The sequence below is a fragment of the Vicia villosa genome, linkage group LG3, assembly GCF_029867415.1.
Source record: "Vicia villosa cultivar HV-30 ecotype Madison, WI linkage group LG3, Vvil1.0, whole genome shotgun sequence".
In the NCBI taxonomy this organism is placed as follows: domain Eukaryota; kingdom Viridiplantae; phylum Streptophyta; class Magnoliopsida; order Fabales; family Fabaceae; genus Vicia; species Vicia villosa.
In genome coordinates, this window is record NC_081182.1 from 27705716 (window position 1) to 27777804 (window position 72089).

The window sequence follows — 72089 nt, forward strand, 5'->3', positions numbered from 1 at the left end:
AGTTGGAGGGACATGAATTCTGTCAGCATACACTTGACATTTGTGACATTTCTTCACATACACATAACAATCACTTTCAATCGTCATCCAATAATATCCTGCTCGCAAGATCTTTTTGGCCATGGAATGTCCACTGGAATGAGTTCCGAAAGATCCTTCATGAATTTCCCGCATGATCAATTCTGCTTCGTGTCTATCCACGCATCTGAGCAAAACTGAATCATAGTTTCTTTTGTACAGGACGTCTCCAGACAAGAAGAATTTGGATGCTAATCTTCGAAGCGTTCGCTTATCACCAATCGTAGCATCTTCGGGATACTCTTGCTTCTCAACATACCTCTTGATGTCGTAATACCATGGCTTTTCATCATACACATCTTCAGTAGTGAGACAATGAGCAGGGAATGCATGGGCAGGCTCTTTGTAACGGAGGATCGTTATGTCTGGCACTTCCTTAGGGGAGCTAACTCTGAACATAGCCGCCAAAGTAGCCAAAGCATCTGCCAATTGATTTTCCTCTCGGGGGATGTGATTGAAAGTGATTTCCTCGAAAGCGGGCAACAACTCCAAGATATAGTCCCTATAAGGAACTAAATTGGGGTGTCGTGTTTCCCAATCACCTCTTACTTGATGTATAACTAGGGCAGAATCCCCATAAACCTCAAGGATCTTGATTCTCATATCAATGGCTGCTTCGAGGCCCATTATGCAAGCTTCGTACTCTGCGACATTGTTTGTGCAATCAAAGCATATTCTAGCTGTGAAAGGGATGTGAGTTTGACGAGGAGAAGTCAAAACTGCCCCAATACCATGGCCCATAGCATTTGATGCACCATCGAACGTGAGAGTCCATCGCTCTCCTGGTTCGGGTCCTTCATTATCATCTAATTTCATGATATCTTCATCAGGAAAGTCAAACTTCATCGACTGATACTCTTCTAAGGGCTGATGAGCAAGATGATCTGCAAGGACACTTCCTTTGATGGCCTTTTGTGTGACATACTGGATGTCATATTCTGATAAAAGCATTTGCCATCGGGCTAGTCTTCCTGTAAGAGCCGGTTTTTCAAAGATGTACTTTATCGGGTCCATTTTGGAGATCAATAGAGTAGTGTGAGTTAACATATACTGCCTCAGTCGGCGAGCAACCCATACCAAAGCACAGCAAGTTTTCTCGAGTAGTGAGTAGCGGGATTCACAATCGGTAAACTTTTTGCTCAGGTAATAAATGGCGCACTCTTTTCGACCAGACTCGTCATGTTGGCCCAGCACACACCCCATAGATCCTTCAAGCACAGTTAAGTACATAAGAAGCGGCCTCCCAGGAACCGGAGGCATGAGAATTGGTGGCTCTTGGAGATACTGCTTGATCTTTTCGAAGGCTTCCTGACAATGATCATCCCAACGGATATCTTGATTTTTACGCAGCAGTTTGAAGATGGGTTCACAGGTATCAGTGAGATGAGAAATGAACCTGGCTATGTAATTCAATCTCCCAAGGAACCCTCGGACCTCTTTTTCATTCTTTGGTGCTGGCATATTCTGTATTGCTCTTACTTTGTCAGGGTCGACCTCGATCCCTCGTTGACTCACAATGAATCTAAGTAACTTTCCAGATCGCACTCCAAAAGTGCACTTATTTGGATTAAGCCTCAACTTGAATTTTCGCAAACGAGCAAACAATTTCTCAAGGTATACCAGATGTTCCTCCTCAGTTTGGGATTTTGCAATCATATCATCGACGTACACCTCAATCTCCTTATGGATCATATCATGGAAAAGGGTCACCATAGCTCGTTGATATGTTGCACCAGCATTCTTAAGACCAAAAGGCATCACCTTATAACAATACGTACCCCACGGAGTGGTAAAAGTAGTCTTGGTCATATCTTCAGGAGCCATTTTTATTTGATTATAGCCAGAAAAACCATCCATGAAGGAGAACACCGAATACTGAGCAGTGTTGTCGACTAGCACATCAATATGAGGCAGAGGGAAATCATCCTTCGGACTTGCCCTATTCAAATCTCGGTAGTCAACACACATGCGTACCTTTCCGTCCTTTTTAGGAACAGGGACGATGTTTGCAATCCAAGGAGGATACTCACACACAGATAGGAAACCTGCCTTCAACTGTTTTTCAACTTCTTCCTTGATTTTCAAAGCCATATCAGGTCGAGTTCTTCGTGGTTTTTGCTTTACAGGCGGACATTCTGGTTTGAGCGGTAACCTGTGCATAACTATGTCCGTGTCTAAACCAGGCATGTCTTCGTATGACCAGGCGAAGATGTCAACATACTTTCGAAGCAACTCAATCAACCTTCTCTTTACATCATCTTGCAAAGCGGCACCTATCTTGACTTCTCTCTTTGTTTCTTCTGTACCGAGGTTGATGATTTCTATGGCTTCTTGATGTGGCTGAATCGATTTCTCTTCTTGTCTCAAAAGTCTTGCCAATTCCTCAGGGACTTCACAATCTTCCCCACTATCCTCATCAGCTTGGTCAATTGGATTCTCAAGGATATTAAGACGTGGAACTGTAACATTATCATTTTTGATGGAATTCGAGCCAGATCTGCACGATGGATGATTTATGCCTTAGAATGCAACACATAAAAAGGAAACAGGAAAGCTTTGCCATTTTTGAAAAAGTTTTTAAAACAAAAATGAAAGAAATGGAACAGTAATTGCATGCGAAGATATGATTTTTATTCAATATTAAACAAACTGAAACAACATGGGGGGCCCTTCTTTATACAAGATGGTCAAAATGCTTAGGGCGAAGCATATGACTTATCGAAACAAGAAAATTACATCTCCATAAAAGTGACTCTGGGGATGTCCAAGATAGTCCAATTATTGAGTTCCTGTCCAGGCGCAGCATGGCAAATGAATTTGGAGAGATCTTCTTCATCATCATCGTCCACGGCGAGAACCTGACTTCCAGAATTGGTGCTTGCACTGACGAACACTTGAGAAATGGGGGGAATCACCTTCTTCCCAGGAGTTATGCTGAGCTGAGTAGAGGAAGATGGCTGATACCCAAGGCCATACTTGTCTCGCTTCTCATGAACATCAATCAGCTTGCCCCAGGCACTATGGGGAATACCAGCTTCTAAGAAGGCCTTAGCATCATTTAGAGACGAGAGGGGCGCTCCGAGTTCCTTCTTATTCTCGACCACAGGGAGTTTGTCAACTGACACAATCTCTAAGGCTTGAAAAGGTGTTTCTTGTATCTCTCCCTCCACTTCAACATAACGGTATGATGCCAGATTATTGACTATCAAATCCTCTTCACCAGTGATCACAACAATCTTGTCATTCACAACAAATTTCAAACTCTGGTGGAGAGTAGATGTCACAGCTCCAGCAGCATGAATCCAAGGACGACCCAAGAGGCAAGTGTATGAAGGGTTTATATCCATAACGTAGAAGGCAATGTAGAACATGTGAGGACCAATCAAGACAGGCAGATCAATTTCTCCTTCTACGGACCTTCTAGAACCATCAAATGCTCTAACACTCATAGTGCACGGTCTCATCATAATCCCATCCATACTCAACTTAAACAAAGTGGCCTTAGGCATCACGTTAAGAGAAGAACTTGTATCAATCAGAACCCGAGACAACACAGCATCGAGACACTTGACGGAGATATGCAACGCTTTATTGTGTGCCCTACCCTCAGGTGGAAGTTCATCATCGGAAAAACCCAAACAATTACCAGCAGCAATGTTGGTCACGACCCCTTCAAACTGAGGCACAGTAATGTCTTGAGTTACGTGAGCGGAAGCCAGAACTTTCATAAGAGCATCACGGTGAGCTTCTGAGTGCACCAAAAGGGACAAGATGGAGATCTTGGCTTGGGTCTGATCAAGTTGGTCAATCACTTTGTAATCACTTTTCTTAATGATTTTCAAGAGTTGCTCGGCATCTTGTGCGTTACGTGTCACAGGAGGATCAACAGCAACTTGCTTTCCTTTTGCTTGTGTACTAGCCTCTTTATTGGTCTCTTTAGGAAGTGGAGGAGGGGCAGCAAAGATCCGACCACTACGGGTAATGCCACTAGTGCCAGTAATATTAGTGATGCTCGAATTACCCACTGGAGGACAATCATATTTCTTCCCTCGAATATACACGGCATTATAACTCCAAGGGACAGCCTTAGAATCATTCATAGGAGAAGGAACAAGAGACGAGGTTGGAGGAGTCGAAGGAGCATTTGGAACCTGAATAACCAAAGGAGTCCTCGGAGCCTGAATGACCAAGGGAGTACTCGGAGCCTGAATGACCAAGGGAGTACTCGGATTCTTTGACACCTCAGCAGGATAGTAAGGTATCTCTAGAGTAGCCACATCTTCGACAGGAACGACCCTTTCCACTCTAAGAACACCTTCATCCATTAGTTTCTGGATTTCTTCTTTCAACCTAGTGCATTCCTCAGGGTTAGAAGAACATTGCAAACAGTAATCATGTAGTTCACACAAAACCTTCTGTTGCATAAGATATTCTCTGACAACTGCCAGCGGCATCCTTACCTCATTAACATCACTTACTAGGACCTGATCATCACATAACTCAATAGCATTGGTCGCACCAGCATGAGGAGGCATAGGATTATTCTGCACATTAGGACCAGTAGGAGTGAACGAGATGAGCTTGTCATCGAGAAGATCCTGGACTTTGTACTTCAATGCTCTACACCTTTCGATCGTATGGCCTGGGGCGCCTGAATGAAATTCACACCGAGCATTAGCATCATATCCGGGAGGAAGAGGGTCAGGTGGAGGACCCATTTCGCGGAGTTGCACTAATTGACCAGCAAGTAATTGGGGAAGAAGCTGAGCATACGGCATTGGAACCGGATCTATACGCCTGTCAGGGTATCTTTGCCTCTGTGAACCTCTTTGACCTTGAGGCCTAGGATTCTGTTGGCGATTCTGAGGGGCAGCAGCTTGTTGTTGTGGCACGAAAGGCTGATGGGATGCCATCCATGGTTGTGGAAGAGCAGCAGCATATGCCTGAGGGACATATGGACCAGGAACAGCATAAGGCACCGGATAATAAGGAGGTGGGACAGCAGAATATGCAGGAGCTCGGCCTTGGTCAACAGAAGCGGTGCTAGTCTCACCTTCCTTCTTCTTCACAAACCCAGAATACGGCTTCTTACCATTACCGCCTGAGTTACTGGGAACAGTAACACCTTGAATGGTACCAGCTTTGACACAGTTCTCGACCCTCTCACCAATGATGACTACATCCGAAAAGGAAGGAGAAGTATTACTGACCATGTGCTGAAGATACGGCCCTTTCAGAGTTCCCATAAACAGATCAATCAACTCACGGTCCAAGAGAGGAGGTTGGACACGAGCAGCAAGTTCACGCCACCTCTGGGCGTATTCCTTAAAGGACTCTTCAGATTTCTGTGACATATTTTGCAGCTGTGCGCGGCTAGGAGCCATGGCAGTATTGTAGTGGTATTGTTTTAAGAAGGCATCAACAAGTTCTCCCCAAGTACTGACATTAGACCTCTCGAGTTTCATATACCACTCCAACGGGGCTCCAGTGAGACTATCCTGAAAGAAATGCATCAGTAGTGGTTCATTCTCAGCATGAGCGGCCATCTTACGGCAGTAGGAACGAAGGTGAGTCTCTGGGCAGGTGACTCCCTTATACTTATCAAAGTCTGGCACCTTGAACTTCGGGGGGATCATAATCCCAGGTACCAAGCATAGAGCAGCAGTGTTGAAACTCAAAGTTTTAGCAACCTCAACAGCCTTAAGACGTTCTTCAAGAGCTTGGTACATCTTAGCAGTCTCGGTCAACTCAGCAGTAAGATCATGTTCAAGATCAATAACCTCATGGTGGTCATCGACTACTTTTGCTATTCCCTCAACAGGAATCTCTTTAGTTTTTACTCCCCCATCAGCAGAGTTGGTAGGAGTATCTTTGACCATCCCAGCGACGCTCTTTCGGAGCTCTTCTTGTCCTTGGACAACGACATGGAGAGTCTCCATAAGTTGGGTCATTCTTTCCCCCATAACATCCATATCCCTACGGAGGGCGGCTTGATTCTGTTCAAATTGTTCCATGATCCTCTCGTTACTCCTGGTGCGGTAAGGATGTAAGAAAGTCAGCTTCGTCGTCGGAAAAGAAATCTGTTCTGAAAGGGACCCCAATTAGTGTCTTGTATAATAACCTGAAAAATGCAATGTGACAATGTGAATGTATGAGTGCATGTGTGCATATGATGTGTTGTGTCATTTTCAGGGTATCCAAAGTAAGATTGATAGTCAAGAACAAATAACAACGTGACGAGAGAGATATCAAGTGAAAACGGAAAGCAATTCATTTCATTCATAATAGCTCCCTCAGGCGAGTAGGTTCAAACACAAATAACAATGTTTCAATACAAAGAGCAATAGAGACCCCATCCAACAAATCTGGTGGTGATCTACAAACAAATTCAATTATCAATTCATCTCAATGTAGAACAAAGGCCCTCCTTGTCTGAAATGGGCGTCACTCCACTTCTTTGTTTCGTCAAATAGCTTCTTAGTCGTCTCCCGATCTCTTCCTTTGACAAGGCTTTGGATCACTTCATCCTTTCGGAATAACTGTGTGTCTAGATTCTTGCAGCAATCCCTAAGTTCGTCACACCCTTTGCATTCTGGGATATAGGTCTTCTCAAGTGCATTTGCTTCACTCATCATTTGATCTCTGAGCTTGACATTCTCTTCAGCTAGTCGGGCGGTGCGGAGGTGACTTCCTTTCAGTTGGGTCTCAACTGCTATTCTCTGAGTGGTCTCTTCTTCCAGTTTCTTCTTCATGGTCCTCAACTCATACTTGGTTTCTTTCTCCAGTCGGAGCTTGTGGGCTTTCAGGTCTTCTTGATACTCTCGTCTGAGCTTCTCTTTTTCTTCCTTTATAGCCTTTTCTATAACCTTTTGAGGATCTTCAGTAGGAGCAACAACAGCTTTTCCGTCTTTTTCAGTTCTAACTCTCTTCCTGGCTTGAGAAGACTCTCCTTTGAGAGTTTTAAGTTCACGGGCCAGTTCATTCTTTGTCTGTTTAAGGAAATAGCGCTTCAAATCCATATCCCTATCTTTCTCTTTCAGTCTCAAATTGGCGACGCGGACCTGGTCAAAACGTTCCCTTGATACCATAGTTTCCGATATCTTCGGAGGTTGTGCATACAAGAGAGGGACCCTCGGGAATGGTAACAGAAGTGTCTTGACTCTCTCCTTAACCCAATCGGTATAGGGCTCCATAGCAATGGCATTCTTGGCTCCCAGAGTGGATCTCTCACCTATATGAATGTTATTCCAGGCTTTCCTGATTTCCTCAAGCGCTACAGGGTCAGCTCCCTTTTCAAAGTACACGGATTGGTAAATCTCCCTATCCGAAGGCCCACTCTTCATGGTATAACCCAACTGACGAAGAGCTAGAATTGGGTTGTAGTTAATACATCCTCTTGTCCCAATGAGCGGGACGTTACCAAAGTTTCCGCACCTAATAATGACTTCAGATATGCCTGTTCGGAATTGATACCATACGATATCGTTTGCAGTAAGTCCCATGATCCTCTGAGACCATTTCTGAGTAGAGGTAACAAACGGACCACTAGCAGGCAAGTGAGATTTGAACCATTTATATAACAGCGGCAAGCAACCTCGAATAGCCCCCCTTTTACCATGCCGAGAGTGAATAGAATAATATGTGTCAGCCAATAGGGTGGGTATTGGATTCTTGTCCATAAAAAGACATATAGCAGCCAAGTCAACGAACTTGTGAATGTTGGGAAACATCACAATTCCATAGATTAGAGCGGCCAAAATAGCATTGAAAGCCTCCCATATTCCTTTGTCGGCAAATTCTTGAGCTTTTTCAACCAGGAAACTCATGTAGAAGCCATGTGTATCACCATTCTTCTTCCAGTTATCATGAACATCTCCCAAGCTCAAATAAAGAGCGTTGGCAATGTAATCCAACCTAGGTTTCTCTGGGACACAAACAAAAGGCACTCTGTGTTGAATCTTGATGTTGAGGAGGCAAGAGTACTCTTCGAGAGTGGGAGCTAGCTGATAATCTGAAAATGTGAAACAACGGATATCTGGGTCGTAGAACTGAAGAAGAGTAGATAAGGCCCATTCGTCAACACGCGAGTACAGAAGAGATAATATGTTGCCATAGTTGTCACTGAACACTGTTTCATTATGACCAGTGACCAATTCACCCAATTGTCCCAATTGAACCATACCCTCGCGATGGAAAGTATAAGTGTGTGTGCGCCTTGTAGCTCCTTGATTGACGGTCACGTTGTTATCCATTCTTGACAGAGATTGATATTTTCTGGATACCCTGAAAAATGACATGCAAATGAGAATTAACTTTTTTTCTTTTCTTTCTTTTTTCTTTTTCTTTCTTTTTTCTTTTTTGAAATGTAAACATGCCATGATGAAAATGATGCAGATTGGGTCCCCACGACATAGAGGGACCAAGGCAATAATTCTGAGCAAGAAGATATCATAGGATCAAAGGTCCGGCATAGATCAGAGAACCAGAAGAACCATAATCATCAATAGAACCAAATAGTCACCAACAGAACCAAATAGTCACCAACGGTACCTGTCATGTATATCCCTCCCCACTCACGGGTGTAGTCTAGGTCAGGGTAGGTCAAAATGGCAACCAGCGTTATCAGTCCTCCTGAGGCACCAATGTTGTTGCATCTACATGCCAACAATGATACCCCATTTGGACCTCGACTGGGCGTGGGTCTCATGATCGCACTAGACAAGACCTGACATCTCATCGGCGTCATGACTATCCACTCTATCCTAGGTATCCTATGTGTCACTCTGGCCTGGGTATTGGGCCTTTTACCTCATAGAAACAATCCCACCCAACTTGCAAAACAGAACAGAAGACCCCAAGGAACACAGAATATAATCCATATGCATGATGTGCAAACAGAAATAAACATGATATGCAAGCAGAAAAATAAACATGCAAACATATATACAAGGTATAGACATAAAAACAGATAAACACCCAGTAAATAAACAAACAAACGCAGGCTAGGATCGACTCGCTAAGGATGGACCAGCAACAGGTCTAGCAACATCCCCAGCAGAGTCGCCAGCTGTCGCACGCTCGCGAAAAATGAACAGAGTCGCCACCAATATATTTATCCCATAAGGGAAAGGAATATCAGAAAACCTAGGAAAGGATAAGAACAGGGTCTTGCGACCAGAGAATCAAGGTACGGGAGTCGGTTACGCGAGGGGAAGGTATTAGCACCCCTCACGCCCATCGTACTCGATGGTATCCACCTATGTTTGTTTCTATCTAAAGGGTGTAATCTATGTCTAAGCCTATATGCGAAATGAATGCAGAATGTAGGGAAAATAAGAATTGTACTCGCACGGGCCCTACCCCGCTGCCTACGTATCCTTTTCAGGAATCAGAGTTACCGTAGCTCGGCTAAAGATTTTCTGTTTGTTTTTGTGTTTTTTAATTGGGCGGAGTCAACGTTCACGTTCTTGCATAAGGGAAGACCTACGATGCGTACAAACGGAAATGACGTTGCCCTTAGGAAGGAGAAAAAGAGATTGGTTTGTATCTTTTAGGGTAATTCCATGATGACGAGAACCCACTACAAGGTCTCGCATCACTTCCTTACTTTGTATTAAATCTGACCATTTATTAGTATTTTATGTGTTTTTGATTGGTGTTTTTTAAGGGAATTTATTTGTGACTTAGATCATACCAAAAAGAGTTTTGTTTTTCATATTTAGAGAACGCACATCGAGGCCTACGCCACAATCGTTTCTCTAAATAACGGTTAAGAAATACACCGAGGCTTCACACCTCAATCATTTCTTCTCCGCTAAGTAAAAGAGATACAAAAAGAGTTTTTTTATGAGTATTTAGAGAATGCACATCGGGGCCTACGCCACAATCGTTTCTCTAAATAACGGTTAAGAAATACATCGAGGCTTCACACCTCAATCATTTCTTCTCCGCTAAGTAGGAAAGAACATACATCGAGGCCTACGCCTCAATCATTTCTTTCCTACCATGAAATATAGCAACGGTATGATCTTCATCGATTTTTATTAAGTATTTTAAAAGTTGAAAAGAAAAGGAAAATGAAAGAAGGGAACTATTTCTAAATCTAATCTAAGTTGTCTATACAAGGGACTCAAAATAATAGAAACCATACAATTATTAACAAAAACTATACATGGAATAGGTAAAGGAAAATCAATATGCGACAAATAAAATTGAGAATTATAGCAACCAAATGATACTCACAAGCACACATACATCCATTAATTCTATACAAAAATCAAGACTAAAAACTAAATCCTAAGTCTATTAGAGAATTATTTACAAAGAAATATTAAACAAAACGGTTCAAACCTATGGTAAAGGGTGATCTATTAAAGGTATGGAAACAATTTCAAAAAAAAAACAAAAATCAAGACAATTATTTACGCATTCTAAAATACTCGAGGATATTTTTTATACATTTTTATGTGAGTTAAAAAGGATTTATGAAACAAAGGTTAAAAGAAAACAAAAATTAAAATAAAAACTAAACTCTAAACTGCAGGGGGTGCAACAGTAATTTCTAATGAACTAATATTATGTACAAGCAAAACTGGGCCTACAGACAGGGGGTGGGATTAGTAAAACGCTCAGGGCCCAATTACATAAACATGCGGTGCATTAGCAATCCAGGGGTACTATTTAGAAAACAGGGCGAGGCCTCATGTGCGTGTGGCCCAACAACCATCAATCCATTATATTTTCCTTTTATTTCATTTATTATTTACTCAGCATGTCAATATCTAATGTGTTATTGTATGTGGAACGTGGCTAGCATAGGTATCAGCATGAATATCAATTGGTCAAAGTTGGATTAAATGAAGAAAAAGACAAAAAACACTATCGGCCAATCACAGAGCTACACATCCATTGTAAATGATTATAACAAGACAAAATAGCTAAAAGCTGGGAAACTAAGCCAATACACACGTGCCACGTCATCCTACCATGTAAACAAATAAAAGAAAATCTCAGACGCCGGAGGTCCACCTCCGATCGTCTCCTCCGGTAATCCCACGGCGGCGATTTCATCACCTTTTCCAGAAATTCAAAAGTTCACGCCTGCCTACTCGAAATTACATGCTAAACTCGAATCCACCATTGGTTTTCCACGATTCTTCCCCTATTCACGAAACAGAGAGCATTTGCAGAACCCTAACCTCTAACAACTTTGTCAAAACGCATATTAAACAATTCACACACCTCCTGCATACTCACAAATCCTAGATCTATGCTTCAAACCGATTTATCATACACATTTCAAACACATGGATTCAAGCTCAGATTAACCGAATTTAGGCATAAACAAAGAGCAAGATTGTACACTCTCGGATGCACATGCGCTACATGTTATTGCTAAAGTGCAAAGGGAGATTCACGTGCTTACTTGTTGATGATCTTTGAACGAAGAAACGAGGAAGCTCCAAGATTCGTGTGCTACTGACTTGAGAGTTCTTTGGTCTTGAGAACTAGATGACAACGTAACCAAACTTCAAGGATCTATGGAACTTGTTGTGCTTGCTTCAAATCTTCGTAGATAGAGAGCGAGGTGAGGTTGATGATGCTTGGTGAGAAAAGTGAAGGAGGAGAGTTGTTACAGTGGTGGTTAGGGGTGGTGGCGAGTTGAAGATGATGATGGAAGGGGTTCAATGGTGGTGAAGGAGGTGGTTGTAGTGGAAGTAGGCGGTGGTTGAAGATGAAAGTGGGAGAGTTTGTTAGGGTTCTGTAACAAACTCTTGGAGAGTATGTGAGGAGTGAGAGAGAACCAAAGAGAGAAGAAGAGAGTGAGGTGAGAGCTTTTTGAAAAAAGGAGAGAAAATGAGCGTGTGTGTGGAATTTTGTGAAGGGTTTCGTTATTTATATGGTGGGTGGGCGTGTATGGTTGTTATGATAGGGTGCAAGTGTAGCATAGTGTTTCCTCAAGGCTTAATGAATAATGGTATGTGATTTGAGTAACTTTTGCGTGAGCTTTCCGTCACAGTCTTCGTGCATGGCCACTTGTAGTAATTCATGTTGACACTTCCAATGTACTGTAGCGATTGGTGGCTTAAGGTATCATCAGCAAAGGCATTCTGACATACTCACCTTATGTTCTTTTGTCTCTCTCCATGGCTCATTGTTTTACTCAATTTTGGTATCAATGCGAAGAGGAGATGAGAGGGATGAGATTTGGTATTGGAAGCTCCTTGAGATAAGCTTGGCATGTCATCCAAAACTATGCTTGAAGATGGTAATGTACCACTGCATAGTGGTTGTGCACGCGTGACTTAGCCTGGCCTCACCTTCTTGGCAAAGATCATGACTTGACTAGGTCATGACTTTAGGTGCCTCTATCTTAGTCCGTGTATACCCAATTGCTATAATACATGGCTTCTTGGAAACAAGACATGGAAAGGAGTAGCTTGACACTGGAATTGACCCTTGAGGACGCTCGGAGCTATTTAAAATTGACCTTAGAAATTGCCCGCCACCTGTTTGAAGAAATGCGCGCGCGTGCCCTGAAATTGTGCCCAGCCGGATGCAAGACTTTGGGCTTTACGAAACAACGACTTTACAAGCTTGTAATTGTTTCAATATTTATCACAATGGCTCAATTCTTGGCTTGTTGTATAGATGGCATGGCAAAGAATGGAAGCATATCAAGTTTGAACCCATAGCATTTTTGTAGAGCCCTAAAATTAGCAAGAGATTTGGCATGCCACGCGTTTGTTAAAATGCCAGGTCATGACCAAAAATCTGCCTAGCTGAATGACTTGAACAAATGCATTTCTTCTAACTTCAAACCAACATTACTCTTGAATCAAGCTTCAAATGGAAAAACTCCCAACTAGAGGATTGTAGAGGGTTGTGATTTGAACACTTTTGGTGTTGAGCTTGTCTTAAAATTATGTCGTTTCCAACACGATAATCGAACCTGAAGTCAGCTGCCCAGCCAATTGGAAATTCACTCAAAAATTCTTTAAGTGTAGAACTTTCCTCTTTTGGCAAGTTCCCATTTCAACTAACTTTCCAAATTTGGCAGTTTTGATTATTTCTTGATTTTTCTCATTTTCTTGACTTTATTTGACCGGTTTCCCACCAAAAGTCGATATTTGAATAATTCTTCTGATTTTGACCCAAAAGTCAACTGTTCTGATTTTCTCTGATTATTGATGAAATTCCCGATTAAATCTCTTCCAGTCAAATCCAGTCAAACAAACACATCCACACAGTCAGTATGAGAAGCTTTTCACACATAGAAACCATTCCTGATTACCTGTTGTCATACCCCAAAATTTGCCCATACTATTTCTCCCACTCAAAATCAAAGTCAAGACACCTCACATGGCTTATCATACTTTAGACTATCTCCATGACGAAGTTCAGGCTCAAATCAAAAGATTTCCGTCTCAAGCATGTTCATAACCCATTGTAAGACCCATGAGGCCACTCTTTTATTTTTTATCATTATTATTTTATTTGGAATTTATTTATCTAAATTCTTAAATAAAGTAAACGAATAATGAAAAAACATAAAAGATACAATATTGGTTTATTTTGTGATCAAATCTCGAGTAAATACCCGAGTTTACTATAGGGAAATTCGCGAGGAATGGTTGACACAAGTTAGGCTATCTGGAAAAATTTATGGAGCAATATTGAATAAACGGGCCTAATTGATGGGGTGTAAACATGAATAGCAAAAGATCTCCAAGCCCATTTGTGCATCATCTTGATTTTGGATTTATTTATTTTTGATTTTATCTAATTTAAATCAAAAAAATAAAAAAAATTATTAAAGAAAGCAATTGTGATGTACGGAAATCTTTTTCTTCTTCTAATCAGTAATGAATCAAAATCTAATTAAAGTTGGATTGAGTTCAAAACAGCAAGTTTCAAATATCCTCCCAAAATCAATTCCAATCTATTGATTTGCAAAGATTTGATTCACTTCAGCAAACCTAATTCAGACTTATATAAATACATAAGGATTCACGACCTTAGGGAGGTTGGTTGGCGGCCCAGGAAGTCGTGAAATTCCAAAGAAAAGTGCAAGGGAAAATCGAATTCGGTTTCATGTTTAGAGAGGAATTCAGAGGCTTTGAAACGTTCAATAATGATCGTTGGAATTCCAAGAAGCCGTCCCAATCACTATTAAGGCCTAAAGCATTCGGAGTCAAAGGATATACGATCACGGTTTGGTGTTCCTCTTTCAAATTCGATTTTGTTTTTCATGCATGTTTAATCTAATTTGATTGTATATTTATGTTCATATGAATGCTCGGAAGCTATCTGAATGGTTTGATTGAAGATTGAATGTAGGAATAGGTTTTCACCATTGTTAGGTTTCGAAGCTCCTCGAATGGGGTTTCTGTATAGGAGTGAATTTGGACCAAATTGTTGGGTCCAATGAATTCGCAGCGTCATTTACAGTTGATCTGGGTCATTAGTTGCGATTTATTGTGCTTGTATAGTCGGTTTTAAAACTTGCAGGGTCTAGCTACAACGCATAAACCGTGGGTAAAGACCCTGGTGTTTCTGGTAAAAACCAATGGAGAAGATGAACAGGCTGGGCGCGCAAGCTGTTTTGAATTTATTTAATATATCGTTTGTTATATTATTATTACGTATTATTGGGTTAACAAACGTGGAAAGGTGGCTTGGTGGTGAGAAGCGAGACTGGTAAGCAAAAGGTCCTGAGTTCGACCCTCATACTTGCCATATATTTTGCAACAATTATCATCCACGAATCCTGTGCGTAGTCTCCGTGCGTGGCCACCATGGACTGCAGATCGGTAACCATCGGATCACACCCGCCTCAGATCCAAGGCTTTCAAGGCATGCTGACACACCATACACCCTCACAGCCTCACCACACACAATTCTAAGCTAAGTTTTTTTAACTTTTTATTTATTTATTATTATATAAACCGTTTATATATATATATATATATATATATATATATATATATATATATATATATATATATATATACATTTGTTCTTTTTTTTTTCCTTTCATAATAAAACTAGTTTTTATAAAAAATGTTTTCACCAATAATAATATTTTATTTATTTTATGTATAATATTTATTATGTTTGTTTTATTTTAATTATTTTTAATTTATTTAACGTCTTCAATAAAATCGAATTTATTTTATTTTAATTCGTAAAAATCATAAAAAATACTTTTTCCCGATCTTCTTTCCTTCGATTTAATTAATTAGGTCGAAGACCAATAATTAATTAAATTCAACTGTTATTTAATTCAATTTTCACTCGATTTAATATTTACAAGAATTAACCCTACACTAAAAATATTTGTCTATATCCTTTTCAGGGTTTATCATCAGACATCTTCATATTACGCACCTCGCCTTCTACGAAGCTAAGTCTCGACTCTAATTGTCTTTTTCCTTATATATTTATTCGCCTTATAAAATTAGGGTTAAATAATTAAATATCAATGAACTGCCTATACACTCACGCCTTATTTGTTTCTTTGCTCATTCCTAATGGTCAGAGTCGATGCTTCTGGCAAACCCTTGCCCTCAACCCTGTCAGGCAAATGCCAAGCTAAGTACCTTCTCCCTATTCTATTTTTAATTTATTATCCTATTTTCTTTTGTAGTTAATGAGGTTTGCCCTCGAATTTGATAATGCACTCACTATATGTTTTCTGTCTTGTCTCTTTCCTTTTCAGGGTTTATCAATTGCCAAAGCTACGTTGTTGGTAACCTAAACCTCATTTTATTTTATGCCTTTTATTATTATTACTTGTGTCAAACCCTGATAAGGGATCCGCTGGTTGCAATTTCCCGCCCCCTTTAATGCTTTATATTATTATATACTGCGTGGTTAGTAATTTAGGGAGTGCAACTCTGAACCAATTAGAATCACTAATGTATAAGATAATATATTCTGAATTGAATCACGTGATTGGTGCACACACGCACGCCTTTTGGGGTGACTCCTCTCTGTTGCCTTGTTGCCTGTTGCCTGTTGCCTTCGTGTTTTTTGCAGAATAAGCCATGTCCCTCGAATTCGAAGATACCTCAGCCATGCTGCCTCGAATACTAAAGGTCATACGACCCTAAATGATGCTGCCTTTGATACACAATATGACCTCGACCCTCGGAAGTTGCCTACGGAAAAAGGCTGAGGTATCTTCTGGCTGCCTACGAAAATGGCTTATTCTGATCCTTGCCTTAGACTACCTGCCCTTCTATGGCATGGGATAGTCTTATGGCAAAGGATGCTTCGATGACCCTTCAACCTCCAAACGAAAGGCTTCCTGCCCTCTTATGGCAAGGATAGACCCTTTCATTCTGAAAGGCAAAAAGAGACCTATCATCTGAGTTTAAGGTAATTGCCCCTAATTGCCTTGCAATGCTCAAACCTTTTTATTATATTCTTTCTCATAATTTTTCAAAAGGGCAACGCTTATTCACAAGCTAAAGTCCCTATCTCTTTCATCTACATTTTCTAAACGAACGAGCAAGCAAAGCAATTAAGAGCCCATGGAAAACCATGGATGCAAAGGGTGCCTTACACCTTCCTTTTGCATAAATTACCCCCCGAACTTAGATTTCTTAAAAAGGTTTTTTTCTGTTTCTTTTTGCCTTTCCGAATATTGTTTGGATAAAATAAAAGTCGGTGGCGACTCTTGCTTACCGCGACATTTCGATCGATTTAAAAGTCAGTTCACCGTATTACACCTGTTGACCAGAAAGTCAACTGGTTGACTTTGGTCAGAGAAACCCTGTTTTAAGGAACCAGATGATTTGCAAGCTTACACTCTTCAATCAATGCCCTGATTTGAAGCAGAGAGACACCCCAATCCAGGAGGACTTCAATGAACATAGAGCCACATGATTATACCTCAGTTTTCTTATTCTCTGATCAGACTTCTTCGCAATGGAGTTTTTTTCTCTTGCTATCCTTTGAATAGTACCAATGATATGCATGCCTGGGTATGAATTATGCCCTAAGTGATGTATGTACATGAATGCAAAGCCTAAGCCAGTTAGAAGTTAAGGGGTAGGACAAATTTGGGGTATGACAAGTAGCATCCTAAATTGGTTGGATAATTCTTTTAAAATAAGACTCTATGTTTAGGGTGTTACAACGGTCGTCAGACACATGGTACCGATGACAGTCACCATCGTCATGACGGGGATACCGTAATGGTCTCCATGCATGATTTTTCATGCCGATCGTCATAGGGGTGGCATGTTTAGTGATAGGGGACGGCGGCCTAGGGGACGGATAGATCTTCACTTATCCAGGATGCCTGTCATGATGTCAGTGGCTCGATTCAGAGCTGCTGGTTCAATTTTATGATCCTTCGTTGCTTGAAAGGGGATGTATAATCGTTGTTTGGTGAGATTTCGATGGGAATTGATTGAATAGTCAATTAATTATTATATGATTAATTAGTGAATTATACTTGTATGTAAAATTATATGAAAATTATAAATAACGATGTTGCATTATTGATTGTGTGCATATTATAATTGTTGTGTTAAGGTGGCCTTATTGACAATGGATACGGTTAGAAGAGGGATTGACTGTACATATTCATATTTGGTTAAATTACTCCCAAGGTCCTTTAAGTTATTTAATTGTAACAGTTTGGTCCTTCATGTTATTTTCGCTATAACTAGGTCCTTTATGTTATCAAATGTGTGCACTATTATCCTTTTTTATCCGAGAAAATGTGTAAATTGTGGGTGCAATTATTTTGAGGGATATAAAAATAATGAAGTGTTTCCAAAAACACAACAATCAACATTTCTAAATGATTAAAATGAGAGAAAAAAGAGGTAGATATCATCCAAAAGGACCAAGTTGTTACAAAAAAAAAACTTGAAGGACCAAACTGTTACAATTAAATAACTTAAAGGACCTTGGGAGTAATTTAACCTTCATATTTTCATGTTATTTTTGAAAATCATGCATCATGGCGTATAAACTTCATTTTGGTTTGATGTGCTCTGGTCTAGAGGGATGGATCAGGACCTTGTAGATGATTTCACTGAGGAATCGGTGAAGCGTTGCTAAAGGGAGGTTAGTAGCGATTTTATGTGCTCTGGTTCCAAAGAGGAATCAAGAGCGAATATTGATATCCATAATGGTACCACGTGCATATAAAGTCGAGGGGTTGAGTACATTTGCATACATTTCTGCATATGTAATTGAATAATCATGATGATGTTGGATGTTTGAGAATACTTGACGTGATTGATGATGGTTGCGAATAGTGTGTGTAATTGATGATTATGTGATTATGCTGCCCTTGCTTTGTTTTTTACCACTAACATATTTTGAGTGTATTTTCACCCTTTTTGTTTGCTGTGGTGTCAATGCTCTTTTGGGATGCAGGCGATTAGGTTTAGGAGTAGTTGCTTGAGGTAGAGGATGACGTCGATGTCTCCTTAGTTACTTATTCATATGGGTCTTAGTGTAGTCGCTCTGATATGTAACACTAGGGACGAGCTGTTATTTTTTTGTCCTTATTACATGTTTTGTGTCATTTTGGAGTTGTTGATTTTGGTTATTCTACGGCTGATGATACTTTTATGTCAAACATATATTTTTTTCCTCTACGTATTTCAAAAGACCGTGTTGTTTTGGTTTTTATGATTAATGGATCATGTGTGACACTCAAATTGGTTGAGTTTATAAGTGAATTTTCTTATTTACGTCGAGTTGAGTATTAGGGTGTTACAAACAACATCTCTACCAAAAAAAAGGTGATTGACTTTGGCTTCTTATTTGAATCTGCCTCAGAGTTGACGGGTATGATGCACGACATGAAAAATTTTCAGAATAATTCCAGATGGAGGATATTGATTCTCCACCCCCATGACAAATCTTGATGATATGGTGTATGTAGTGGCATCTGCGTCGGTGGGTGTTCCAACTCCTCATTCCTTCATCTCACTGGAGAAGGCAACTAAGGTAGTTGGTGAATGAGAATAAATGTGGTCAAGGTTAACTTTGTTGGAGTCCCACGATAGACGCCATTTATACTTGCTATAAAAATACAATGAGGGTAGTCATGTGTTTTTAGGGTTGTTTGTGGTGTTAAAAATATTTTGACATTATTTAAGGATGGCTCACACAGAAAGGTGAAAAGCTCCGAGCATGGTTTTCTTGTGAAATATTAGAGATCTCCCTTCAAGAGATATCTATAAATGATTCCCCTAGGCATGGGCCTTTCGAGCCAAAGATCGGTTATTTCAGCTCTTCCCTCATAAAACTGGTGCATATGGGAACTTTTTCTTCTATAATCATGGGGAATATGGATTTCTTCATTGGCTGACTTCTTAAAATCGTTAGGGCAAGGAGATGTCATTACCCATGTTCACTAAATAGGTGGGTCATGGAATCACTTAGTGTTAGGGGTGGGAAATGGGTCGTGGTTTGTCAGGCCGGCCCGCGTACCCGCCCACTCTTTTCGATTGATGATGAACATTGTGAAATAATTATTGATGATGATTTATATGCCATGATCTAAACTCTATAAGTATATGTGAATATGTTGTGATTGAGGTTGGTATCATACTAATTTTGATGCAATTTGGATGATGTATGAGTCGGAAATTGAGTATTGAGAAGGCCTGCACTGTAGCGATTCACACCTAGGGGTTGCTAAAATCGTGAATTTTGTCGAGTAAGCTCAAGGTAAGCTCCAAGCGAGTATTTCACGGGGAGAATTCTAGGCGAGTTCCTTGTAAAGGCATTCATCGGGCGAACTCGGAGCGAATGGTAGTTCGTTGGGCGAGGTCTGGGCGAGCGTTCTAGCAGCATGTATCAAAAGTATCGTAACTTGAGTTATGTGACTCCATTTGACGCACCATTTGGGAAGATAACACATAGAGCTATAACATGATAGTGATAAGTGAGATGTTTGATTATTATTTCTATGCCTATTATGTTGATTTAAGTGTTAGTTAATATGTCCAGTTTATGAAATCGCTGCATTGTTGTAATAATGTTATGTGATACTGATGTTGCCATGTTTGTTGAGGTGTTTAGTTGCTAAATTTGACGTTGTTATTAGTATTAGTAATATTCATAAATATGGTTATGTTAATACTACTATAATGAGGTTATTGAGATGATTTGTGTTGAGGATGTTTTGTTGATGCTGGCATGCACGGTCAATAGAGGACCAATGTGTATGTGTTATGTTGTCGTTGTTGTTGCATGTTGGGAATCATGCATCCATGTTGTCGAAACTTTGGTTCTAATTATGAGGTGGACTCGATCCTATGGTGGTGGTTCGAGTGTGAGTAGTTAATTTCCTATGATGGGAAATTAGTGAAGTGTTACCTATGATGGTTGTAACGATTTTTGTGATGTGCTTCAGTTCAAGAGTGAACCAATCATATGGTGGCGGATCCTGTATCCTATTATGGTGGAACAAGGAATAAAATGAACATGTGTGTTCATAAATTGGTACAACATACATTGAGTCAGTGTTATCGCATAGCATTTTATGTGACATTGCATAATTTTGTTGGTGCTATATGATATGGTGATACTTGTATTTGTTATGTGATTATATGTGAGCCTTATGATGGAAGTTGTATATGATTTACTTATGATGTTTGGGGTGTGAGTTTATGATGTGTTGATGTTATGGACTTGTAGCTTATAAGTGTTGCAAATCTATGATTTCTTATATCTTTTATAATTGATTATGATTACTCACCCCTCTCTTTGAATGTTGCCTCTACGTGGGTAATATGCAAATACTCAGGAGTAGTTTTCATGGAAGTAAGTGGAATATGGTTATGGAGACATTATTTAGTTATCATTTTTGTAGTGGTTTTTGCTTTGATCATGTAACATCGGGTTGGGGTTGACGTTTGAATTTCCTAAACTATTAAGTTGTTTATTTTGGAACAAAATTGTTGAACTATATTAAGATGTTTGAGTTAAATGTTGACAATATTGTTATTGAGGTTATTAAATTTGGATTTTAAGACTCAAAATGTTTTTTGTTTTATAAATAAAAATTAAATGATGATTTTGCTACAACGTTATTTTATGAGAATTGATACTGTATAATCATCATGAATGTGTATTGTTTTGAAAGGTTAAATGTTAATTTTGTGTAACTCGTATTATGGAGCAGGATCATTTATGTTTTTATGAAGTGTGATACCCTTGTGCTTTGTTTTGATTAATTTATTTGTAAATTATATGTGTGTTTTTGAAGGGTGTTACATATATGCCCTCAACCTTTGATGTTTAAATATCCACTCGTGTGGCCATAACTTTTTTCAAATTAAAATGTATAATATTTGCAAAAATTGTGCACATTGACAATTCTTTTCTAAATTTATCTACTTCAGCTTCTTGAACATATAACACGGCTTCTACATCACATAGAGTAAAAGATTCAAGTTTACCGTAAAACTGCATCACAAAGGGACTCTATTCCTTGAAAAGACTATCCTAAATTGCAATATATTGTGCTTCTTTTGTCACCAACTACAAGGAGTGAATCTGTAATGCCTTTAATCTTGAGCACATACTCTGAAAATGACTGATTGGCTTTCTTTGTTGCCTTGAGTTTCGATCAAAGCTGACGAACTCTGTCTTTCATCATCATGTGAATTATTTATGGACTCTTCCTCTTCCCTACACTTAAAATGCATGCTTGGATACGAGGAAGAATCGCTTTAGAAAGGATGGATATCAACCAAATGAACAAAACTTAATCTTACACAATCTAAGCCCCATTCAACAAAAATGATTCCAACTAGATGATCATTCTCAGTTTTGAACTTCGATTAAATTTATGAATTAACAACAAATTTATGCATTTTGTTGGTGAGAATTATGTCTTTAATATGCTGATTCCATAGAAGGAAGATGCTATTATGAAGTTTGATGGACAACATAAAGGAAAATTCATTGTTGTTAGAGGAACTCAAACGAGCGAAAGTCGTGGTAAAGTTTTGAGATATTTGAGAAGCTTCTTGTAAATCTTGATCGGAGATATCAAGTTCGATCATGAGAAAATTGAAAATAATATCTTAATGTAGTGGTGGTGAAGAATGGGGCTTCTTTGAAGATGAGAATCACCACTTTTGTTGAAGCTTCTCTAAATCTTTTGGGAGATGAAATGATTAAGCTTCTCTGAAGCTTTTAAAATAATGAGCAGAAGGTGAAAGATCTAAATTATTGATACCATAGTAAAATTGAATATGAATGATTTAATTTCATTACTTGAATACATTACATTTTCACTTGATATATACTAAGTATACAAATGTTTGTTATACAAATTATCTTACTTCTAACAAACTCCTAACCACCACTAACAAACTTTGTTGTTTATATATCCATTAAAAAATAATTAAAACTTTTCTTAATTGATAACACAATTCAAATTCCTTATTTTGTATTTTTCTAGATACCATAAAGAAAGTGTCCAAAGGGAGAGACCAAAGGGTGAGAAAACAAAAAACAATAAGAAAGTAAATAGAATAATGAACCATCCTTACTATTCATCAAACACATTTTATTATCCAATATACAAAAACAAAAACATAAATTAACTTATATCTAAGTTCAAGGACAATAAGGAGGTTTTCTTCCGGCCCCTCCAAAATAAAGCACCGGATCTTGTCCATATTTAGCATCATTTAAGGTATTGTAACAATAGGGCTCAGCAGCATGTGTGTTTATATATTCTGGATACTTGAGTTTTAGTGAATCATCTCTAATTCTCACACCACTCATATAACATGCATTTCCAAATCGACCATCTGCTGCACCTCCACTCCCCATTTGTGTTTCGGTGTGAGGATGTTTGTCTTTGACTTCATAACTAAATACTTGTCCACCCCATTCAACCATTGTCGAACTTAACTTTAAATTACTGAATAACTCTGGTGGCCAATAACCTATAGGTATATTTCTCCGTATTTTAAGCCACCATTTTGAGTCATGATCCTAAATCAACAAAACAATTTAAGAGAAATTAAAATTGTTCAATACGTTAGTAAAAATATTGTATATAATCTATATGTCTGTGTGTGAGTGTGATTGAGTTTATCATTATTACCAAAAATATTCCGTAGTTGAGTTCAAATTGTTGTTGGCCATAATATGAAATAGGTCCTATGGCACCACCAAGCACTATATCCTTGTTTGTTTGCACAAAACCAGAGCATGTAAGATCAAAGCACCCTGTTGATCTGTATGTATCTTTCTGCAACACATTCGTGAAAATAAAAAACCAGTGATTATTTCCCTTTAGACTCGCAGTTACAAAAAAACAAAACAAATCTTCTAGCAAATTAGAACTCACTGTCCAATAGGCGAATATTCGTGTACTGTGGTCACCATATAACTTTGGATTAACCTAACCATAATACATGAAAATTAGAAATATGGACTTGTATTTATATCATCGTGCATGCGTTAATCATGTAGAATTTATTTATAGTAGGGTTATCACTAACCGTCCATCCTGATTCGACGCTTTCAAAATTATCGCGACCGAATCCTGCCTTAAGCCACATTTGAGCTGTAGTAAAATCTTCGGGTTTATCAACCCTTGGATTCCAAACATTTATATTTGCTTCTGCGCCATTAAAGTGGTGCGCGTATGTCATAAGATATGCATCCTGCATAAGCATACAACAATCTCAATTATATGTAGAATAATTTTATTCATATTTACTTCAATAAATTGGTTAAAAAACAAAATGAGATCACATGCATGGAAATATAATATGTACCGATCGATTCTTCAAATTCACTTCATCATTTGTTTCATTGGAGTTGGAGGAATTAAGGTTTGTGGTATATGTTGAATTCACAAACACTTCCATAGGTTTTTGTCCGAAACGATCAAGCGATTCAACTCTCAGCAAGTCCTCTTTTCGAATTCTTCGAATAGGAATAGTTTTGTCTGGACAACTTCCACTCTTCTGCCATAGTTGAAACACTTCAGAGCTTGCGTTGAAAACATCTACCGTGATTGAGTTTTGGGATTCAAAAGTAAAATCGGGCATCATCTGCACAATTTTTTAGTAAAAAAAATTAGAATAATAACAATAATAGTTAATTGATTATAATTTCTATAGAACATATCATATTAAGTTATTTTAGAGTTAGATATATTATAGCATAATTTTATTGTTGTTCAAGATATTTAATTCCTCTACACAAGTCTATTATTTAATCCATATAGTAATAGTAATTGACAACAAACCTTAATTGTGTGATTTTTTAATGCAGGATGGTCAAAGGCAGGTTGTTTATAGATGCTAACACAATCAATAATGTCTCCATCTTCACTCTGCAAAAAAAATTTATATTAATTAAATCACATTATATTAATTAAAATAATATTATTATATATTGTTTTGCATAGTTTATTATTTTTATTTAATTTGGGGCTTTGATATGTCATTCATGCTATGTTGTCAATTAAGTAAAACTTGATCTCTTATTTAATTAAAATAATAATTATCTAGAAATAAATCATTTAAAAAATTATTTTAAAACCCAAAATACTATCGTTTGATAAAAAAATTATCAAGATGATGATTTTATCAAATATAACTTAAAATTTTTAATTTTTTTTACACAATTGCATTATTTTAATTTTTAATTAAATTATATAAAAAAGTTGGCTTAGTTGGCGCTAAAAGTGTCACTGACACATAGTGCCACACGAATTAAATAAAAATTTTAATTTTGTAAAAAATAATTGATAATTAATTAAAAAATCTCATAAAATATAAAATACTGAATTTTTAAAGGAGGTTAAAAATTAAAAAAAAAAAGTAAAGTAAAAAACTAAAAAGATATTTGAGTCAATTATTTATTATTATTATTTTAATATCATTAACAAATATATATATATTTATAAAATACTTCCTTCCAAAATAAATTATAAACAAAAAGAATATATCTAAAAAGGTGACGTATAAACTCTTAAGTTTTATCTAGAATAACATCAACTTTTTACATACAACTTTTGCTTACATTTCATTTTTTGATAATAGAAATAATAAATATATATTCTAATGCATAAATAATTATATTATTAATATTTATTAAAATATTAAAATATAATATAATAATAAAAAACTAAAGATCTACAAAGTTATAATGGGGATGGGGGTTATGGAATTGCATACCTTGATAGATTTCACTGCAGGCTTGTTTAGAAGCTTCAATCTGGCTTCGATTTCTCTATCTAAAGATGATAATGCTCTTGCTTCAACTTTGAATTCTATAATGGTACACAAGGATAAGAACACCCAAACCATCAACATCATTGCAATATTGCATTTCCTCATTCCACCTTGATATCTTCCTTTCATTTCTCCTTTAATAAACTTGTTGGCATTAAGATATATTGCACACTTATTTATACAAGATGTTTGTGTATAAAAGGGGGAATGTGATGTCATTAATTTATTTTAATTTCTTTTGATAAAAGGTGTATTTATTGGAAAAAAAAGATAGTGTTTTAATATGACTACATAAAATAATATAATATACTTACATATAAAGAAAATAATCCAAAATGTTCTTGAATTAATAGTAAAGAATCTCTTCCAAAATGATGATTAGGATAAAAAATAAATTATTAATTAATATTTGTAGTACTATTTAAAACATTTTTATTCTAATTACAATATATTTTGTTAGGATTAAATATACAAAATTCCTCGGACAAAATTAATTTTTTTCTATGCAAGTTTTTTTTGATCATCTTCCTTAAGATGTTAAAATCTATGTCTTTTGCCTCCTAATTGCACAAGTTACTCTCTGTATTTTTTTTTTAAATTTATCCATCAGGTTTAGTGTTTTATTTGCACGTTTAGTGAGGAAATTCAAATAAAAAATATTACAAGAGATAATCCAAAAAAATATATATTATAAGAAAGTAAAGCAAATTTCATCTATATTACGTAGAGTAAAATAATATTAATCATATTTTTTAACTCAATCAACATTGCTATAGATGCAAAATAGGGAAATCAAAAGTGAATTTAACCTAAAAATATATGATTTTAAATCCATTAAAAAAATAGACAGCTTTATTTTATATTTTAAAAGTAATTACAAAAATAATTGTACTTTTTAATTACCTCTCATAAAATATTTTCCATGAAAATAAAAAAGTAATTGAAAAATGGTTTAAATATATTTTTGATCATCCAATTTTAATTCTTAAAATGTAATCCCCCTATTATAAAACTCAACATTTTGGTCATCTTTTTAACAATTTCTGAGATTTGTGAACTCATAAAACTTAGAAATAATTTATTTTTTCATATACGATGCAATTTTTTAAAAATATTTTTCTCCAAAAAATTAAAAAGAAAAAGTCAATTAACGCAATCACTTTAGTTCATAAATTTGGTCTAAGGTACTATCTCATAACTTGTCAATTTGTGAACTCGTCAAATTTCATTTTAGATTATTGGCTTATTAAATATTTTTAAATGATTGAATATAATATATAAAAGATAATTGTCGTACTTTTAGTCAACTCATTAGCCACATATTTTATTCACTTTAAATATATTTATGTTTATATTTAAGATGCGTTTGATTTGTAAAATAAAAAAGACTGAATAGAACACTACTACACAATATAGTACAGTACAAAATAACTTTTTGTATTGTACTATGTTTGATGATTAATGTACTGAATAATTTTTTTCTTGATTTTGCTTGATATATCTATGAACCAAACAAAATAATATATATTTTTCATTATAATGCTATCTATTGATTGTAAAATATTACTCCCTCCGTTCCAAAATAAGTGTGACATTTAAAAGAAAAAAATTGTCCCAAAATACTTGTGCTTACCAATGCAATTTTATATTTAATCTTTCAATTATGCCCTCTAATAAATACTCTTAATTTATTATTTTTTCACCTAACATTAATAATAATTTGATAAAATCGCTATTCTCTTTTCTTTTTTTTATCAATAACTTTGATTCATATAAAAAAATATCAGTGATTACAAGCGATCCTAAGGGATCCAGCTACTAAAGATCAAGCAGACAATGAAAAACCATAGCTATTACATATCTATTGTAGCATTAGAATAGCTATATTCTTTCTAAGTTTCTTATTATTCCATCATCTATATATCACAACTATTCTCTCTTTCATTTATTAATGTTTCTTAAGTTATGTGAAAAGTTCAATTGCGACAAATAATATAGGAGGGAGGGAGTATTATTGATGAATCAAAATATTAAATAATAAAAAGGCAAAAAGATGAAGAGATATATATTTTTACTCTATTATGTTTAATATGTTTAGGAACACAAATTAATATAATTTTTACTATATTATTTTTTATTAATATATAAAATATTAATATTTATGAATTAAAATATAAAATAATGAAAAGAAAGAAAAATTGTAAATAGGGATTTTTTGTTCTACACTTTTTTGATAGGTTGATGAATCAAATAAAAATAATATAATTTTTATTATAAATATTATTAAAATTTAAATACATTGTGTTAAGACTTTTAATATTTTATTAGAATTGATATAGTAACATGAATGAAAGTTGAATTAGTTAAAAACTATATAAATTGTACACCATGTTAGACTAACCCAAAAATATACTGTTTAAAAATATTGTAAATTTAGTAATTTAATTTATTAATTTATTATATACTTAATCATAACACTTTAATTAAAAATAATACTAAATTTGTTGATTTTTATTTATGTTATTAGATTAAAAGAACTTAGAAATTGGCAGCTAAATTCGTCGGTAATTAGACTAAAAGGACTATAATAAAATATTTTAAAGAGTTAAAAAATCAATATAAATATTTTTAAATTAAGGAACCAAAATGAACTTTGAAGTAAACTTACGGAACCAAAAAGAATATTTTGCCAAAAAAAATTAAACAATATAATTGTCTACAAATTGAAAAATAATATCATGTATAACAATATAATATATTTCATCCTAAAAAGTACAAAGAAATGTTATTGTCTAAAATTTATAAACTCATGGTGATGAAGATGAAGAATGAGAGAGAGAGAATAAGGCTTAAAATTTTTTTATTTGAATTCTAATTAATAAAAGTTTATTTTTATGAATATTTGACTTTTCATTTATTTAAATTCCAATTTTCAAAATTATTTTTATAAATTATACTAAATTTATTATTATTATTATTATTATTATTATTATATGCCTTGTGGCATAATGGTCGGTGTTTATTTTTTTTAAGAATTTAATTGAAATACACTGACAGTGTAAAGAAGTTTTACACTGTCAGTGAATCACAATCATTAATTTGTTAGAAATGTTTGACTTTTATTTTAATTTTTTAAAAAATAATATAATTGAGTGGTTGTGATGCATTGATAGTGTAAAAGTTTTACACTGGCAGTGCATAGCAATTAAACTCTTTTTTTAAAAGTGAATAAATGGAATGTTGCAACTTCAAACTCCTATTTCTTTTATGGGAAAAGATATTCTTACACTATTTTTGACACCTACACCTAACATTATACCTTATACATACTAATTTTACTTTTTTAATAATTTATTTTACTTTGATTTATGTGCATAACAATTTTTCTTTGTTGTTTTTATACGGTGTAAGGTAGGTGTAGAGAAAAGTGGTGTATATATAGCAAACCTCTTCTTTTATTCACAAATATCAAGAGAGTTGGTTTGACAATTAAATATATTATTTTAATTAACAAAACAAGGGTGGCCCTGAGCATGGGTTCGTGGGGCGGGAGTCCAGGGCCCCATATTTTTAGGGGCACCAATATTTTTTTACACACACACACACACACATATATATATATATATATATATATATATATATATATATATATATATATATATATATATATATATATATATATATATATATATATATATATATATATATATATATATATATATATATATATATATATATATATATATATATATATATATATATATATATATATATATATATTAAAAGATAATTTTTTATTATAAAAAAATTTGTTAGAATTTTTTTATTGAAAATATTGGCTAAGAAAATTATAGGGGCACTACAAAGTTAAAATTAATAAAAGAATGTAATTTTCCATAAATAAAATATAGAGTAGAATAAAATCAATTAATTTCCCTATAATAAAATCAATTAATATATTCATAATTTTAGAAACTAAACAATTTAATTGAGGCACTAAAATTAAAATAATGATATAGAGAATATTTTATATTATTGATAATGTTATTTGATAGGTTAGAAATTTTCTGACCGTGACAAATTTGGATTAAGCTGTTGATCTTGATGTTGAAATTTTGTTTGAAGAATTGAAAGTTAGTTGAATCAAACTCAAGCTATATGATATTGAGTTCTTTAAAGACTTTTAATTGTTTTTCTAATACGTGCATAACTTATAGAATAATATTGACTATTCCTATCAGAGTTGCATCTGCTGAAATAAGTTTTTCTAAATTAAAATTATTAAAATCTTTTTGAGATCTATTATGTCACAAAATAGATTAAATAGTCTTGCGTTGATTTCAATTAAAAATAATTTTTTTGAAGAACCTTGATTATGACAAAATTATTAATGATCTTGCAACAAAAAATGCTAAGAGGATAATATTTAAATAATTTTAAAGGTTTGATTAATTTTTTATATGAAAAAACATTGAATTAAGAAGAAGAAGAAGAATAACTCTCTTTATAGTGGTTTATGTTTTGATGTAGTATAAACATTGATTCAAAGATCCATATCTTTTTTTTTTGGAGTAAATTAAATAAAACTTTTATTAATGAAAAACATTCTATTACAAACCGATCCGAAGATCCAGGTTCCAATTATCAAAACGACAAACAAGACTCATCTAAATCTTGTATTGCTCACATCTACATGAGGTCTTAATTTTCTATTAGTAAGGCATATACTTATTACTCTATCTTGGGTAACCGGAATAATATCACTTCTAGGGGGACTTTGGGTAAACACAACAGCATTTCTAGCAGTCCAAATTTGATAAATGGTCTCTGCCAACACTATTTTGAGGATCTCTCTCTTCCACCCCTTCTTAGTAGTTTCTTGAATCATCCACACCTTCTCATGATCCCATTGTAAAATATTTCAATGGTAACCAAGCCAATCCAGCATGCTATCCCATATTCTATTAGAAAAATGTGTTTTTTATTCAATTATTTCTTTTATCCTTATGTATTTATTGTTAAAAAAATTATAAGGGCACAAATCTTTTAATTCACCCAAAGCACCTAAATTTAAAGAAACGACCTGACAAAACTTATACTATAAATAATTTTACTTAGAAGTTCCTTATGCATGAATATTGGTGGAGGTGGATATTACTTATTTAAAGTTGTTACCATAAAGGATAGTGAAGGAAGGTGCATAAAACAACATATTGAATTTGAATGGAAGTCGTTAGTTTGTGAGACCTCTTAAAAAGTTGGACATCAGTGCAAAAAATAAATTGTACCATAAAAGAAAGCTGATACTACCAAACAACTGAGTGTCACACTTGATAAATTTGATGAACAACTAGATGTAACTACGACTCCAAATATGATACCTATTAATATTTCAAGGGAAAATGGCAGTGAAAGTTACTAAGGTGGATAAAAGCTGGAGAGATAAGGGGAAAGTGTTATGGTAGATAACTTTAAACATCCTTCAGTACATGTTCAATGTCAAAATGGATTCGAGCCAATAAGAATTTTATATGATCTTGTAGTGACATTTGACAAGGTACCATGACTATTTCATGGAAAATAAGGGAGATAAATAAAATAGGTAAAAATATAGAGATTGACTCTCATCTCTATATTTTAAAACCTGATATTGATGTCTAATAGAAACAAAAGGTAAACACACAAACGATATTTCTATCAGAAGTAGAATGGGCTTGAATTGGTCTTATTTGGATAACTATTCTAAGCATGGGAACGAAAGGATTTGGTAGTAATGGGATTCTACTAGAGTGGATGTTAGATTTGTTGGTAGTACTGCTCAAATGATACATTGTGGCATTCATTTTGTAAGTGGTTCTTTCATGTATTGGTTCACTGCCATATATGCATTCAATCATTTAGATCAAAGAAGAATTTTATGGAGATATATTGAGGAACTTCATCACCGATTACATGGCCCTTGATGTTTGATTAAGACTTTAATAATGTTCTTCAAACACAGGATAAGGTTGAAGGAAATATTGTCCATGAAGCTGAGTATGTTGACTTGGTATCTACGATGGAAAAACCGAATTATTTGAAATGGAGAGTGTAGGAGATCATTTCAACTGGTCTAATAAACACATATGGGGTATCTATTTCAGAATAGATAGAGTTCTTGGAAATGTGGAATGGTTTTAGCAAAATATGGATACAACTTTGAATATCATGGCGCATGAAGGTTCAGATCATGCTTAGCTATGTTTGAAAGGAGATGAGCATAAACCAATCAAGAGAACTCAATTTAAATTCCTTAATAGTTTTACAACTATGGATAATTTTTTAGCAGCAATCTTAGCTAATTGGAGGTTACCATTGACAAAGAGTGCAATTTACGTTTCGTGGAAAAACTGCTGAGATTGCAACCTATAATAAGGAGTATGAGCAAACCTATTTTTGGCATCAAAATACAACTAGAGAAGGAGGGCGATGATTTAATGATGGCACGTAATTCATTAATGCAAGATAGAATGGATGCTCAGAAAATCAAGGCATCAAAGATCTGTACATAAGAGGTAATAAAGTGGAATGCTTCAGAATAGCAGGTTCTTATGTAGAAATCTAAATTAGAGTGGCTTAGACTAGGGGATGGGAACAATTCTTACTTGAAAGCAAGACATAAGTAAACAATTATTCATTCTCTCTCCATTATGGCTAGAACTCCGGTGACAAATCAAATGGATATTGAGAAGACTGTCTTGGATTTTTATGGTAGTTTGATAGGAATTACAGCTAGTAGGATTGAGGGAATAAATATTGTGGCTATGTGACTTCGTAAACAATTAAGTCTAGTGGAGAGTAATTCTCTAATAGCTCTAATGACTGAGATGGAAATTGGGTAAGCTTTAAAGGACATATGAGATTTGAAGGCTCCTGGAATGGATGGATATGGAGCTAAAATTTTCAAATCTACATGGAGCATTGTGAAACATGATTTTTATTGTTACTGAAATTGAATTCTTTTAGAATGAGAGAATGCATAGTGCCATAAATAGAACTTTAGTTACTCTAATTCCAAAAACTCATGCAGCTAAAACTATAAAAGATTACATACATATCTTCTGCTACACTACTATATACAAAGTCATTTCCAAGGTGATGACCAAAAGGTTGTGGAAGGTGTTGAGCAGTATTGTGCTCCAAAGTCATACAAATTTTGTACTAGTATTGCACATACATGATCATATTTTACTTGCTTATGAGCTTATCAGAGGTTATGCAAGAAAAGGGAGTGTGCCTAGAAGTATGTTGCAGATGAGCCTCCAAAAGGTTTATAATACTATTGAATTGCTTGCTTTATGGACCATTTGAAGGACCTTGGCTTCCCGAGAAAATTTATAAGACGGGTAATGTTTTATATTACTACAATATCATATAAATTCCTAATAAATGGAAAACATGCCAAATTTTGTAAGGCTAAGAGGGGCTTGAGACAAGGAGATCCAATGTCTTCCATGTTGTTTCTGATTGTAATCAAATACCTTCATAAATCATTGCAAAAACTCAAGGGGATTCTAGATTTCAACTTTCATTCTTAATGTGAAAAACTACACATTGTCAATCTTAGCTTTGCAGATGATCTGTTGCTCTTTACTAGAGGAGATATTAAGTCAATTGAGCTAGTTATCAAAGTGTTTTCTGAATTATCAAGATCTACAGGACTCACAGTCAACCCTGTAAAATGTAAAGCATATTATGGTGGTATTGCAGATAGTATCGAGGCTAAGATACAAGCTCTAACCTTCATTATTGAGGACCGTCTTCCATTCCGATAAAAAGGGGTTCCTTTAAATAGAAATAAACTTTATGTGAAAAATGTATGATATTGGTTAGTAAGATTGTTTAAGGATAAGACATGAGTGTTGGGTTATTAAGATATGCTGGCAAGATACAGTTAATGAGAAGTGTGATTTTTGCAGTCACTATTTACTGGAAGCAGTTATTTCCCTTGCCAAAAAAAAAAGAGAGTTAGAAAATAGAAGCCATTTGTAGATCCTTCTTGTGGACTGGAGGTGATGGAATCATAAGGAAATATCGTGTAGCATAAAAACAAGTTTGTTCTCGTAAAAAAAGGTGGTATGAACTTGATCTCTTTAAGCGAATGTAATCAAGCCAACATGATTAAGCTGTTATGAAATTTAAAAATATAGGAATAACATTGTTTTGGCAACACTGTAAGTAATACAACTATAAGGCAAAAAATTATAAACAACTTAGTATACAAGGCGTGGAATAACCCTAAGCTTCAAGATCATGTTGCAAGACTGATAATGATATAGCTTAGGTTTGGACAGTTTTTCTTGTTTCCTTGGTTTGAATTGTTTTTCTTATTTCCTTTATTTGGGGTGAATCATTGTTGGATTGCCCTTTCTACCACTATTTTGATTAATCAAATTATTATTAATTTAAAAAAAATTAACTTTAAGTTGAAAAATATTTACAACTCAAAATAAAAATTAGTTTTTATTTTAGAAATTTCTAAAATAAAAAACTCTGAAAGGAGCCTTAGAGAAAAAACTCTAATACTTAGATCATTTTCAATTGTTAAACTCAAATGAACCTACATTGAGTTTCAAACACTATTACAAAATTGTCTCTATAATAATATATCTTATTTATGTAACTATCCTGTTTTGCTTCAATGATAATAAAATTTGTCACTCACAATTGATACTTTTTTATATTCCTCAACTTTATATTAATTTAAATTTAAAATATTATTTTAAATTTAAAATATTATTTTAATAAATACATAAACATATCTAAATTTATAACTAAATATAAGAAGAAATAAAAATAAAAAACTATGAAAAATCCATAAATATGATAGGAAAAACGTAAATATGATTAAAAAGAAAGTCAATGAAGACAAATAAATAAGTACAGACAAACCTACTTTTTTTTGTATTTTAATGTTTTTATATTTTATATATTTAATTTATGGTTGATTATTGATAAAATTAATCACTAATAGATATTAAATATATGATATGGTAGCTTATATGTAAACTACATCAACTATTAATTTAAGCTAAAAATATTAAACAAGGTTCCATCATTTAAAAAGAAAGAAAACTCTTAAATTAATTCATATGGATACCCTTAAAAGATATACATTGAATAAAGACATTAATAATATTTTGTTTAATACTATTTTAGATGACTATTATAAAAAAAAACTTTAAATTTTGATAACTATTATAAGCAAAAGTTAATGTTTGTATTATTAATATATGATAGATTTAATTCAAAGGCATTTAATATTAATAGTTGATTCATTCAATATAATTAAAAATATTATTGTAAATTTTATTTGGGTCTTATTAACCACTGCCCTCAAGGCGCGCACTTTTTAAGGTTACTAAATAAGGAATTTTTTTTTTATAATAGTCAATATTTCAACTTTTAATGTATTGATTACACGCATTTTTAAAAAAACTTACAATTTCAATCATTTAAAAGTGTTGAAGATACTCGTTAGCATTTCCCATTTTACTTTAATTATACACGAAATCAAGAAAATTAATTAAATTTAACTAATAATCTTAATCAATGTAAAAGTAATCATTAAGATACAGAATGCGTCACTACACGTAAATTTATTTAACACGATTTAAATGTATTTAAATAAACACATAAGTTTAAAATGAGTTAATATTTAATTAAAAATAAACAATAGCAATATATAAACCAAACAGCATTAAATAACAATAAAAAAAAAAAAAGACCCGGGAGTAGGAGGATTTAGAAATTTAAAATAAATTATGTAATCATTGAGAAAGAGATATCAGGAAGGATTTTACTTAATTGTCTTTCATGATTATATTGAAAAAATAAATTTAAATAATTGAAAAAATATGTCATAATAAATATTACAGAAGAATAAATCGAAAATCGCCTACATTATAAGAGATAAAGTGGTATTAACTCAAAAAAAAATTAATAGAATAAAGTTAAGTATTATTTTGTGGTCGATTAGAATGAAAAAAATTGCGATATTAATTAATTTTTTTTTATCATTTATTGGTGTAAATTAATATAATGGGGAAGGAAAATTTAGATAGTTTTGAATGTATTCTTTTTCTCTTTGTTATTTAGTGTTTTTTTTTATGAAAAAGTTATATAGTTGACTGTGACTAAGGGATTAAAAGTTAAAGAAATTAATAAAAGTTCTTAAAATGGTCTCTTTTTAAGCTCTTTTTTTTTTCTCTATATTTCTACCACTTTTATCTTTAATTATAAGATTTGTTTGAATTTTTCCTTTGTCCATTTTTATAACACTTTCTCACATTTTAAGGTGCATTAAATTTTATTTTTTTTTACATATGCATTTTTAATTATAATACATCTTTTTCTGAAATTTATGTTAAATACTTTTACACAAATATTAAATAATTCTTTTTTAAAAAATAAATTTGTAAAATTATTTGAATAATCAATAAAAATAATACACCAACATTATGTTTTTTTAATGATTTTCTTCAAAGGATTTTATATTTGAGTAAGGATGGATGTAGTATTTTCTTAAGTGAATTATTTGAGTTGTGTATGCTTCTTAAAGTAATAATAATAGTGTTGATTTTAAAATTAAAAATAATTGAATGAGTGTAGTAGCTTAATTGCTACAATATTTATTAGTTTGATTATATTGATGTGAATAGTTGATTTTGTGTTTTCTCTTATAACAATACTTTTTCATAATTTTTTATAATATATTATTATAAACAAATTATACACCTCCTTTTTTATTTATAAGTTGTTTTTAGATTTTTAATAAGTATTAAAAAGAAGTAATCATTAATATATAAAAAAGGAAAATTATGAAGAATTTTACAATATTATTTTTCATTAATTGAATGGGGAAAATATTTTAAAAAATAGATGATAATAAATATTTAAGAGTATAATAGAAAAAAATAATATTAGTTATTTCTTGATGTGACAAAACGATTGATATTTTGACACAATTTTTTTTCTTTAAAATAATTTTAAAAAAAAAAAAAACAGAGGACTATATTTTATTGTTTTAAATTTAGTTTTTAAATATTACAATTCTAAATAATTTAAGTTCTCATATATTTTATTGTTTTTTCTGTTCGTTCTACTTAAAATATAAATACATAATAATAATAATAATATAATTTAATAATTCAATACTCTCTATTAAAAAATTCTATATTTTCTAATATATAAAATCTTCTTGTATATATTTTCCCAAACATTGTATAAAACATATATAACACCCATTAATGCTGTCACTTTTCTGCATAGAACATCTTGTATAAATAGGTGTCTTATTTATCTTGAATGTATCTAACTTCATTGAAGAAGAAATGAAGGGAATATATCAAAATGCAATGACAAAACACAAGGTTTCAATATTGTTGGTTTGTGTATTCATTTCCTTACTAGAATTCAAAGTTGAAGCAAAAACTTCACCACCTTTAGAAAGAGAAATCGAAGCTAAATTGAGGCTTTTAAACAAGCCTGCAGTGAAATCTATTAAGGTATGCTATTCCATACAATCACTTTAATATTGCATTTTTTCCTCCATATTTTGTCATGCTAAGGAAAATAGCTTTTACGTTTCAAACTTGATTATTTTTTTAATTATCATATTTATTGCAATCTTTTATTGTAGAGTGAAGATGGAGATATTATCGATTGTGTCGAGATCTACAAACAACCAGCTTTTGACCTTCCTGCCTTGAAAAATCATAGAATACAGATGGTGCCGAGTTTTCTTCCTGAATCCGAAAATTCAAGCACAGCAGGTGTTTTCAACGCAAGCTCTGATATATTTCAGACATGGCAGAAAAGTGGAAGTTGTCCAGACGAAACTATCCCTATCCGAAGAATTCGAAAAGAGGACTTGCTGAGAGCAGATTCACTTGATCGTTTCGGACGAAAACCCCCTGAAGTTTTTGATAATTCAACAAGCATCATGAGTGGAATAGTTGAAGTGACAAATCGCTCGGTATATACATGTCCACAAACAAGTGGTATCATTTTAGTGCAGTATAAATGCATGTATATATGATTAATAGTATATTGTGTAATGGTGCAGGATGCATATCTTGTAGCAGTGGGATACAATTTTATAGGAGGACAAGCAAATATTAACGTGTGGAATCCTAGAGTTGACAAACCAGAAGATTTCACTACTGCTCAGTTGTGGCTTAAGGCTGCTAATGGTGATAATAATTTCGAAAGCATCGAAGCAGGCTGGATAGTAAGTGATCACCCTACTACATGATGAATGCATGCATGATGCTATAAATATGAATCCATATTGCTAAAGCTCTATATATATGTTATGGTTAGGTTAATCCAACGTTGTATGGTGACCACAGGACCCGGTTATTCGTCCATTGGACTGTAAGTTCTTGTTTAATGGAAGATAGATTTGTGTGTTTTGTTGATCTTTTCAAATCTTATGAACACTGATTTTTGGTTTTTTGATTGTGGTGCAGAGAGATACATACAACAAAACAGGGTGCTTTGATCTTTTATGCTCAGGCTTTGTGCATACAAACAAGAATATAGTGCTTGGTGGTACCTTAGGACCTATTTCATCCCCTGGTGGTCAACAATATGAACTCAACTACGCAATATATTCGGTAATAATAACATGCATGCATGTTCTTGTTAATATATTTCGATTAATTGGTGCGATGCCTATTGATATAACTTGGGTTAATTTGTCTGCATTATTTAGGATAATCATGGAAAGTGGTGGCTTAAAGTGAAAAATAACGTCCCAGTAGGATATTGGCCAGCCGAGATAGTGCGTAACTTACAACACAGTGCATCATTGGTTCAATGGGGAGGACAAGTTTTTAGTTATGGGGTCAAAACAGACCCTCCCCACACTGGAACACAGATGGGTAGTGGCGGACCAGCAGGTGGACGATTCGGGCATGCAAGCTATATGAGTACGGTGAGAATTATAGATTATTCACTAAAACTTAAGTACCCACAGATTGTAGGCGCTCATGCTTCAGAACCAGATTGTTACAATACCTTAAACGATGTTCAATTTGGAAAAGACCCTGTATTCTATTTCGGAGGGGAGGGACGAAACCCTCATTGTCCTTGAAATCATATTTGTATACTGGATGCTAAAATGTGTTTGATAAACAATAAAGATGTATAATTTTTTCTCCATCTTGCAACTGAGAAATTTGATGCAGAAGGAAATTGATTTTTATTAGTTTTCATGTCAAGTAATACATAGGGATCAAAAAGATCCTCCCAAGCAAAGGGAGCACCCTTTTGGGTGATCCAATTCCTGTGATAAACATACAATTACTTGAGAGGACAAAGTGCAACAATATTATGTTTTGACCAATTTTCATATGATAGACATATATCTACATACCAATGTGCTGTAAAGTAACAAGGTCTAAACAAAAATATATATGTAAATATAATATACTGTTACATGATAGCACGCGCACCTGCAGAACGTGCAGGAACTAGACGGCATGCACTTGAATGGATCCTTCATGCCAATAAACACCACTAGAGTGCGTCGTATTGTTTTCTCTCTTCTTGAATTGATTGGAAAATTCTAGCTGCTGATTCAGTTGCAGATCTTCGGTTGTGAGGTACCACTTTGATAACTCGAGATTGTTGTCCTGTTTCGAGAGAATGAGGTGCACTCTCTGGTTCTACTGGTACCATAGGGAAAAGTGGTAGTACATCTCTTCCTTCGGCAACATGTCCCGTGCTCATTTCTTGTGGCATTTCGCTAGGACTACTTGCGGTACTCATCTGCCGCTCAAACTCCTTGGATCTCTGATGAAACATTACATGTGATGTAGCTCCGTTTCTCTGAACCGGTAAATTGCATGAGCTTTGATTATGTTTGTTACAATCAGCTTCGTCTTCAGATAAACGATGATTTTGCGTGCGTGCAGAGAATTGGTTCACATGTTCAACAGCTGACTCTGAACCTGCAGCTTTCATAACTGGCATGCCTCCATAGGGAGGTAAGTAAGCATGGCTACCTGGAGGAGTCTCTGGTGGAGGTGGGATTCCATAGGAAGGATTCGTAAAAGTGCCACCTGAAGGAGAAGCCCCATAGGGCCCACATCCTCCAAAATTTGTTCCGGTAAATCCAGGCCCGGGATATGGCTTGTAGATGAGCCCTTCAGAAGGAGACATCACAGGAATTAGCCACTGATGCCCAGGTGACTGATTGAAACACCAGGGACCCATTCCATTATCAGCAGCCATATTTCCTTGGTGTGGATTTCCGGCAAAAGGCGTGGAATTAGAAAGGTGGCTCGTATTTTTCACTGATGAAATAGATGTTTTACCAACAGCATTCTCTGCAGAACATTCCATGTTTTGATTTATCTTTTCAGAATCAACTTTGCGCTTAAGATTTTGTAGCCGAGCTTTTACAACATATTCCAATGAGAGTTTTTTAGGAGTAGATTCATCTGGAAGAGACTTTCCTAAAAACGCACCATCATCAAACAATAGTTCTGGCGATCCGGCAATCAGTTGTTGAACCTGCATAAATAAAAAGAATTAATCATTACAGACAGGCTCGAGGGTGTCTGAGAGCATTCCTCATTATGGACTAGTACAAAGCACTGATCAATGTCAAAGATAATTTACCTTTATCAGTCTATGCAACTCAAACACTTGGACTGCAAACACTCTCTGTTGACTGTAGAGAGGAACAGAAGTTGGATCAACAAAATTCTTAAAATATATGACAATCGAAATGAAATGAAAGATAGAGCATTTGGAACTAAGAAAATAATGTTAGAAGTACCAATTTATAAACAACAAATATTGAAGGATCATCAATAACAGCAGGTAACAGGCTCAACAGGCTATTTTTCAATCAACATTAATAACATGGGGACCAAAAGAGGACTTATGACGCATGCAATCAAAAAAATAGAAAATATATCATTTTAAGCTAGATATGATAAGGTTGAAAGAATCTTCAATCACAATAGTAATTTTATGAAATCTGTTGGAGCTATAGATAGCAGGACAACTCAACTGGCTAATGTGTATAAACTGTTTATTATAAAATAAAATCCCTTACCCAAAATGTTTCAAAACACAGAAAACCAAGACACTAGCTAAGTTGGGGAAATCCACTAACTATCATAACATCTATTGAGGGGCTCATAGACTGTCCAAGTGTCCCAACCATTCATTCAGGGTCATCCTGAATTACACGGTCCCCTTCTTAGCTCAAGTCCTTCAGTGTTATGCAAGGAGACATGCTCCATTGGTGACATGGAGAACTAAGTAAGAGGAAACCAAGACAGAAATTCCAGTCGCTAGAAGGCAGTAAATTATGAGATGGTCGAATGTCAGAAGGACCCCTCCAACATACTATAATATTAAAGCTCACTGCCCTGTAGTAACCAGTACCCACAATTAAAACATTAGTAAGGACTTTAAACGCATAAATAAAAATAATAAAACCAATTCAGCAAGGATGCCGGGACTATAAAATTTCCTTTCTTCAAACCCAATACATACAATTCCTTGATTGAAAATTGAAAAGCAACTATCCAACCTACATCCCTAGTATTTAATTAAGGATGCATAAAAGATGCTTTAAAAGGTGAGGGAAAAAATGGCAACGTCAGATAGGAGCGTCCCTATAATTCACATTTTCTGGTCCTACATTTCTTCTCTCTGAGGGAATTTTTCTTACTTATTTTCAAACCCGGGGCTAATGATAAATGTAAAAGTATAAGAAAGAAGGTAGGAGAAAATACCAACAAACTACCAAAATAACAAAAATCAAATCAGTGGACTATCAAACTTCCATCAAAAGTAGTAAGTTTGCTTTTTATATTCAAAATTTTCATGCATTTCCCTGTAAAAAACAAATTAAGGCTTTTGTTTTTAGCCAAGAAAAATTCTAACATTCATAAAAATCCCCATTCTAGATAAATTCGGGTCCATGCAAATAATAGAGTTCACTATTTAATATTTATGAACCAGATTACCTTTCAAACATTCCTATTTTAAATCATAAAAGAACCTGACAAGCAAGGAGACTTACTTGGCAATTTCTTTTCTGGCTTTCCAAAAATGTTTTTGGCCTATTACTGCAACAACATCATCGGGAGAAATGTTCACAGTTGACAAATTTTCTACCCTGGATATCTTTGAAATGTTGTCATTTTTATTTAAATTTCCTAACTGTTTCGGACTGCCTGTCCCGGTATCATGATATTCAGTGCCATCGATAGCCTCGGTTGGACTGGTTTGGTTTACTATAGGTCTGTTACTCTTGTCTACCTCCCTTGTAGATTCAAGGAGACCATCACTTTGTCCATGTCCATTTGATTGAGACTCAGCTCGGCAGTCTTGTCGTAAGCGTCCATCACCTTGACGCAAACTGCTAAGTTTGAACACGCGACGATCTTGAACCTCTTGATTTGGAGTCACTTTAGCTTGTCTTACTAAGGTATCAATACGTTCTCCAGTCGATTCATCTCTGGCAGACGTAAATGGATGCTCCTTATTTGGACTTACTTGCGGAGGACCATCAATCTCATTTCTCACATCCGTCCCTGCATTAACAAGTGCAGAGCCATGCTGTTTCGGCTCCCTCTCCCGATCAATTTTACCCGGTTTCAAAAAACCAAAACACCTAGAGCCTGTAGACGAGGGTCTCTTCCCATCAAAACTCTCTGGCCTTTTCTCATTAGATTGACCAATATTTGAACGAACGTACACAGGAACCCTAAAGTCATCTTCATCAACCTTCTTTCTATGTTCAAGTTGTCCTATAGAACCATTCAAATTCGCCCCTTTCGTTTGGCGAGAGGGATGCTTTCCAGCCTGACGAATAAGTGTTTCCGGAGTCAAATGACCAGGAAAAACATAATTTCTCTCATGGACAGTCCCCTGCAACATGTAAAAATCAAACATTCAGAAAATAACAAAAAAAAAATTTCTCACACAATCTTAAAACTACAATACAAATGTGCAAACTAATTTCCAAATTAAAACTATTCTAATTCTACAAGGAACTAAGCATAATTAAAAAAACAACAACCAAGTTTTATCCCACTAAATGGGATCGGCTACACAGATCAACTTCTGCTATAATATTCTATCCACGATCATGGTTCTATGCAAATCATTAATCTCGAGATAAAAGAAAAGCTACATATTTTAAAAGTTACCTGGCTCGAGGAAGCCGGGGGAACCGAATTGCTCATATTCGGGTGAAGTGGCAAATTAAACCTTTGAGAGGGAATACTAAACTGCTCATATAAAGCCATTTTATTCCTAGGTGGAGCTCTAGGCCCTCCTTTCTCAGTATCACCAACATGTAACCTAGGAAATAATGGCCCCATCATCTTCTCATCATCATTCCCTCTTTTCATCTTCAACTTTCCCCAACACAACAAACAAAACCCTACCCCTTTCCTATCTCAAACTCCAAACACACCACAAATTCACAATCCTCCAATACAACAACTCAATTAACTTCCACAGTTACACAACACAATCACTTATAATTCTGAAGCTTAAAAAAAAGTGATTACAGCACAGACACATAAATTCACATCCAATTCACCAAATCTAAAGTTCTCACACCTAGCTACAATAAAAACCTATAAATTCACAGTTGATCTTAATTACAACTAGAGCAAGAAAATCAAATTGTGAGAGGAAATTGAAAACTGTGAAGAGAGAAATTAGGGATAGAGAGAGAAAGAGTGTTTAGGGATTCTTGTTTTGTTGTTCTGAGAAAGAAGCGGAAAGTATCGTCATTTTGTTAGAGAAGATATATGAAAAGTGCAAGTGGGGTCCATTTGGATAAAACTGGAAGTTTTTTTCTTTATTAAATTGCTATTTTAAATGGGTTTTCTTGTCTTAATCTACTCTTTTACCCTTTTTTTCAGATGATTGTGTTATGTTTATTGTTAATTAATGGTGCTTGCAATTAAAGTGCAGGTTTATTTTTTTGAAAGAATATTATATTATTGTAATAAAGTAGGAGTAGCACTTTCTAATTTCTTTTTTGTTAGATTAATATTATGATCTTAGGAAAGATTCTCCAACAACTTAGGCTAGACTTCGAAAGAAATCGCCATTTTTCTATTTTATTTTAAATTAAAATAAGTTTTTCATTTATACTAAATCATTAGATTTTACTTTTTTATTTATAAAAAAAATTATTTTGTAGATCCGTGTATTGATCAATTTATTTTTAATAAGTCAAATATATATAAAATAAAAAATTACAAAAGAGTGTAGAGACATAAACTAAACTAACTCAAACCACGAAATCAATCCGAAAGAATTTATAAATAGATCAATAATAACAAAAATAATTTTATTAAAAAAACTAAAGTAGAAGCGCACACACGACAAACACTATCTAGCGAACACACTTACGGGTGTGAAATTAAATAGAAAAAGAAAGAGTCTAGTGTAAGCATTCACTTTTCAACATGGTGTATGAACCAACTGCCAACACGACCTGATTCACGAACCAACAGCCTCTTGAAAAAAACCAGCAAGCAAAATGGCTTTTTCGAGTCCAACAATCCAACACCAAATTGAATGATACTAATATGAAATCAATCCCGCATCAATCCCCGGAGACTGATACGGATATTAAGTTAGTGTTAGTGCAGAGAGGCAAACCTAAAATTTTGAAACATGCAGATCTCAACAGATCTGAAGCTAATCAGAGAATCAAAAGCTCAAGATACCAACTCAGCATCATAAACACAAACCTGCAAAAGGTCGAAGCAGCCACCGAAGAGAACACACAACTCTGGATTTGAAACAGTCGGTTGCCGATCCGCCTAGAGTGATCGTCGCTGAAACCAAACCGGAGCAGAAAGAACCAAACCAGCCAATCTAGACATTGTCTACAAAAATTTATTTTAAAACATAAGTTGATTTAATGTAAAAAAAACTAACATTATTTTTAAGATAATTTTTAAGAAACATCAGTGTTGTCTGAGAAAATCGATTGCTGATTCTTGCTATTTTTTCATGAAAAAACATTGTCTCTTTCTTGAAGATTCAAATCACTGCTCTTTTCACGAAGCATTAATATCTTTATCAAATGGATTAAATATCGAACTCGCGAAGTCATGGTGACATCAAGATTACTAAATCCTTCACTCAACATCACATAGATAGGGGCGACCGCTGAAGCTAACAAGGCTCTATTGCCTTCTTTGGTAGAAGACGATCCGGTTCTAATGATCTATCAATTCGTCTCTGCACAACAAGATTTTGTTCCTCCGAGATCTAACTCGGGAACGTTTCAAGCCTTTTTTTCATTTTTCCAGCCTCTGCAACAGTTTTTTCCAATGCCAAGCTTTGAAGGAACCTCCATAACAATTGGCAATACCTGGATAAGAGATACTCTCAAACTACAAGCTAATCTAGACTTGCAAGGAGTTGTCGATCTGCTGAGTAATGTCTATAGCTTAGTACAACAACAAAAATCTCATGACTAAAGAGAATTTGTCGTGTACTCCTCCAAGAACCATTGCCATGCGCAAGGAAGTTTCATGCAGCAGTCAATGAGTCATTCCCCAGTCGACTCTAATAGACGCAAATTCATTGCACGGAGCAACCTCGAGATCGTCGGGTTTTAAAGTAGTTCATATTATACTCCACTGGAGGTTTGCCGTCCTCTTAGCTTGCTAGCATACGACTCCAAGAGAGGAGAAAGGCATAACACCTATACACCAACCTCTGATCGAAATAGGAACCCGCTCTCCATGCACACTCTTGACAGTAAGATCCTGATGTCCCTTGAAAATCCCTTAAAGCTAGAAAATATGAAGGTATGGGGATCCAGACGAATACGTCGAACATGTCGAGAACAAATTGGATTATTACCACGCCTAAGGAGATGTGAAATGAAAGCTCTTTACATTAACGGAGCTGCTATGACCTACTTTAAAACCCTCATAGACAAAAAGCATATATAGATTCATGGAAGGAACTATATGAATGATTTACTACTCAATTTACCGCTCGGAAGAGAAATTCACCACTATGGTCGTACTCAACGGGATCACGCATTAGAAGAAAGAAACATTGTGTGAGTACATCATTTGATTTACCAAGGTAGCGGTGAAAGTATGAGCTACAAGTGATGGATTAAAAATATGGATTTTCTAAAAGGGAATGAGGTCACATTGCATGTTCTGGAAAAAAAACTAGGGTTGAAAGGATCTTGTGGCTTAACGACCTACTGAATATGGTTTAACCCTATATCAACTATGAGGAAAAGCTCTTAGCTGAAGAGAAGATCAAAGGAACGAGAAACTCTAAATATTGTCAGACGCTAGAAAAATATAATAATTATCGTAGGGACAAGGAAGACAGCGGACCCCGAGCCAGATTTTCTACATACACTCCTTTGAACACGTCAAGGGAGAAAATCGGGCAAAAATGCACAAATACTAAATTAAAAAATATGGGATCAAGATCCTATATCATGTGAGTGAGACATCTAGGACGGATAAGTCGAAATATTGTCCTTTCCATAAAATTCACAGCCATAAAACTAATTAATGGATTCGCCTAAGATGCAATTAAAGAACAGGTCAAAAAGGGATGAATCACAGAGTATAATCAAGAAAGAGACCGAAGAGATGATCAAGACCAAAGAGAAATCACAGGGGGTAAGATGGGTCTCCAAGGAAGAAAAATTCCTTTCTCTCATAGAAAGCATCCCCCAAGAAAACTATCAAGATTGTGAGTGGAGCCAAAGGAAAGAAAGATAGTAGCAACAAGGAAGAGGAAGATAAAAAAAGTGAAACGATGATAAATTACTCCCATTACTAGAGGCCTTCCCAAGAAAAAAAACCTTCCAATGAGACTGTGGAGAGGAGGATCATCGAGTTAATGGCAATCAACAAGGAGAGAGATACAACCCTTGACGGGAAGCTTGAAATGCCTATCATCATATTCTAGGATAATGAAAAGGTAGTCAGAATCCCAAATGAGATTTCCCCCTTGGTGATAACGGGAACCATGGACAACTTTGACATATGCAGGGTCCTGGTTGATGGGGGAGCACTTGGGGCATTATTTATGGAGTAACATGATGTTTAAGACGAGGCATTGATGATATGCGTCGATCGGGCCAAAGAATGAAAGATACATAAAGCATTGTAGCATGAACAAAAGAGGAAAGACAGATATAAGGAAATGGAATAGGGACAAACACTTGTTCAAGTAAATTCGCCAGAGATATCCAATAAAAAATCGAGCACGGCCTTAGAAAACAAGCTCTTTTTAGATAAATGAACTCGGGGCTTTAAACAACGTCGTAACAGGTAAAAAAAGATAAGTAAATAAAGTACGATATCGGTCCCGCTCAATGGTAAGAGCACTAAATCGTTTCTGAAGCATACCTTTTTCCTTCTAAAGACGGTTAGGAAAGAAAACATCTCCTTTTATGGCGGCACCAATTGCTAAAATGGGTGACGCTTAGCGAGTTTAGTATGTTAGTTCATCCAAATTTTCTTAAGGAACAACATAAACATTTCTTGAAAAATATGTATAATTCTCCTAAGAAATATAAGATTGAAACTCCTTAGTCGTTCATGGACAAGGATGGGCCATAATTGAAGGTGGTAATGCAGTCGGGATCGATGTTGAGCATACACGAAGATTAGGTCTTCCTAAGTTTTTCTTAAGCATTTGAAGTCTAACAAATAATCTCTAGCCATGAGGCACCCCAACAACAGGCCTGGTGACAGTGCTCTCCCTGGATAAGAAAGACGATGCGGGTAGAGCACTCTCTACCACTAGTTATTCTGAAGAACCTCAGACTTCCACCTGAGCCAAACCAACAAGGGACACCGTATGCAAAATTCCTCATATGGCTAACAAGGCAGGAGTAGCCATAGGTAGGGGAAACCTTAAGCGTCCTTTTCATTTGGAGCATTGTGTTGTAAACCATATGTTAGTTAAGACAGGGCAATAATAATCATCTAAGAAGCGCCAAAGAAAAAATGAAGTCTCTTGCATTTCTCATCAAAGATGATATATATGTCTTCTTTTGTAGCAGCTTCCATTAGCAAGTGTGTCTCTATGAACCAGTTCTTTTGTTTCCTTGACCCTTCCCTCGAAGGAGAAACATTATCAACAAAGCTCAAATCTAGAAGGCTACCAATTACCTCTTCATATAAGTTTCTTAATGGGATAAATTGTCCAATTTATAGACATAAGACTTAACATCGGTCAATAAATTACTCGAGTTATAGCATTTGGAGAATTTTTATAAACATTGATATGGATGCTCGAAATCTATGTTGCATATGTTAGCATGAGCGACTTGAGTAAGGGGACTAACTAGGTAGTATCGGTCCTTGAAGTTCTTCACACTCTTTGAATAAAACTCTGCTAAAGTGAGATCAAAACTTGACCCCGGGCTAAACTTACATAACTCTGTTGGCCTTTAAAGAGGTGGAAGCTGAGTGTCACATGAGACACACCTTTTATAAACACATGCCCATCTCAAAGTCATTAAAGGGGGGGTAAAAATGTATCAAAGAAAATATGTATTCATGCAGAGGGATAACACATCCAATATACTTGTTACAGATCCTCTTATCCCCTTTGGGAAGATGCACTCCATAGTCTAAGGAAAGGCCCACTTCAGTAAATTCATGGTCTAGATCTCCCTCACTGATCAGTGCATTTTGATGCACATTTCTCTACGGTTGTACTTATACATTTCCATGGTTTGCTTGTCTTATTTTTGTATTTTATAATGTTTTTATATTTTAATTTATTTTTATTGTTATTTGATTTTCGTATTTAATTTTCAGCTTTAACAGTCTGCACGGAAACGATCATATCTAGAGTTCCAGGAGTCCGATTGAGGCGTTCTAAAAATCGCCAGAAAGCTAAGAGAAAGAGCTACAATTCTTATGTTAGAGCCGAAGTCAGAATCGGACTGTAGAAGGGCCAGAAAATTCGTTGAAGTTGCAGCACTAGTTTTAGTTAAGTTTCGGGTCATTTAGTTTTGGGCCTGGATCGTATGTTTGACCCAGTTAGATTGTAAAACGGGTTGCACTCTTTCCCCTTAGGGTAGCAGCCGCGGTACGGTTCACCATTGATCACCATTTCACATTTTTGGAAGAGCTTGTACGTTTGATCATGAAGAACTAATTCCTAGAGGTTAATCTGCTGTAAACGGTTTCCGCCGATACTTTGAGGTTCTTATATTTTCCAATTAATCTATTTCCTTTCAATTCTAATCTTTGATATGTTGTTTGCTTAATTCGATATTATCCAAGGTTAGATTGATTTATTTCGATGGTTGCATGCTCCTATACTTTAATCGCGTTTGCTTAATCCGCGTATGTTTGTCGTGTTTGCTTAATTCACGATTGCTATATATAATCCGTTTGCTTAATTCGGGAATTAGGAACATACATCACATAATTTCAATTGCGCTTGTATAATTGTTTTTATAATCAAAAAGGGAATAGAATCCGCTTGTGAGTTGGAAATTATTTGGATCGATGATAAGTTAGGAAGCCAAAACAGTAGATTAATCATTTCAGCTTATTTTGATAATCACTTATTTTCACTATTTTGTTTAATCGAAATCTAAAACAAACCCCCCTAAATCGATTTACCTTTGGTTAATAATCAACGAGAATCCTTGTGAGAACGATATTCGAGTTGTCGTTACCGCTAAACTACAGTTTTACAAAATACTCGTTTTTGATCCGTGCGCGACAGCGGATCACTCACCGATAAAGGCAGAAACATTATCCAACGATTCTTGATCCTCCCAAACATTATAGTTATTTCATGCCACCTTTAAGACTATAAGCTGAGAGTTGTCCATGACAAAAATGTTGCCAACACATAAAAGAAATGAGCGTAAGTAAAATCACAAGGTTAATATAAAGACAAATTTTGCACCCACGTCAAAGTTCATATGTGGTGAGAAAAATAGCCAAAGTACAAAATAGAAAATATTAAAAACCCACAACTCCCATCTTCACAAACCCTAATAAAGTAAGCAAGTATGAAAAAGAATGGAAGGTTGAGGTCCAAGCGTTACCCTAAAAAAGATTAACTTAGTGACCCACGCATTGTATGTTGCATCAAAAGAGGCAGCTTATATACGTCAACTATAATACCTGATGGGAGGACATTGGAAAAGAAAAATAAGGTTGTTGTCGAGATATAAGAGCTCTTACAAATTTAAAAATAGAAAAAAGGAGAACATGGTAATACAAACAGTGCAATCCACGAAGTTATGAAGCATAGAACGCACCACCAACAATCTAGATCTCATTGTGAACTATTCAAGAGAGCTCAAATTCCCTATTACTAGGATAAATCATTACCATCATACGTAGGAACATATGTTAACATGTGAGTGTGAAACATTTATAATCATTAGGGAGATAATTAATGCATATCTTTCCAATGACATCAACGTCTCATCAAGGCTCTTATATTTTCTTCTGCCAGAGGCCGAACCAAATTTGAATATGGAAAAACCCATGTCTTATGATGTAGTAATAAGGGCTTGAAGGGAAATTGGTATAGTTCGCTTGCAAGCCTCACGAAAAGACCTAGTAATGAGTGTTGAAGAAGAAGGAACACAGAATAAGTGGACCCCCGTACCATCCAAGGACACACGATTACACCATCTATCACATCTCCACCGTTGGATTTAATTGAACGACAACCCACATAAAACGATGAATCATACACGGATGATTTTAACCATCTATACTATATAAAGATCACTTCATGTCAATTCATGTATTCAATCAATTTCCTCTCTAAAACTATTTTTCACTCATTCACTGACTCGAGCGTTGGAGTGTTTACCATGTAGGTCCAATCCATGTCCACCGCATTGAAATTCCTATTCACAACACTGAAACATTGAATCATCGGATCTGAGGTCTTTTCCATCACTTTATAATTTATCTCTAGTTCGTAAAAGAAAAGCCTAGTAAAAATATGTTGTGCAAGACTTAAGAATGATACCCAGTTAGTAATAACATGTGTTTCAATGTATACTTTTCAACATTCAATAAGACATTATTTGTATCTTCCATGATAAAGATATCATTCTAATGCAAATCTCCATCTGTAATATTCATATCAAACTCCTTTTCCTTAACATTCAGTAACAAAAACTTCAAATACTTTGTGCTCTCTTGAATCGATGATGCTCTCGCGGGTTTCACCTCAATCAAACTCTTGAATTCAAAATATGCAAAATAATCAGATTGGTATGAGGTACTAAATTCTTGTTGTGATATTTTCTTTCAATCCTTGTTTGAATGAAAGAGAAAAATCGTTTGAGATTTGATGAAGGTACTAATGTAATATCTCGAGCTAAATTGTTGATTTAATCCCAAATATTTTATAGATTAATGGAATTTGAAAAAAAAAAGAAGAAGGATAAAATATTCATTTTACCCTAAGAGACATTTTAGTCATTTCTCAAATGATTAAATGGAAATCCATACCTAATCGAGAAAAAAAGATATAAAGAGAACAATTGAGTCTTGAACTAAGTAATTATGGACAAATCTAAAATAGGATTATATTTATATAATGTAATGGCATTATTGAAATTTCACATTGATCAAGTGAGAAGGCAATTTAGTAATTTGAAATAGCATTATATTCATATGTCTAAAGAGATGAAGTAGAAATCATATCTCTTTAACTCTTCGCACTTCTTTCACACGAGAAAGAAGGGAGTAAATGGAGTGTGTTGCAAGTTCGCTTCACACACACTTATCTCCATTCCTTCACTCTTGTCATTTATTAAAAGACTGCTCTAGAGATATGATTTAACTTAATGAAAAACATATGAAAAAAAAAGTCACAAATTGAACGAAGGTAAGAGAAATGCAACTCCAAAGAGGATCATGCTTGATCATGGGTTTTTGAAAGAAGAAAGATGGGAGAATTAATGATCATCTAAGGGAGGCTTTAATTACTAAGTGGAGAAACATTCAATAATTATTAAAATAGTTTCTTAACAGTATATCCACTTTATAAGTTGTGACATTTTTTTATAAATAAAATTATAAATTATAACTTATAAAAAAAATCTCATGACAAAAACCAAAAATACTAAATATTAATTTGATTTAAGTTCATGATTTTATTAAGTTGTCATTAGTTAATGCAATAAAAAAAATTATTTTCATTTTATAGGCGTAATTAAAAGATTTTATTTGCATTAAGATTAACATCGGAGAATATGAATGCACGTGTTGGAGTGTGTTTGTTTGTTACATGTCATTCTCATAGGATGTTCCAAAAAAAGATTGTTCCAAGTAAACACCAAGTGAAGATAGATATTTATATGAGAGAATGTTAAAAAGCAGCTGATAAAGTAGATTCGGTGAAATCATCAGTCAGATTTTGCAATCTGTTTTTGGCCAATGGCCAATAAGCTTCAAACAACGTTAAAAATATCATGGATAAATCAATCCTCTCATCCCATTGGTTGGAAGTTATTTTTCTTGTTTTAGCTCTTATCTTGATCTACAATACATGATGCACTTGCATCTATCTATATCTTCCACATAACAAAATTTAACACTGTGGTATTATAGATAATACAATAGTGATTGGCCCATGGAAAAGTGAGAAGCTTGTTATAGAACAAGTGGGAGGACTCCATGGTATTATTGAATGGATTACAAAAATATCTATTGAGAATTAATTCAGCGAATGGTCTAATGTTTATATTGAGTCTTTTAATTAAATTATTTGTAAAATAATTAATTTTAATTTTTTTAATATTAGTGATATAAAAATTAAAATAAATATTAGTATATATTCTAATTTAAATTTTATTTTGCAGAATTCATAATAATCTAACAAAGATCAAGAGAAAATGAGATATATTTATAAGTAAAACTCGTCTAGAACTTAAAAAGGAAAGAAATAGTAAAAATGACAGATCATCAAAGGAAGAAGTGTCATGTATATAAATGCACTTAAAAAGGAAAGAAATAGTAAAAATGACAGATCATCAAAGGAAGAAGTGTCATGTATATAAATGCACACAGTGTGAGAGAACATGTCACTTAAAAGGAAGAAGTATCATGTATATAAATGCACACATTGTGAGAGAACATGTCACTCAGAACTTTTTGATTTGATGAGTTGAAAAGATCTAAAGGTAACAACCTTATATCTTTTATGAAAAATGCACATGGGCTCAAGAAAATATAGACACTAAAGGTGAAAGCTTAGTGTTTTATAGGTATGCTTTGCAGCTTGGAAATTTTGATGATGATTATTAAAATATGTGCAAAGCAATAAATACTTTTAAAGTATACATTATTGATAAAGTCTATGATCCAGAAGATGAATGATGATGGCAAAAACCAACAGTTGTGATCAAAGCATTTCCTTGAGAATATTTTAAAGCATATGATCCTCAGTGACCAGTTTAAACAAAAATGTTTATAATGGACCTATTTATTTTGCGGCTTTACCAACGCTCGATCCAACGATGTGTAGAGGAGGATACACCATTTGGTGTCTTCCCTCCTAGGAAATGTTTATTAAGATTCCTTAATAAAAGAGGTAAAATTATTTTAAGGTTAAAATAATAAGGAAAATCTGATTAAATGCCTTAAAATAATATTTATAAATATTTTGCTCATCAAATTAAATTAATTGCTAACCCATAAAAATGAGTATTTAAGTGTTTTCTAGCTAAGGGATGCAAATAATGAAAATTGGTGGCACTAAAAGGAGAAAAATCAGCATAAGACCCAATTTGCACTAAGGAGACATAATTATGTAAGCCCTATAGGTTAACACGTGATGATAACTGATTATAAAATCTTGAAACAAATATTTTCTGATCAAATCCAAGCTTAACATGTGCCTCAAGCAAATTAAATCCCTACATTTATGAAGATTTCATATAATCCTAAGAAATTGGAAAATCTAATAGATTAAATCCCTTAGCCAATCAGTTAGGAGACTAAAAAAGGAAGACTTTTGATTTGATTTTCAATCAGCACAATCTATAATAAATGCTTGCATAGAATACACACTTAAATCCTCAAATGACACATTATAAATAGGTATACATCCCTTCGCTTTTTCTTGTATCTCATACTTTCTTGTATGTTTTCTTTATTGAGTTCTTCCTCTTGTCATAAGTGTCACCATGACCTCTTCATGCCAAAAATTCAGAAACACATCTAGAACAAATACCTTCCCGGCAGGGTTAATAAACCAGAAGCAAGAAAAAAAATGATAACGCTATCCAAAAAGGTAATTTAACCTTGGTACATTTATATGAGCCTTCTGAGAAGTCACAACCATATCACCTAATCTGCCACGCCTCCCTCAAAGATCTCTTCACAAAGATAACAGATGGGGTCTTCCTAAACTTAGTTAAAGAATTATACCTCAACTTAAAACTTTTATGGACTTCTCTAAGAACATTTTTAAGAGGTATGGAGACCGCCATCCCCAAAGACCACTTTGGGAAAACCTTAGAGCTTCCCTTTGATGGAATAAATCACACTCTCTATAAACTCATTAGCTTCAAAAACTTTAAGCACTTCATTACTATCAACCACCTCGTAATCAACTCCATGGAAAAGAAGAAAGTATCCTTCAAAGCTACTCACCTGAAAGCAAAAGTTAGGATCCTCCACTACCTACTCACCAAAATCCTCTTTCCAATGATCATAAACCATGGCTATGTTATTATGGAAGATATAGTACCCCTATGGCTCCTAACCCAAGAGATCCTAATAAATTGGGTGGAAAGAATTTTCAACCACATGATTTTGTGCAAGAATATGTGTACAAGACAATCCTATGAACCACTTATCCTTGCACTTCTAGCCACCTTCAATGTTGACACAATTGGTGAAACAGAAGACTCAACAAACCATAGGATAATCTATAATTCCCTAAAAGAGATTAGATTCCACATCAAGCATGGGGAGATAGGAGAAGATTCATCATTTAAGGAAGAATAAAAAGATTAACCAACTGAGGATGAGAAAACCAAAACAGATAAAATCCTCAGTCCCTGCCAAACCATATCGGATAACATGAAGAAACTCATAGCAAAGAATGGTGAAAATTATGGCACATAATAAGTTCACTTGTGTTTTTCTGTTTTATTTTCATTATTTCCTTTACTTGTACTTTCAGTTCAGTAATCTCCCTTTTGTAATTTGAATTTTTAGTAATAATATGTTTGTGATGTTTTCCCTTTCTCTAAATGTCTAATTGCCCTTGTTTGCATATTTAATTCTCGCAATGCATCTTTATCCGCCTTTTTGATTTTGACAAAGGGGGATGAGTTTACTCTCAGGGGGATTATGGTATACTCTCTATCTAACTCAGGGGGAGTCCAAATACTCCAAACATATTTGTATTGTTTTCTTTAACCACCTCCGCTAAAAGATGTGTTGTCATGATTAAAAAGGGGGAGAATGTGGAACATTGTTTTGCAGGTGATATGCTTTTAACAAGGACATCAACTTTTGATGATGACAATTAATGTATTATGATAATTCAAGCATGAACGACTAAGCGCATAAAGATGCAAATCTTATCATTAGGGTTTGATGGACCTGACTATCTGATGATGGCATTTAAATGGAATGTAACTAAAATCTCATCTCAAGTTACTCAAGCATGTGTCAACAATAAGAGAATAACTGGCAAAATCTTGAAGTAATGTCGTAAACCCCTAATTTAATAATGAGTGAATAATTTTAAATCAAAAAGACGTTATCTTAAAAACACATGGTTATAAAAAACACACACTAAAATATTTTCAAAATGTTTTTACAAAAGGAAATATTTTCAAAAACATCTTGAAGTTGTGTCTGATGAATTAGGAACTATAAAAATTGCAAAAGGCAAAATTTTGACATATCTAATAGATTAGAGTTTTTGTCTAGTTAATTATCTCAACTCAAACTTAAGCCCCAAGCAATTAGGCATCACCTTAATGATGCACATTGATTAGATATCTTTTTCTTCCTTTTATAAACTTACAAACGATTATTTTTCAAACATCTAATTGATTATGAAAAGATTATAATCGATTAGATTATCATAAATTACATTAATTTGAAATTCCTTTTTAATTTAACCTCAAGCCTATAAGGCTATAACTAGAGGTCCATTTTATCATTTAATTTCATCCATAATTGTGTTTGGACACTTTCTACTCTCAGACACACTCTCCCTTTCTCTCTCTGAACTTTCCTTTAACTTTCTCTCACTAATGTTTTAGCTTATGTGCTTTTGCGAGAAAAGTTATTTTGTGAGTGAAGGTATATTTGTAATTCTTGAAATGGTAGAATTGTAAATTCATTAAGGGAATCTTTTGTATTCATCTTGGTTGAATATTATCCATTTATGGATTTGATTGGGTTAGAAGCTTAACTCGTGAAAAGCTTTGAGTTGGGATTGTGTGGCTCAGTCCTAGTTAGGTGTGAGATAACCCGTGATAAAATCTCCTAGGTTCTTGGTTAGCCTGGTATTAAAACTAAGACAGGTTGAAGCTCAACCCAATATTAAAAGCTTCATTGTTTCAAGATTAGCCCAATGTTAAAATCTCACAGGTTATTAGTTATCCCATGTAAAACCAAGAATTTGAGCTCAAGGTTTAAATAATCTTGAAGACTAACATCTCCAGGGTTTTTGTTTATGGAAAAAAGACTAACTGTTTCAATTTACCGTTGGGAAAGAAGATTGGACACTTCACTTCTGATATCATCTTGAAGAAAAGACGCAAACGCCCATATCTACCGTCTTGTATTATTTGGCTGAAGATCAACCATCATTTTCTTTTTTAAGGGGATTCATGAGTCTTTCCTACTAAAAGCTCTTAAATTTTATTGGAAAATCTCAAAATCAATTCTTAGAGCCTGGACTAAGTCGTTTTTAACTGAATCTGTATAATTCTTGGTGTTCTTCTTCTTCCTTTGACTCTTTTAAAATTCTGTAATTTATTTTCTGCCTTTTGCTTTTTTGCAGCTAAGTTTTCACAAAATATTTTTAAACTCTAATTTTATTTCCCAAAGCTTTTCAAAACCTTATTTTTCTAAACCACACAATTCACCCCCTCTTGTATGTGAAGTCTCAAGTCAAACAAGTGGAACCAAAGTTTAATTCATATTCAAGGACTAATCGTCTTAGGAGAAAGATAACTTTCGATAATAGATATTTTCTAAACACATCACCACTTTTTAAAAATTGAAGATTTTAATATTTGCCAAGCTAGATTTAAAAGTTTTCTTCAAAGTTTGAATCATAAATTATGGGAAACAATAGTGAATGGTTAAGTTTACCCTACTCAACAAATAAATGATGAACTAGTAGAAAAAACTTATTCCCTTTGGACCTAAAAGGAAAAGAGAAAAATAGATATATATCTTAACACAAAGAACTTCATAATAATGTCTCCAAATGGAGAAATTAACTTGCCACCCCCTTTTTTTAACCTGGCAACCCCCCATATTTTTTAATCTAATTTTACCCTTGTTGAAAAATGTTGAGATACAAAGAATTTCCAGTACATATCAGAAATTTCAAATTTATGGTATCACAGCTTTTTTTCCAATTATACTTGGCATAGCTTTTAGGGGGTGCCAGGTATAATTTTGAGGGTGACAAGTTAAATCTCCTCCAAATGACACCGCTAAGAAAATGTGGAATGCTCTTAAAATGATATATATATATATATATATATATATATATATATATATATATATATATATATATATATATATATATATATATATATATATATATATATATATATATATATATATATATATATATATATATATATATATATATATATATATATATATATATATATATATATATTCTCTAAGTATCGAACAAGAGAAGATGAACACACGAGGCAAAGAAGATGTAGATACCAGTCATGGATGTTTTTCCAGATTTAGTAATATCTGAGATTTTGTTGTAAACTGTATTACTAACAAAAATCTAAGAATTAAGAATTGGAAGTTTAATCCAATTCTTAAATCAATAGATGACAACCTTCATGAATTTCAAGAAAAATCAAGAAGGGGGGAAATTAGAGAAAAAGATGAACAATCCAGTTCAACTACTTAAAGATGAAGGAATCCAAACATAAGAAGGAGGGTTGGAGACAGAGTAAACCCTACGAAGAGGAGGATCCTCGAAGGGATGACAGACGGCAGTGCTGCCCGAGACCCTGAAGGCTGTCTTGCTCGGGCCACAGTCTTGTCTGAGGGATTTAGTGGCCTTGTTAAGTTTATCCAGGGGCGGTACTTGCCCGGCCCGCGAGCAAGTGCAGGCCCGGGTGAGTAGGAGCTTGACTGGGCCTTCTCCTTGGTTAGAATGGATTTGGGCCCTGCGTTATGTTTGGGTCAGCGTCGGCCCAGTCCAGAATAATAATATATTTTAATATTTTTCTCATCAAAATAAATTACTTGCTAACCCTAAAAGATGAGTATTTAAGTGTTTTATAGTTAAGGGGTGTAAATAATAAAAATTAGTGGTATTAAAATAAGAAAAATCAACATAAGGCTCAATTTGCATAAGGAGGCAGAATTACATAAGCCCAATGGATTAGCATGTCATGATAATCAATTAGAAAATATTGAAACAAATATTTTTATATCAAATCCAAGCTTAACATGTGTCTCAAGCAAATCAAATCCCAGCATTTATGAAGATTTCATTGAATCCTGAGAAATTGAAAAATCTAACCGATTAAAGCCCATAGCCAATCAATTAGGAGACTAAAAAAGTAATCATTTTGATTTGATTTTTAATCATCACAATCTATAATAAATGCTTTCTTGGAATTCGCGCACAAATCCTCATATGGCATGCTATAAATATGGATATATTCTTTCACTTTGTCTTGCATTACATACCATCATGTACCTTTTCTTTTGTGAGTCTTCCTCTTATCATAAGTGTCACCATGACCTCTTAATGCCAAAAATATAGAATCTCACCTAGAACAAATATCTTCCCTGCAAAGCTAATAAATTGGAAGCAAGAAGAAAAGATGATAATCCTATCCAAAATGATTATTCAACCTTGGTGCCTTGATTTAAGCTTTATGAAAAGTCACAAGCCCTATGACTAGGGGTGGCAAAACGGGCCGCCCGCCCCGCCCGCCGCCCGCCCCGCCTTATGCCCGCCAAAAAACAAGCGGGGCGGGCATGCCCGCTAAGTAAAATGGGCATAAAAGTCATGCCCGCCCCGCCAAGATGGCGGGTTGGCGGGCGGCGGGCTTACCCGCCTATTTTATTTATATTTTTTTTAATAGATTAATAGGTTTTTTTACCTTTTAATTAAACTTTTCACTTATTTTTTAAAACAATTTTTAATAAAAGTAATTTTTTAACAAATTTACTCAAAAAAACATTACATATATTTATAAAAAATGTATAAAATAAACCATCAAGAATTGCAATTACTAGAATTAACTAAAAAAAGAGTGAGTTTTGGAGGAGGAGTGGGCTTTGGCGAGCGGCGGGCTTTGGCGGGGCGGGTATGGCGGGCGGCGGGTTTTGGCGGGGCGGGCTTTGGCGAGCGGCGATCCTAAAATCCCAACCCAACCCGCCATTTTTTGGCGGGTGCGCGGGCGGCCCGGCGGGCCCCGGCCCGTTTTGCCACCCCTACCTATGACTCTAATATCTGTTAAAATCAACAAAGAGTTCTCGACAATGGCGTCAATTTTAATGAAAAACGTGTAATAATTGGGGTTAAGAGAGTTTTCAAATATGCATATTCGAATCCATCCTATAAATTTTTAAAGATGCATCTTCGAATTAATTTTTGACAAAAACAATGTGACTGTTTAATTTACGAAAGATAATTGATTTAAAGTGCGTTCGAAAATAAATATTCCAAAATTTTAAAAAAATATTTTTTAATTTTTAAATGTGTGAGAGAAAATACGAGAAAAGAAATTGTCCTAGTACGAGTGTTTTAAAAACCGGACCGAACCGGCCGGTCGGACTGGTCAGACCTGGAACCGGAGGGGTTACCGGTCTGGTCTGATTGTTGGACCAGGTATGCTATTGAACCGGTGAGAACCGGCTAAAACTGGTGAACCAGCGATTTTAAAAAACCGGTGGTTCAAATGCATGCTCTTTTTTTTCCGCACAAAACGACGTCATTTTCATGGTTTTTTAAAAAAAATATATAATTAAAATATAATTAGATTTATTTAAACCTTATTTGGAACAATATTTCCCTGTTTGCAATTGAACTTGATTTAAAATTTATTTAAATGTATATTTTGTATTATTTTGTTGTGAGTGATGATTATATTTAGAATTTGAATGTAAAGAATAAACATGTGAAATTATGATATTTTAAAAATTTAAAATTTTGTGTGTGTTGTGATATTTTTTAGCAGTGTTTTAAAAACCGGACCGGACCGGCCGGTCGGACCGGGAACCGGCCAGGTAACCGGTCTGGTTCAATAGTTGGATCGGGTATGCCATCAAACCGGCGGTTTAATTGTTTTTTTTTTTTAAAACTTTTTTTTAAACTTTTTTTTTAACATTTCTTTTAAACTTTTTTTTAATATATTTAGTAGTGTATTACTTAAATAGTATTCTCACATAGTTTTTTTCGTTAGTGACAAATTAAAAACTTTATTGTTTATTTGTTATCTTTGCTAATAAACTTTCTTAAATAGCATAAACATATTGAATTTTATTTGATTTTCTTTTTAGGATCCTATTTTGAATTAAATTTGGTGCACATTGGAGTTATTTTGTTATAAACTATTCAATTAGATTATGTTGCAATTAGACTTTGTTTAGATTATGTTGTAATTAGACTTTGTTTGCAATTAGACTTTGTAATTTTTTACTATTCTGTTATGTGTGATACCTTTGTTTAAAATTTGAATTTAAGTTATGAAATTGTGAATTTATGATATGATATTTTTAAAAAATTTAAAAGCTAGATATAATTTTTTAGAGACTGAATCATCCGGTTCGACCGGTTTTATACCTATATAATGACAGGTCTATTCAACCGAGTTATCCGGTTTAATTCGGTTTGGTCGTGCGGTTCGACCAGTGACCCAGTGGTTCGACCGATAAATCAGTGACCCTGTACCCTCACCGGTTCGATGACCGGTCCAGTTTTTAAAACACTGTTTTTTAGAGACTAAGTCATCCGGTTCGATCGGTTTAATAAATATATAATATTGTAATAGAGACCGGTTTATTTAACCGAGTTATCCGGTTTAATCCGATTTAGTCATGCAGTTCGACCAATAACCCAATGGTTCAACCAATGAACTAGTGACCCAGTACCCTCGCCGGTTTGATGGCCGATCCGGTTTTTAAAACACGTATCGACCTCGTACCGATAAGGAGACATAAATATCAATTAGTGTTTTTTTCCTTCTAATACAAAAAAAGGCATTAGATTCATACCGAAAGAAAGAAAAAAACTCCCATAATGTTTTAAAAAATAAAAAAAAACAGGATTCCTCAAGTTTCTTCTGTTACATATAAACATCCAACAAAAACACAAAACAAAGACAAAATACAAGTTTAACCAAAAAAAAAAAAAACAATGAAGACAATCAAATGCTATTCAATCTTCAACAAATCCTTAACACAAGAAGAAGATTAAATGTAAGAAAAGGAATTAGAAATCAAAGAGACACCAAGGTCTCATCTCATGCTCCTCACCTATGCACAAATATTATTCTTCTTCCTTTTTGCATCATTCATCATCTATACAAAGTAAAATCATATTCTTCGATCCCAAATTCAGTTAACCAGTTCCGAAACCCATCCAAAATCAGGAACAGGAACCGAAACAACACTATCGTTGAAGAGTTTCCCATAGATTTTGGCCCTAGGATCTCTTCCAGATTCCACCCTCTCCATACTAACCCCTTCATACCTTGATGGAAGACCAAAAAACCCACCCCTTGGAGACTCCACCCGACCGGAATCCATAATTTGAACATCTCTCATGCAGTCAACTAACTCCCGCATATTCACCGGAACGCCACCGTATCTGGAGTTTCCATTAGGAGATTCAAGAACCGAAGTAGGAGAAGAAACAAACGTTTCAGGTGAAGCCTTACCCGAGACACGAAGTTGATCAACGGTGTGAGCAAAGAAACACACTCGCCGGCGACAAGCTGTCCCGTCGTTACAAAGCTGTGTCCTGTAGCGAGAAGGATGAAGCCAGCATTCGAAAACACCATGTGCGAAGTAACACGAATCACCTTTAGTACAGCTTCCTAATCTGCGAAACTCCGAGCAAGGTGTCCCGGAGTAGTTAAACTTCCGAGGGTCTCTCCGGCGAGCTTTCTCGCCGGGGTGAGAGTACGGACATTCCGTCCAGTCGTGAGACCGGCCACGCTGGCATTTTCTCACTTTGAATTCGAACATTCGGAAATGGTCGGAAGAGAAAACATGAACGGGTAAGTCGAAATCTTCGGAAATTTGTGTGTCGGTGTCGTTTGAAATGAAACGGTTTAAGAATGATCCTCCCTCGTATTGTGTCGTGTCCCATTCGGGGATTTTAAGGTTTGGAATCTTGATCATGGTTAAGGTGTTTTGAGTGAGTGAGTGATGTTTTTGATTCTTGTGTGTTAACAATGGCAATATATAGGAAGAGATTTTGTAGGTGATTTGTTTAACCGTGGTTGAGTGAGTTGGCTTCTACCTTAAGACACGTGTTTGATTGAGCCATATCATATCTAAGGAATTTGGATTTTCTTATATTATTTTTTATTTTTTATTTTTGCTAAAAATGCTAATGCAATTCCGATATCTTGAAATACAAATCTAGTAAGGTTGTCTTAAAAATCTAATTTGTCAACATGTTGTGATAGAATTGAGAAACCAACCTCCATTTGTCTTTATCTTCATTCAAAATATCCATCCATCTTTTTCATATTAGGTACTACATTTATCTCTATTTATTAGTCTATTTCATATTTATGTATGATAAAATAGAAAGTAGTATTATTATGTATTGATATAATCTTATTTTCATAAATTTAAAGTAAAATATAGTGAAATGTGATAATGCCAAAATCAATAATATTAAATGTTATATTTATTGTTCTATGAAAAGATTCACTATTTTTAGTATTAGAAAACTGAAAATGTTAAAAGATAAATGATATGAAAGCATGTTGATTGTTAAAACGCACTTTTTTATGTTTGACCATTTTATTTGAAGCGATTTTGAGAGCTGTCTGTCTCACAATAAATCCTCCAATTCTCAATCTCACCGATGAAAAAACCACACTCAAACATACACATGTATGTTTACCCACATGTACATCAAAATATCTATTCGTCTAAATGTCGATATCCGCTTCTATAAGCCAGTCAAGAAATTCACAATTTTATGCATTTATGCATTCGACAATTTTCACTTGTTAGATCAAAATCAAATAATTCAAATTTAAAAATTATTTTCAATTTACATTAAATTAAAATATTTAACTTAAAATTTTAACCATTTAATCTTAATAAAAAAACATTGAAGGTGTGAAGGCATCAAATTATTGACTGCATGTAATAGTGTATAAACTACTAATGTTTCAATATTAGAAGAGAATGAGAATCATGTATTATACATATTATACACGTATAATATATGATGTATGATCTCTCTATTTTAATTTTATTGTGAAGTAACGTAGCCCGCATACAAATAATAAAGGTGGGTTTGATTATCTAGTAAAAAAATGATTTTGAATCAATAGATTTTATAAAATTAATTTAATTTTGACTAAATGTGAGTTGAATATAAAATAATTTATATTTAAATATATTTATATGATAATATATTAAATAGTAAATTTAAGTGTAAAATGACTTTTTTAAACTTAAGAAATAAAAATGACTTTTTTAAACTTAAGAAATAAAAATTCTATCTTCAATTTGAAATTAATTTTAAGGTAATCCTAACGTGTGTTCTTAGAACACATGTTAAGAACTAAATGTAATTTTTTATTTTTTAAATTATATATTATTTTTATTAAAAGTTGATAACTAATGTGTTTATCACATTTTTTAATACAAATTTTTTATATTTGAATTTTTTAATATATGTCTTTGGAACACATATTAATTTAGACAAAATTAACTATACTTTAGAACATGTCGAAACATTAATTCTAAAGACTTCAAACATAAAACATAAACTTAATGTTAACAATTAATGCTAGTTAATTAGTCTTTGTTCGATTCACCTTTCATATAATCATGTCCCCTCTTAGCCATCTTTATTACTCATTACTTCAATTTCAAACAACCACATTTTACAAAGGGTCCTCCCCAAGTAGCAACTGTGCATTCTTGACCACATCATACGTGGTTTTCAAGCACTTAATATTTTCACATCAATGGATATTATCGACATTATTATATTTTGTTCATCGAATATATTCAAGAAACGGGCCAGCATAAACTACAAGTGGCTTATAATAAAATAAAAATATTACAAGTGGCACCAAGTGGATAATAATAAAATTATTGAAATATTCTTTTGAGAACAAAAAATACTGAAGATAAGATTGGCCTTGTCAGCTTCTCTATCCATGTCATATGTCTAATCTGGTTTATGATAAACCTTTGTGCGTTAATATTAATACAAGCAATTTGTGTTAGTGATAAGATAAATCTTCTATAATATTCTATTACTTCTTAATCATCACTGTCTGAGATGATTAGATTTTCAAATCGTATGATGCACGAATTAATCATATTTTTTGGAATAGTAATGGTTGTTTTTGAACAAAAATTATGAGTCTAATTTTAATGCATTGAAAAAGATATGAATAATTTATTCCACTATTCAAAATCATAAATTATCATTTTACTTAAAAGACAAACTTCAATTCTAATTAATATTTTTACATGTCATAATCAAAAGCTAAAATAACACATGAGATCATTCGAAAATAAAAATTGAACGCATAAAAATTTATTTTATACTATATAACAGAAATATTATATTTTAATAATTTAAAAATGTAGCCGCCGATTCAAAGCGGATATGTTAGTAAATTAGAGGCTTAAACATCTTTTTGCTTTTGTCATTTGGACAAAGTTTTAATTATTTTTCTATAAATACATTTTTACAAATTCACTCTCTCAATAACTTTGCATCCTTACTATATAAGTTATATAAAGTATATAAAGTAGGTGATATCGGGAAAAAGAGAATTCACCTCAAATGACGGGAGAAAAAGTAGAACTCGTCCAAATAGTTGAGACAATATTAGATACAAAAAAAAATATATTTTCAGTCTTATTTATAAGATAAAATTTAATTTTTAGTTTATTGTGTTAAGTACAACAGTAATGTATTATGCAACTAAAATAAATATGGGAAATGTTAATGTATTTTGTTTGTATATTTCTCTCTATATTTACGTCGTTATAATGTGATACACCTCCTATAAGCTCAACCCAAAATAGTGCTCTTAGGCTAGGGGTGAAAATAGCTAAGCTAGGTTAGACTTTATAAGGTCTGAGTCTGGCCTACGATAAATTTGAAATGTCTGAGCCTGATCTGACCTTTTTAAAAGCCTGGCCTGACCTGAAAGCCTATTTTTCAATATGGTTTTCAATTAATCCATATTATTTAACAAACCTTATAAGTCGTCATATATATGCATATATAGGTCAGCCTATTTAGCCTTTGTTCTAATATATATGCATATATAGGCTTGCCCATTTAGCCTTTTTTCTAATATACATGCAAATATAGGCCGATCTATTTAGCCTATTTTTAATATACATGAATATATAGGTCGACCTATAAGACTTCATAGACTTTCTTAATAGTCCAAGCCTGGCCTATTTTATTAAATAGGCTTTTAAAAAAGTCTAAGCCTGACCTTTTTGTTAAATAAGTTTGGTCTGGCCTGACCTGGCCTTATATAGACTAGACCATAGGCCCTTGTAGGCCGGTCTGGCCTATTCCAACCCCTACCCTAGGCCCAATGAAGATGAGTTAGTTGATGAGATAGTTCATGAATTAGGAATTGAGAAAGAGACAACCCAAAAATCCATCATAGATGGAGGATTACGTGTTCGACTGAAGGATCTAGAATCATGTTATTCCTTTTGATTTCATTTCTGTTATGCAATTTTCTTTTCCTGAAAACGTGTTGGGTTGTTAGAGTTTGTTAACAACCAATATTCTTTTTATAGTTGTACTTGAGAATCATTGAGCATGATGAATGTTAAGAAGATTCTTTTCTCCCTTAATTAGTTTCTTTCTTCTTCTCTTGTGGAGCAAGCACTCGCTCGAAGAGTGCTAATTTCGATCACCTAAGTGCAGTAATGTATCATAATGAACACAAAACAACCTTTAAATATCTATTGTTACTATTCCATTTACATGTTCAAGATAAATTTATTTTCTACCATATAATTTCTATGATAAAGACTAACACCATCTACTATTCTACTATCAAAATATAAAAATTATTACCACCATTTTTATAAGGTTAACCAAATTAAAACTAACTACATTCCTAAATTCATGGATATATTTGTCATTAGCGCAACATTAACTTCCTTAATTCAATTTGATTTTAATCCCTTGAATATTTTAATGTTTTCTCTAACCATCATTATTGTTTTTACTACTAATCTCTGCTTTCTAGATTGAATGCTCTAAATGCACTTAACTTTACCTGTTTTCTATAGAAACTCTATGCATTCCAAACATTCCAAATAAATAAGCAACAAGCAACCCACTTTTTCATTCCAAAACATCAAAAACTAAACAAGATTTTAAAAAAAGGTACAGTATGTGATATCATTCTATCTCAGACCTAATTTCTTGGCTTTCCCTTCTTCCTAACAAAACCTAGTTGTCGTTATCTTTCAAGCGTTTTCCCACTGCTGCATATACACATCGGAAAAATGAATATCAGATTTGAAATCTTTGTTGCAATTTTTTTCCATTGGACCGAATAATTTCATGTTTTCAACAACCTCTTCATTTCTCCTCTGGAATACTTGATGAAAGAAAACCTAATGCAGTAAAGTTTTTTTTTATGTGAATGACTCTCTATTTCTTATTCTCAAATGGTAAGACTTTTCTTTACACTAATTGCTTAATTTATGCTTCAAATTTAAAATCTCCAAATTTTTTTTGAAACACTATTTTACCATTTTATCTCAAATCTAAATTTAAGTTCCATAAATTTTTTGTTATTAGATAAGTTTAATTTTTATTTAGTTCTTATTTCACTGTTCTACACACTTTTTGTTGTTGTTATTGTTGTTGAAGCGTTTTTGTTTGTTCTATTACTGAAGAATGGATCCAAAAGTGTGTGATGAATCAGTGAAAGAATCTTCAAATTTTAAGCGTGAGAAGATTCTTCAAGCAATTGATGAATCGACTGTGTGTCCCACTCCGGAGAAGAAGGCCAAACTATTATCCAACAAATTCAAGGATCCAATAGCCCAACTTCCAGAAAAGTAAAAACACTAATTAAATAAACAATTTGATTTTTAAAATTCTATTTTTTAAAAATGTTTTGAAGAAAAAATTGTAATTTTTATATTTTTTTATTCAGTTACAGGGCCATTGCTAAATTGGGGTGCAGTTACCGTGCATAGATAAAAATCTATGCACCATGCATAGATTATTATGGACCCTTGGATCAAATTCTAGACATCAATTGTTATTACTCAATACTCAATACTCACCACTCAATACTCAATACTGGATTAAAAACATGATCCAATGGCTTATGTAGGCTTATGCATGGTGCATAAGTAAAATCCTTATGCATATTAGCCAAAGCCGCTAAATTGTATATTCATATGAGTTGTTCACTTAGATGGTTCCACCTGCGTCAAAAGTCTTCAACTATTTATAACGACATTGCGTGACCCGTGCGAAAGCACGAGTAAATGATTACTTAATAATTTCCTTTATTTTTCTACTTAAATATACATTTTTGACGGGCCGAGAGTACTTAATTTGTATATCTTTGATATACATATTTTAACCATCACTATACTATATTTATTTACTATTTAAAACGATATTGTGCGACCCGTGCGAACGTACGGGTAGATAACTACATTGCGCGACCTGTGCAAAAATACAGGTAGATGACTATTTAATTATTTCCTTTGTTTTTCTACTAAAATATACATTTCCAACGAACCGAGATTACTTTACTTATATATCTTTCATATACATTTCTTAAACATCACTATATTATATTTATTTACTATTTATAGCAACATTACGCGACCCGTGCGAACGCACGAGTCTCTTACTAGTTTATTTACTAATAAAGTTTTATAGTGTTCTGACCATTTCCATCACAGATGTGACTTTACATTCTTGAGTCATTTTGTGAAATTTCAACCAAGCCCTAGAAGGATCAAGAACCATGTAAATTTTATCTGCATGGATTGGCTTTTTCATAACATCTACTAGGTTATATTTTGTGTGAATTTTCTGCATATCAACATTCCACTGCTTTACTACTTCTCGAACACAATAATATGGAACATAAGAGTTTCTTATTTAGTGTTCCCGAGTTCTTCCATTAGGATTTGTATCCAAGTAGCTTCTTTACAAGCTTGCATAACTACCATATATTCGGTTTTTGGAGTTGATAGAGATACGACTGCTTGTAATTTGGACAACCATCTTACCACTCCTCTTGCAAGTGTGAACACATAAATAGTAATAGATCATGTTTTATCTAGATCGCCTACAAAATATGAATCAACAAAACCTTTGACAATAAATTTCGTAGATAATTTCTTTGAGAAAGTCAAATTTTCCTATCTTTTCTATCTCAGTAAATTTGCATCCCTAAAATCTTGTTTGTCGGTCCCAAGTCCTTCATATAAAACTCACTAGCCAATTGTGTCTTCAATTCTTGAACTCGATCTTTTTAGGGCCTACCACTAACATGTTATCCACATACAAAAACAAAATAACAAAATCAATATTACCAAACCTCTTGTAGTTTGTGCGATGGTATGAATTAAGTATGTTATATTCAAGGTTAATTACAAAAGAATCAAATATTGTGTACTAACATCTAGACGTCTGTTTTAGACCGTACAAAGATTTGGTCAACCTACAAACCAAATTTTATTTCCATGTTCTTTAAAACCTTATAGTTGGAGCATATATGCTTCTACTTCGTGCTCTCCATGAAGAATGGAAGTTTTACATCTAATTGTTCAATATGTAAATCTAATGTAGCACATATAACCAAAATTATCATGATAATAGTGAGTCTAACAACTAGGGAAAATATTTCATTGAAATCAATACCTTCTTTTTGAACATACCCTTTAATCGCAACTCTTGCATAATATCATTCTACATGATCATTACCATCTCATTTGATATTGCATAGCCATTTGTTCTCGATGGATTCTGAAGTTTTGGAAGTTTTGGTTGACGTAACCAGTGTGTCGAAGACAAAGTCTTTTCACACTTAGTCATTTTTCGACAAGTTTGCTAACTTTCTTTGTCGAATCCTTCAAAGATAGTTTTTCAGGGTAACACCAACATATCCTATTTGAAATTTGTAAAGTATTTTGTAAGAGATACGACTAAGGGTGGTATCAAGATAATACCTATCCTGAAAACCTTTTCATGGGTGTAACTGTAAGGGGAAAACCCTACGATGTTTTATAACCCAACTTCGAAGTTATTGAAAGGACACTTGAAATCCATATGAGATAAGAGACATTAGTGTATAATCATCACACACCTGTCATATTGGGTCCACAACCATTTTTTGCTTTTACAGTGAAGCACCGCTAAATCTGAAGATGGTCCTATGTCCCAATGGGCATTGTCCATCATACGTTTATTCATGAGGATAATGATCAATATCATCAAGAAGCTCAAAGTGTTGTTTTACCTGTTGCACCATTTCCGCATCTCTGTTAATAAATAAAATGTTACGACCATGAGTATGAGCCCTCGACTGTGTTGGACAAGTGACTTCAAGCACAAGAGAGGGGGGGGGGATTGTGGAATTTAAAATTTATGATTAAATTTAATTATTTATTTGTGTTAGTATTTTTTAAGATCAGAGTAAACTTTACAACTAAAAATAAAACAGTAAAGTAAATTGTAGAAATAAAGAGATAAGGGTTTAGTGAGATTGCATCAGTGATTTATCCAGGTTCGGCCGAACATTGACCTAATCCTGTCCTAAAGAGATCTTCTTGAGATTTTGACTATAAACTTGAGGTTTTATAAGTTATGCCCCGAAACTTGATACAAGTTAATTTAGGGATTTTTACAATATTTTATCCCTTATCCAAGTTGAGCTAACAAACCAATTAGAGATTTCTCAGGACAATATCAATAACTAAACAAAAATTTTTCTGGAAAAGTTCTAGAACCAAACAAAGACTTTAAGACGAGTTTATCTCAAGAATCAAATTCGATTTTCCAAGAATATCACACTTTTGAGAGAAATACCAACGACACGGCCCAAAGACAATTTATTTCTCACAAGTAGTTTTTAACTCAAAGACACTAAGGAAACTTAAGTGAAATAATTTTTTTAGAGTGAGAGAGAAGATAAATAAATTCCAAAGAAATAGAGAACTTCAGATATTTGCTGTGAAATGAGGAGAGACGTCTCTGTTAGGTGAGAATAAGGACTATGAACGGTCTAGAGGGGGGGGGGGGTGAATAGACCTCCCAAATGAAAATTTTGTTTGAAAAGGTTTTTAACATGGTTTGAAAAATAGAGTTTATTTTTCTTGGCAGGAGCAAATTTTGCGTAAAAGAGATTATGCTTATACTGAGAGATTCACATATGTGCTTAATGAGTTCACAAGATATCAAATTGAACTACTGAATTTCACAAACTTACAAACTAATCGTATTGTAAAATCGTTTAATTCCATAATATGTGTTATCAAATGATTTTCAATGACACACAATATTCTACTATCAAAGTATTCATATACTTAATCCACACTAAGACAATGTTGAAGTACCAATTATAACAAAACCTACACCTTATTCAACAAATCTCTTCTAACAGATAAACCTATCAACATGCAATTCTAGAAAGCGATAGAAACAACCTAATTATATGATTAACTACAAAATTAAATGAGTGATTGAGTAAGTAAGTGAGAGAGAGAGAGAGAGAGAGAGAGAGAGAGAGAGAGAGTACACCAGGATTTATAGTGATTTTGTATGTACATCCTTACTTTGTACTTAATCTAATCTCTAATGATTGCCCATTAAAAATTTTTCAGTCTTCCAATATGATTTGCTACAATATTACAAGAGTTTGTACAATCACTTGGTCAAAAAGTAAATACTGAAAATTAAATTTCTTTTCTTTTTGGATCTTGACTTGTACACAGCTCCACGAACTGAAATCTATGCAAAATCTTTACTCGAGATCACTTCTTGAATTTTCCAGCCTCAACAGCCTTCTCCTTAGTTTCCGTTTTCTGTAATTTCCACACAATCCCGCCGGTATTTTGAGTGTTGGTCTGTCTAAATATTGAAAATAACTCTAACTCTTCCTGTAGACTTCCACATGAACTTGTTAAGTCAAGTGACCGTTTTTACTGACTTAAGAAGTGTTGAACAGAATTTAAAAGTATGTTTTTTTCATGAACCATTGTTATTTTAAACTATTGCAAATCTTCATGAAAATGTCTCAAAATTTACCATGTTTTATAGAGGTGTTGTGCACTTATAAATACATGAAATTTCAAATTAAAAATCACCTCTTCCGTTGCAATTAAGATCATTATATTCATTCATTTTCAAAATCAAGTATTTTGATACTTCAACTTTTATTGAGAATTTTTCTACATGTATTCTTCATATTATTTCAGAAAAATTTTTCTCATTCATAAACACTTGAGCACTAATATATCTTTATAAATTGCTTGTTGGAAGGGAAGATCAATCTTGGTGATTGATACATATTCATCAATTTTATTACTCAAATATATTTCCAGATTTTGGTTATTATTAACTTGCTATCCAGGATTGTTGGAAGCAAGGGTTTTTTATTAGTGAGAGGACTGTTCTCACAATCAAGTTAGTAAATCCAAGAGGATTATTCTTGGTGGTTGAAATCTTGTTGTCTAGGATTGTTGGAAACAAGTGAGTCATTAAGGGAGGATTGTTCTCTTAGTGAATATCTAAGAGGATTGTTCTTGGTGTTTGTGTGGGTCTTGTACAAGTCACAAACAATAGTAAAATCTCTTTCATGTTGAAAGGGGACTGGAGTACTCTTGGACTGTGAGGGGAACCAGTATACATCATTGTGTTCTTTACTTTTCCGCATTTATCGCTTTCACAAATCATAACCAGAAAAGAAAGTAACACATTTCTAAACTTTTGCACCAAACCAGAAAAATAAGAACAACTTGTTTCTAAAACTGGATAAATCTTCAAAGTCCTAATTCACCCCCTCTTAGGCGCACTCTTATACTTACAGAATAAGATCAGCATTTAAAGAGGGATCAATTTTTATGTGATTCGAGTCAAGAGTAAAGCATGATTTGACTCGCACATGCTATGATTTGAGTAATGGCTTGGTCATGATTCGACTCAAACTTGGCAGAGGATGAAGAAGGGTATGTGGTTTGACTCATGTACAAACTGTGATTCAACTCACTGAGTGCATGACTTAAATCAAGAGCAAAC

At 34.0% G+C, this 72089-nt stretch overlaps 5 protein-coding genes across 5 annotated transcripts; 1 reads left to right on the forward strand and 4 right to left on the reverse strand.

Annotated features, from left to right (window-relative positions):
• Nucleotides 1-6357: 6357 nt before the first annotated feature.
• LOC131657764 (uncharacterized) lies at nt 6358-8330 on the reverse strand. Its single transcript, XM_058927126.1, has 2 exons — nt 6847-8330; nt 6358-6454 (listed from the first exon to the last, which is right to left on the reverse strand). Exons 1-2 carry the CDS (start codon nt 8328-8330, stop codon nt 6358-6360), a joined length of 1581 nt encoding a protein of 526 aa, XP_058783109.1.
• Nucleotides 8331-22596: 14266 nt separating this feature from the next.
• On the reverse strand, nt 22597-25463 carry LOC131655256 (protein neprosin-like). The gene is made up of 7 exons (XM_058925151.1): nt 25275-25463; nt 24341-24427; nt 23865-24143; nt 23586-23750; nt 23432-23485; nt 23186-23332; nt 22597-23073 (listed from the first exon to the last, which is right to left on the reverse strand). The coding sequence occupies exons 1-7, from the start codon at nt 25458-25460 to the stop codon at nt 22690-22692; spliced, it is 1302 nt and encodes a 433-aa protein (XP_058781134.1). The 5' UTR covers nt 25461-25463; the 3' UTR covers nt 22597-22689.
• Nucleotides 25464-36617: 11154 nt separating this feature from the next.
• LOC131660786 (protein neprosin-like) lies at nt 36618-38537 on the forward strand. Its single transcript, XM_058930103.1, has 6 exons — nt 36618-36877; nt 37012-37347; nt 37438-37602; nt 37695-37748; nt 37844-37990; nt 38089-38537. Exons 1-6 carry the CDS (start codon nt 36704-36706, stop codon nt 38467-38469), a joined length of 1257 nt encoding a protein of 418 aa, XP_058786086.1. The 5' UTR covers nt 36618-36703; the 3' UTR covers nt 38470-38537.
• A 16-nt stretch (nt 38538-38553) lies between these two features.
• Nucleotides 38554-43129, reverse strand: LOC131660785 (protein EARLY FLOWERING 3-like). The gene is made up of 4 exons (XM_058930102.1): nt 42554-43129; nt 41422-42272; nt 40002-40053; nt 38554-39893 (listed from the first exon to the last, which is right to left on the reverse strand). Exons 1-4 carry the CDS (start codon nt 42755-42757, stop codon nt 38895-38897), a joined length of 2106 nt encoding a protein of 701 aa, XP_058786085.1. The 5' UTR covers nt 42758-43129; the 3' UTR covers nt 38554-38894.
• A 17762-nt stretch (nt 43130-60891) lies between these two features.
• LOC131660787 (zinc finger CCCH domain-containing protein 23-like) lies at nt 60892-62025 on the reverse strand. Its single transcript, XM_058930104.1, has one exon. The coding sequence runs from the start codon at nt 61967-61969 to the stop codon at nt 61181-61183; it is 789 nt and encodes a 262-aa protein (XP_058786087.1). The 5' UTR covers nt 61970-62025; the 3' UTR covers nt 60892-61180.
• Between the last annotated feature and the right edge of the window lie 10064 nt (nt 62026-72089).

Excerpts from the sequence above, each read along its gene's own strand:
- LOC131657764 (XM_058927126.1), bottom strand. The coding sequence starts at position 8,330 with ATGGATAACAACGTGACCGTCAATCAAGGAGCTACAAGGCGCACACAC. Across the intron at positions 6,455-6,846 it reads CGACTGGAGAAAGAAACCAA|ATCACCACCAGATTTGTTGG; the intron begins GTATGAGTTGAG and ends ATTTGTTTGTAG.
- LOC131655256 (XM_058925151.1), bottom strand. The coding sequence starts at position 25,460 with ATGAAAGGAAGATATCAAGGTGGAATGAGGAAATGCAATATTGCAATG. Across the intron at positions 24,428-25,274 it reads CTGCAGTGAAATCTATCAAG|AGTGAAGATGGAGACATTAT; the intron begins GTATGCAATTCC and ends TTTTTTTTGCAG. Across the intron at positions 24,144-24,340 it reads TAAAAAATCACACAATTAAG|ATGATGCCCGATTTTACTTT; the intron begins GTTTGTTGTCAA and ends AAAATTGTGCAG.
- LOC131660786 (XM_058930103.1), top strand. The coding sequence starts at position 36,704 with ATGAAGGGAATATATCAAAATGCAATGACAAAACACAAGGTTTCAATA. Across the intron at positions 36,878-37,011 it reads CTGCAGTGAAATCTATTAAG|AGTGAAGATGGAGATATTAT; the intron begins GTATGCTATTCC and ends CTTTTATTGTAG. Across the intron at positions 37,991-38,088 it reads TCAACTACGCAATATATTCG|GATAATCATGGAAAGTGGTG; the intron begins GTAATAATAACA and ends TGCATTATTTAG.
- LOC131660785 (XM_058930102.1), bottom strand. The coding sequence starts at position 42,757 with ATGAAAAGAGGGAATGATGATGAGAAGATGATGGGGCCATTATTTCCT. Across the intron at positions 42,273-42,553 it reads CCCCGGCTTCCTCGAGCCAG|GGGACTGTCCATGAGAGAAA; the intron begins GTAACTTTTAAA and ends TACATGTTGCAG. Across the intron at positions 40,054-41,421 it reads GCCAGAAAAGAAATTGCCAA|TCAACAGAGAGTGTTTGCAG; the intron begins GTAAGTCTCCTT and ends TCCTCTCTACAG.
- LOC131660787 (XM_058930104.1), bottom strand. The coding sequence starts at position 61,969 with ATGATCAAGATTCCAAACCTTAAAATCCCCGAATGGGACACGACACAA.